Raw genomic sequence first — 62614 nt, 5'->3', positions numbered from 1 at the left:
ACTCGTCTCCCAGAGTTCCTTCCTGCTCCTGGGCCCTTTGCGATTGGTCAGGAGTGATGTTTTAATGGGAAGTGCATCACTGAGGAGAATCTATGTGTGTGTGTGTGTGTGTGTGTGTGTGTGTGTGTGTGTGTGTGTGTGCGTGTGTGTGTGTGTGTGGGTGTATGTGTGCGGTGGACTTATTGCCTGTACAGCAACTCTCTCTAGCCATTGGCATTGTGTTGCATTTCACTTTTAAATGTAAGCCACACATTTACTTTTTTCTTTTTTTTTTTTTTTGCTGGGAAAGCACCTCAGGAGCCTCAGTTATAAAATGTAAAGCTTTTGAGCGTACAACATTGTCCAGGTTGATAAATACAAAATCTGGTCAATAAAAAAAGCTCAAACTCAATTTGGACACTTTTCTGTTAAGCAGTATAAGTCAGGCTTACTTACACAATACACATAATATAAATCGCCTGATCATATGATGACCAAAAGGTAATGTTTGTATCAGTGAGGCCCCTTGTGGTCGATCTTGTCCAGAGACTGGGGGTCGGATGCTGCACCCAGTTCACTTTCCTTCGCCACAGCAGCGCTGCGTCATTCCAGTTGTTTCCAAAGCATGCGTAATCAAAGCATGCTTGTATGTGGTCGTATTAATGGGTTCATTTAGTTGGCAAGAATCCATCATGTTTTAAACCCTCAGTGACTCCTTTCAAACTTTTCAGTCCGAGAGGAGAAAGGTGCTTAGGTGTTGTGTTAGTCTGTGTGTCTCACTATGATGTGATCACCTTCCCAGTGTTTTGGACATTTTGCCAAATTCACTGAGTCAACTTGATAAGAGAAAAACATTGATTTCATGAGCCGGTGTATGTGTAAAGGTGCGTAAGCCTTTTGTGATATCAGGCTAAGGTGTATGTGTGTGTGTGTGTGTGTGTGTGTGTATGTGTGTGTGTGTGTGTGTGTGGGTTCTGTGTGTGCGTGTGAGTGTGCATAGGCGCATGCTTGAGCTTGCGCACAGAGCTGCATGTGGTGTCTAGCTAAATCTCACCTGGGTATGACCTAACTAGGTCACGTCCAGCTAGGCCTATGGGTCACAAAACACATATCGTGAGTAATCATCTGACAGTTGTGACTTTCCATTTGCTGTGTACGCTCCCATTGGAGAGGCGGCCTAGAACGACAAGTAAAGTGTGATAGTTACTCAACTGTTGAGGTGTTAGATAGCGTGGAATAATAGAGCTTATAATATTCCCAGGCAACAGCGCTCTTGCTGCCTCTCTGTTTCTGCCTTTCTCTCTTTCTGTGGCTGTTGCCTCCCTCTTTCCCTCCGTCTGACTCTCTGTATTTAACAGGAACCCCTCTGTCTTCTCTAGCTCTGTCGATGCTGTTTTAATGTCTTTAATCCCTGATTGTCAGTCATGTATGAGTTGGTGGGTCAGAGCTTACAGATTGTGTGTGTGTGTGTGTGTGTGTGTGTGTGTGTGTGTGTGTGTGTGTTGTTGTGTTGGGTGCAGGTGCTGAAACATTGTGCGGTGAGCATGTTTTAATGATAGGTCCAGGAGCACAGCAGCGCAGTAACCCCGTCCCTCTCTCCCTTTTACACACACACAGACATGCACACACATACACACACATGCATACATACATATATACGTGTGCGTGTTTGTGTGTGTGTAGATAAACACTGAAGTTCTGCATTTACATGTACTCACAGGTCATGCTGACGTGTAGTATTTTATTTTGAAATTCAAGTACATGTGCAGATGGCTGTATTTGAGATCAAATATCTAATTCCATTTTACTAAGCGATGGTTTGTGATTTGAGCTCAGGCCTGTGAGACAAAATGCACTGTTGATGTTGACAAGCGTTTATTCTGATAAAGACCAATATCTTTCAACTGAGGATTTAATAATAATAAAAATGTGTTGGTATGTCAAGAAACCATTCTTTTGAAAGTGGCTAAGGCAGATTACCATTTTGTTTTGAGTGAAATGTCTCAAAGACATGAATGACGACTCCTCCGAGCAATTTCATTTTTTAAATGTTGTATTGGTGTATTTTCAATCAAGTTTCTTCTTTGTCTCAGTTTACTAGTCCAATGTTCTCTTCCTCCGTCTCAATGAAATGTATGATTACCTGTGGGGAATCTGTGTAAAACAAAAAAAAAGGAAATTATATCAATATTTAAACACGCAAAAATGTGAGAAATATTCTATGTATAAAAGATGTATATGTGAGATATCCTTGTGAATAATAAAATTTAAACAATTAAAAATGATGTTATTACTTGAGCACAAACATGACATTAGGATTTATCACCAAAAGAGCATGATGGCACACAATCAATGTAGGACTTTTTGCATCATGGGCACAATGACGATGATTCTCTCTCTCTCTCTCTCTCTCTCTCTCTCTCTCTCTCTCTCTCTCTCTCTCTCTCTCTCTCTCTCTCTCTCTTTCTCGCTCTCTCAGGACAGATGGATGCAGGATTATCTCGGTGATTTTAGGCAAAGATTAGATAGGAGAGCAGATGCACTCAGTGGGAGAGTGAGGGAGAAACATGAACGTCACAAACAAGGGAAGTGAGGATGATGGGCCATAGGATATATAGAGGGTGGGGCATAGTGCCCGGTGTGTGCGTGTGTGTGTGTGTGTGTGAGTGTGTGTGAGTGTGTGTTTCTGGCACAGTGCTATTTAAAGTAAACCTTTAAGATGTAAACATATATGCATTTATAAAAGTGTATTTCTATTCCATATTCAACTACTATCTATGTACAAAATAGATCGGTGCTTGAGCCTCTTTAATCAGTAACATTTCACATGAGGAATAGCATTTCAATATTGAGTGATAATCAGTCAATTTCCAACAAATTTATCATTTGAATGATTTTAGAGCCATGTTGACCCCATCTCCCATGCAGCTATAGCATGACATGCTTGGCACGCTGGGATCTCATGTCATTTCAGCTGTAAAGTTGCGTGAGCTCTGGTCTTTATTTATTTATTTATTTTTATTAAAGAAGAACACAAGCATCTACAGAAATAGAAAAGACACAAAAAAAAACAGAAACATACATAGAGGTTATGGTGAAATACATTAATCAGTACCAGTACATCAACAGTCTTTTTTGACATGAGCTCTGGTCACTGCAGTGGATCATAGGGATGAAGTTTACTGTTTGTTAAATATAATTCATGTAAATAATATAAGTAACTTTTGACCTTATGATCATCTTACTTTTTTTCTTTTCTTACCCAAATATAGCCAAAGTCCTGGTTGTAAATGCAGCATCTAGACAGCATGTAGATAAACCTTTTGCACCTTCAAAGCTTTGTAAATTCCCTGAGCATCAGCCAATCAGATCTATACATTTCCTGACTGGTACATGGTGCCGCCTCCTTCAGCACGCTACTGTCTGTAACAGCCAATCATACGTGAATGCGCTCTTTCCAACCACGTCACTCCTCTACTGCAGTTTGATTGGTTAACACGCGCACAGTGTCGGGACCGTTTGGGCGTGGCTGGTCGTGCTCGAGGTTTGGGTGGTCCCCTTTTTTTCTGTTTAGACACGCCCCACAAGGAAAAACCCTGTTTGTGATTGGACAGCTTCAATCGAGCTCGTAAACTGAAACTTCGCTGTGATTGGACCATCACGACGTCTGTCTATTTCCCACCATTTCATTGGTTTTTTATCGAGGGTGATTAACGTGAAAGCCTTGCCTAGAATGAACCACAATGGAGTCTAAATAGGAGCCCCCACGAATCCAGTTTAATTTATTTATAACTTGTAGTTATCTTTTAATTTGTTACTTTGTGTATATAGTTCACAGTTTGGCGCATAACCCCCGTCAACAAAACAATTTCTGGACTGATATTCAAGTGTTTCCTAAAGTGTTCTGAACAAGGAAATCGTCTCAGGCTATGTAGCAAGCTAATCTCATTTTGTCATTCGTAAGCTTAGTTGTCCCTTCACAGACTGTCTCAAAAACCCACATAAAGGTAAGCCCGTTTACACCTTGCACACTTTTATTACCAGCGATCATATGCATTGATTCAGTTTAATAAAGACTCATGAAGACAGCTAGCGGGCGGTAACCTTAAATCTGGGTCACTCTTCGCCATGTCAGGGCTACTAGGGGCGATATCAACTGATTGGATTTGTTCCTCTTCACTTAACAAAGTGCGCTGTAAACCCCGTGAAGCCTTAGTTATACCATCTTAAATCACAGCACATGCTGCACTTTACAACGTCTAAACCTTTCAGGCATGACGGAGTACAAACTGGTGGTGGTTGGAGCAGGAGGTGTGGGGAAGAGCGCTCTCACCATCCAGCTCATCCAGAACCACTTCGTGGATGAATATGACCCTACTATCGAGGTGAGTGAGGAGTGTGTGTGTGTGTGTGTGTGTGTGTGTGTGTGTGTGTGTGTGTGTGTGTGTGTGTGTGTGTTTGTAACTAATCCATAAACACACTCTCAGCAGCCTCTCTTGGACAATGCACATTGGATCTTGTCCTCCCAGATTTTTATCTCATGTCTCAATGTAGCACAGTAGGTCCTAAGTAAAGTTAAAGTGTAGGAGAAGTGGTGTGAAGCCAGGGGGATTTTGATCACTCATAGTCTGGACCTTTACTATATATGATACATTTAATGTAAGCGTCTGTATTAATCTATATTAAGAGTGTAAAAATCAACACTAGTCCAGTGTTTGTGTAAGTTTACACACACCAGAGTTAATTTAACACTTTCTGATAGTGTGATAATAACAGCCGCCCCAGAGCCATATCAGCTCTATGAGGGACAAACAGCACTCCAATCAACACTAATGATCACTGAAAAATCAACACTTATAACATTGGAGATTTTGTTGTGTAGTGTCTTTTTTTCTCATATTGCCTAAAGTCAATACAGACTTTGAATTTTAAGCTTTTCTCCAATGTCTCAATCTGTAGTCCACATAACAGATTTCCCCTTTTCACACTTACTAGCAATGAAAGTCCATTGTTGTCACTTAGATGCTGTGAAAAATGGAAATATATCTGCACTCTGAATTCAAACTTCTAGCACATTTATTACAAAACAACTTTTCAACCAACAGGTGTGATTGTGTGAATTTGCTGGTAACTTGATTTCAGTGTGCAGATATTTTTCCATTTTACATGAGTTTTGCCTTTATCCAGCACCTGAGCCCAAATTGGCTTGGGCTCCTTCTTTCATGCCACTTAGATGCTAACCTGGCTACGAAATGCAACAGCTGCATTGCAAAGTAATTCTGTGAATCAGCAGGCCGATGTGTTACATGCTGCTTGCATTATGTTAATGGCGTGTGTTGGTCGCAGGACTCGTACAGGAAGCAGGTGGTGATTGACGGGGAGACGTGTCTGCTGGACATCCTGGACACTGCAGGTCAGGAGGAGTACAGCGCCATGAGGGACCAGTACATGAGGACAGGAGAGGGCTTCCTCTGTGTCTTCGCCATCAACAACAGCAAGTCCTTCGAGGACGTCCACCTTTACAGGTAGGAGATGGCCGAGGTCCCGCAAGCACCTGTGATGCAGCTGAACGGGATCGGCGACTATTTCTGAACTACGGGTCAGAAAGGGCTCGCCTCAGTCTGTGACGTGCTGCTGTTTGTCTTCCTCAGAGAGCAGATCAACAGGGTGAAGGACAGCGACAGCGTTCCCATGGTGCTGGTGGGGAACAAGAGCGACCTGGGCTCCCGGAGCGTGGAGACGCGGCAGGCGCAGGAGCTGGCACGGAGCTACGGAGTTCCCTTTGTGGAAACTTCTGCCAAAACCAGACAGGTAGCCGCCAGTTTCTGGAAAAGACACGAGAAACTAGGGATGGGACGATATATCAAAATTCAGTATTCATAGTATTCTGTTACATCACCACACGGCCATCTTGGTAGGAAAATAACAGGAGATTGTAATAAATTAACAGGTGATTACAATCAAATGACAAACCTACCATATTGGTAGGAAATGCATGTGACATTATGGGAATACTATGAATATTGCGATACAAAAATGCGACATTACGAATCGTGGGGCAGAAAAATGAATCATGAATGAATCATTTTATTCTGCTGTAGTAATCACAAATGAGACGGCTTGCCCATCACAATTTCACAAGCTCTCCATCAAAATGATATTATTTGCACTTTGTAATGACATTTTTAAAATTGTTGTTTTCATTCTAGCAAGCCAATGCCATTTCTAGAAAGATGTAACATAGTTTAAAATTCTTTCTGTGACATGGCTGGCCTTTATACGTTTTTGTTTTTTTATCTCAGACTGCATTTTTCTCTTTCTTTCTCAGGGTGTGGAGGAAGCTTTCTACTCGCTAGTGCGGGAGATCAGGAGATACAAGGAGACCAACCGCAGCAATAAGAAGAGCAAGAAGAGCACTCAGAGACGCTGCATGATACTATAGCAACACACACACACACACACACACACACACACACACACACACAGCAACATCCCCCACAGCACTTGTTTTGTCCTCCTCCTCCTCACACGCTGCACCTCCTCCATCACTGCGGAGAAGGCCAGTGCCGCTCTGGACAGGGAAGCAGACGTGGGAAAAATCCACTTTTGTCATCCTGCTGTCACAGCTTCCACTCACTTTCCCATGTATTCATCCAGTGGGCAGTGTCCATTTAATGCTGTGAATTCATTTGATTCATAGGATTTTTTTTTTTTTTTTTAATGACTGAACAACTAGAATCTGCAGTGTCATTTTATTGATTTTTGTAGCATATTTTTTGATTTTGTTTTAAGTCAATACTTAATTTCAGTCTGTGGTAGAAAGATATTTGACCAAGAGCCTAAATGAGAATTTGTTTAGAAAGAGAATTCTCATTCTTGTAGCAGTTTTCAACTCTTTTTTTTTTTACAGACCTTTCCAGCTCAGCTCCTGTTGACTTTAGAGGGTTCAGAGTGTCTGTCAGTGTACTTTGCACTGTCACATCTGAAGAGTCTTTCAGTCAAAGTGTTTAGTATTATCTACGCTGCAGTACAGTTTTGGGAGGTGAAATTTGTCATTAATATCTTGCAGTTGCGTAGCACACAAAGTTCATCACAAGTCCCAAAAAAATAGATTAGACCGGAAGCAACAGTGAGACTAGAATATCGTTGCTGTCCTCTGAAAACGGACGGATGATTGTTTAAAAGTTTTTGTGAGTTGAGAAAAATTTGGTCGTCTTCCCCTTTTACAGCCGTGTCAGAGACATTTCACAATTTTGAACAAGGTGGCTGAGCCTCTGAAACACAGCAGCAATACTCAAGATAAGAGTTTGGTTTTTTTTACACCACACAGGAAATATGTCAGCTGTAAAATGCTGTAGTAGAGCAGGATCACCACAATCACAACGTTACTTTATAGCCTCATACTGTGTTCAAGTCTCCTAGGTGCACTTTATTCATTTGCCGTTGTGTGTGTTTTTTTTTTTTTTTTTTTTGTAGAAGTTTGCAGTTTTAAAGGTTTACTCAGGAAGACGATGTTATATCAGGGACTGAGGAGTCATGGCTTGAAAGCTGTAAAATGAGCTGTTGTGATCCGAAGCCGGTCCTGTCGGTGGATTCACTCTGTCACGGCACATCTTAAAGCACTTTATTGGAGTGCCGCCCCATGCTGTCACATTGTATTCCAGAGCCTACCTTTAATGCATTTCTGTCAGTCTCAAACTGTTGATGGTTGATCAGTCGCTGTGTCTGAATTATACATACATACATGCATACACTGTTCGCAGTAAACACTGTTCATACCTGCTGAACCTCACATGAAGGTTTCAACATGCTACACTCAAGCCACTGATGCTCAAACAGTGCAACATCCTGGCATTTTCATTAAACTGATGTTAGAGGACAGTTGGCCTCATGAACCATTTTTAAATTCAGACACAGCGACAGTCATGTTATCAAATCATACTTATGCTGGATGATGAGGATATTCAACAACATTTTTATAGCAGCGTTTATGTCTTCTTTGATAATTACAATGGACTGTTAAATTTTATATTTTTGTAGCATTACAAACAACTTCCCCCAATTTAAAACCAATGACTGCACTAACAACTTGCTGCCGCCATAGTTATTGGAATTATATCAACTTCTAATAATAAAGTAACCTCAGTTGAGTTGCATCATGCCAACAGAAGTGAATCAATGCAGAATACTCACTTTGGTGTAAACCTGGTCATATCCAAATGCTTCTTGTACATCATGCTGTCTCGTTATCTCAAATTATGATGGAATTCCATTGTTTAACTATGGAATAACTATTAAATGTTTGAAAACTTTATCTGCCAACAACCGCCATTATGGTTGAAGCTGAACTAGTCTCACTGACAGCTGAGAAAAATCTCTGAATGCATTCTGCTGTTGTGAATGAGTGAATGTTGTTTTTTAAAATTACATTGGATCTCTACTGGTTATGGGTTTTGAAGAGGATGAATGTTTTTATATCTCTGAAGAGGCAGCAGGACATGAATATTAGTTTCTCAAACACAATAACCAGGAGGAGACTGAGGCTACAGTTTCCACCAGGACAACAGATCTGATTTTTAACCCTTTGAAGCAGGCCTCGTCTTTTTATGGCGGCCTAACAAAGTGAGAAACACACTGGATCCCATTTCCCTTGTCGAGACAGACATCAAAAGATCAAATCTGTGCCATAAGGGGTTAAATATCATCAGGATTTTCTTCTCTGGTGTAAATGCAGAACTCAGAGGTCCCGAATCAATGGAGAGTTGTGACTGAGGCAGTAACATGAAGAAGAAAGCAATCCAGTCCTCCACTTTGATATTAAGTTACGATTGAGGAATGTAGTTAGAGAGGGAGGCAGAGAGATTCTCCACCAGTGTGTAGATTGTTTACCTCTTCACAGCACAGGACAACTCAATTTCACTACCTGTAATGTTGTAGTTGGGTTCTGTATTATTCTGTCTAATATATACTGATGGAGTTGTTCAGAAAATGAAGTACAACTTCTTCTAACAGGGTGGATCTCTCTTGCTCCCACTGCTCTTCTCAAACAGGAGACCTTAAAAAACATTTTCAAGTTGTTTCATAATGTCAAACAAAATAAGCGTAAGGCCCAGCAACAAAACTGCTAGTTTGTTTTCCTTACTCTTCACAATTGAGACACATGGGGCCACTCACCTCCTTTTGAAGTGTTGATGGAGAATTGGTGTTTGAGCACAGTGAAAATAAAATGGTGGCATGCTGTCAAGGTTACACCACCTTTCTTATCTTTTAAAGTTACAATCTTATTGAATAAAGAGCATTTTGGCTACTATTGCTTGTAAATGGCTTTGTGATTCAATAATGCAGTTTTATATTTTTTTTATGCCCAGGTAGTGACGGTTAGTGTTCAACTCTATGGGCTTTATCACATGGAAAGAATGATCCTCCTCATACACAGCTTGCCAACATTGCTGATGACTGTAAAACAGGGGGATTTGTTGAGATTTCACCTCCTGTAAGATTATGTTATGTTTGTCCAATGAACAATGATCACACTCCTTGCCCAAAATGAATAGAATGTTTTTTTTATTTTATTTTACAAAAAGATGCTACTAAATGTCATTTTATTCATATTACAAAAAACAGAAATATGCGCAATATATTTGCATTTTTACAAGCACAAAGATAACAGACGGAGAGGATAAGAGTCCACGGTGATCCAGAATGAGGCACATGAGGATTACAGCTGTGTGTGTGTGTGTGTGTGTGTGTGTGCCTCTCACGATCCAAACCGAGCCACCAGCTTGCCCTGGTCATCCAGATCCTTCTGAACCTTCTTCCTCATGTAGAAGATGGGACAGTCCCGGCTGCAGAGGAGTCAGGAGGGAGAAGGTTACTGGGTGTGATATTCAGCCAAAGATTCTGTAGTATATACACAACGGTTGTGATTGTATTCCACAGTTCTCACAAATACAGATACCGTGCATGTGAGCATGTACCTGGTGCAGAGCACGTCCTCATGGAGGGAGCCTTGGCAGCGCTGGCACTGAGTCCACAGACGAGAGAAACGCTCTTCTAGTGTATTAAGGTGAAAGATCTGTAATTCAGAGGCTCACTGTTAGTACACTCACTAGACACAACTAGAACCCTTAACCTCTACTGCTGTTATTTCTGAGACTCCCCTTTCACATTTCTGTTGACAAATACAAAATTATCTCATGAAGAATTAACTGTATGAGCTCTACTGGAACAGTTGTTTTTGTATAGGCAAGGTTATAATCTATAACCTAAGATTAATTTGATTGATATGGGAATGGGAGTCCTGTGATGTTTAATTGAATGTGCTCTAATTGAATTCTACATCAAATCCCCAAAGGAGAACTCAAGCCTTTCTCACTGAGCTTTGAACACAACCACCAGAGGGCGATATGACTTGTCCTGCCCACAAACACCAGGTAAGGTTGGACATGACAACCTCAAACATGATGAAACCCAACATTCCCAGGAAAAGAGACACTTCAGTCTTTACTTTACTTGAAACACTGTCAGTGTTGGCAGTTCATGTCAATCCAATAAACTCAGTGCTGGGGTTAGGGATCTTTTAAACTGTCCAGAAAGAAAACTAGCATGTTAAAATATCAAGACTTATTCTAAATCTTGCATACCTCCTTTTGATAGAGTTCAGACTCCCTCTTCTTACAGAAATCACACACAGCCGCTGCAAGGAGAGCACATGTTAGACAGTGGCACATCTATAAAGCTCTTCACATATCACTCCCACCCACAGTTACCGCAGATCAAAACATAAACATGGTGACCTTCAGCTAGACTTAGAAATTGAGAGCTTGTTTCCAACAAAACATGCATTTGAAAAAAGTGGCACCTATTCTCACAAAGTGATTGTGGAATCAAAGTAAAACAATTATATAGAATGTCTTACAAATATATCGTTTTCAAGAGGGATTTTCTACATGCTGAGTCATGAATGTCAGGTAACAGATGTTCCTCCAAACGCATTAATAATCACCCCAGAGCATTGTTGTAAATAAAAATGTATTCTTTGTCAAATTGCTTGGTTTAAATATTACAGTCAAGCTCAATAGCTAAACAAAAAGAGAAAATCTGAAAACGCCATTTGCCAAATTTGAAAACTATAAAGCGCTCACACACCATCTGTCTTGAGCACAGCTTTGCAGCCGATACAGGTGCTCCTCTTCTGAGCAAACGCCATGAGGCCCCCGACCTTCGAGGTCAACACCGTCTTACAGCGCGTGTGGTCCCCCTCTGGAAAAGAAGAAAATCAGCAAAATTAATAAAATCAAAAGCTCCAAAAGATAAGACACGGTTAGTTTAGGTTAGTTTAATCTCATTTCTTTAGCTAGCACGTATCCATCATGCATTCTAGGAACACAGGAATAGACTGTTACATCTGTTGTCTAGACACTGGAGCTTTGACACTCGCATTGGCTGCTTATGATGTTGCACTCTTAGGCCAGGATCACACTTATGTTGAAATATGTTGAAGGCCTTACTCTCTGATGGAGGTTCATTCACTTTAAACAAGGGAATACGTCACAGCTGCACCATTCTGTTGGATGCTGCATGCATTTGATTTATCCTACTTAAGACATTGATTATGCATGCATGAACTAAACCAAGCGTGAGTTTATCATGTTTTTTTTTTTTTTTTTAAATCGGCTCTCTATCAGGTTTTTGTGATGAAAACATTTTGTTACGTTTGAGCCATGGGATGCACATAAATGCATTACAACTTAAGTGCGATCCTGGCATTAGTAAGTCACTCTAATTGCCTCAAATGTCGATGTGTGTGTGTGTGTGTGTGTGTGTGTGTGTGTGTGTGTGTGTGTGTGTGTAGACTCACTGAGTAGGATGCTCTCTGCCTTGCTCTCCCCCAGGATGGGCTCAAATATTCTCAGCAGCGGCTTGGACAGCTGCTGCTCCAGGTAGTACTGCGTGTCGATGGGAATGTTGTTCTCCAGCACGTAGATTGGGTCCTGCAGCGTAGGACACAAGTGAACACACACACACACACTCGTCAGGACACAGAGGTTCACACAAACACACATGCTTGTTTGAAAATGACGCACAAATAACGCAAACACTCGCATGAACGGACGAGCACAGATGGCAGGACAGACCTCGGACTTCATATACGCTGCCACTCCCTTTGTAGCCTTGATGATAACGTAAGGAACTCTGTCTCCCAGGTTGGGGGCGCTGCCTGCGTCTCTTTTCCTCATCCTGTCAAAACACAAGCATTAACAGAGAAACTGCTCCATGACTGCCGTTTTCACAACTAACTGCATTTATTCAATCAATCATGGAGATGGAGCTCTTGTCAGATCACCAGCCCAAACTACACATTTGTCCTTAATTGACTTTCCTGGTGAAGAAATCTACATTTATGATACCTTGTGTTTTGTGTTTCTCATGGATGTTTTTTCCTATTATTTCTGTATCACATCTTTGAGCGCCATTTCAAATAAAGCCTCTCACCTCTCGGCCAGCTCCACATGGGCCTGCTTGCCGGCGTACTCCTGGGCGGTGCGGGTCAGCTCCTTGGTGATGACCAGCTGGCTGATGTCGATGCGGTTGCACAGCAGGTCTGAGATCACTTCTTTGGCATGGGCCACGGCACCCTGGGGATCCCTGGGGACAACATCACAATGGGTGTGTTTACATTCACACTGTGCTCAAGATGACAGCTCACAGCCTGGTTAAGATCCTATTCAGGATAAGCTGTTTAGAAACTGAATTTTCCAAATATTGACATGCAGTGACCTTATCTACATTTGAGAGAACCAACAGTAAATGGGGTGAGGTGTCTACATGCCTCAGTATGCCCAGTAACATTAGTTACATAATCCCATTATCATATTTAGATTTCTCATAATCTGGTGTTTATCCTGGTTATTGTAACTGGGATATCCTGTTTACTTACTGCACTAGTTACAAAATGGAATACTGAAGGGACATCGGTGCGCATGATAACACACTCAGTGGGTTAGATTGTAATTATCAGAAGTCCAATTTGTAAAAGCAGCACATTGAGACACATGTTCACAATCAACACAAACACATCAGCCAGCTGGGGAGCAATGCTGCCCATGAAAAAAAAGTCCAAACTAAGACAATACTGAGAAAATGGCAGCAGGTGAAAGGAGCGTCACTGTAAAGTCATGGATGGAGACAATGCAGACAATTCTGTAATTCTCTAATCAGTTCTGTCCTGATCTTTCTCTTCAGACTTGAAGGGGATAAAATTGCACAACTACATTTAACTGAATCAACTGAAATATAAAGGGCAAAATCTGCAGTATATGCTGTATGTGTGCATACCTGTCTATGAGGATGTTTTGCAGACAGGTGTTAATGAGGTTGGCCACCAGAGGGCAGTTGTCTCTGCGGACGGTCTCGATGCCTTTACAGTCCATCTTGTCATGCGTGTCTGGACTGGAGGAGAAATAGAGGCCTGCATAGCGCTTCTTGTTGATCAGCAGGTATGGGTAGTACACCTGTGGAAGTGACAAAAAAGGCTTTCATCAGCTAAGAGGACCCAGAGCAAAATTTGCCAATTTTTATTTTTGCCTGTCCCCAGATCAACTGTAACCTCAAACTCTGACTCGCTCCCTTTGGAAACGATTCCCTGCTTCTCAAAGACGGCATTTGGCCAGGATACAAGACACAAGGCTGCTGTGTGTCTGTCCAGCACAAATCCAGCTTTGAGCATCATCATCATTGACATTGCTCAGATGTCTCCACCCCAAAGAAACATCTTCATCACAAACTTCCAATGTCTCAACAAAATTATTGGGACAAGTGTTTTGATGAACTGACTCACAGTTTGTGAATAAGACAGGTTTATTAAAAACCTGAACAATCTTTACCCATCACTTCACTTGAAAATGAAACAGTACCTTCTCAAATTCCAGTTTGATGGGTGGGGTGAAATGGGAGGACACCCATGCTGCTGCCTCCCTGCCCACATCCATGGCGTCCCTCACCGTGGCAACACCAAGTTTGACCATGACCGAGTCAGTGTCCCCATAAATTACCTAAAAAACACACACACATCAATATTTAATTGGTAAAGGGAAGGTACCGTCAGGGTTTTCACCCTTGACCTGCTCAAAACATCCATGACAGCACATTTCAGTGACATAAATATTTTAATTACATTTTGACATGTTTTCCAGTTAAGAAAAGCACAAAGGAGAATAGTTTGGTTTCCAATACAGGACCAAGCTGGGCTAGCCAGGGCTTGGTATTATCCACTAAACACATAAAAGATTTATCTTTTCAGCAATTTTGTCATTATATTTTTCAATAAACATTTTATGCTTTCAGTCGTTGGCTGTGCTGTGGAAAAGTGGCCATTGAATATAAATATATATATATATATTAAAAAAAAAGATTTAAAAAATTTAATAACCCCTATCTAATAACATATGATAGGAACAAGACAAAGGACATTAGTCAATATTAGTGTACCGTAACCACATGTTTTCCTCACCTTAGCATCAGCTTGATAGCCATTGGCAATGGTGTACTTGGACTCCACCAGCTGTTTGGTTTGCTCGATCATCTGCCTTCCAAAGCCAGTGACACTCTTGGGGGGGAAAAGAGGAACATTAAATTCTCTTTAGTTTATCCCTAAACGCAATCTGTAATTTTGGAGTAAGCTTTCATTGGCCATACAGCACAATCCTCTACAGCCACACTGGCAGGTCAAGAGTGAATCCCTGGACAAACATGATGCCCTTGAGCAAGTTCCCTGGTTTTCATTTTAACACAAATCTGGACCATCTACGTAAAGCTACACCTGGTCTTAACCTTTATGTTCACTGTTGTAATGCCATTACATCTGTGCACTGGAGTGGTAAGAGCATGGCAAGTAAGTTCAATTTCCTGTGTAGAAACCAAGGATAAAGCTCTCACCTGGGAGATCTCCAGACAGGGCAGCTTGCCCACCTGGGCCCCTGTAAAGCCATAGACAGAGTTGGCACTGATTTTGAGGGCCAGCTGTCGGCCATCCAGCACCTGCTTCTTGAAAGGGTCCGTTTCATTCTTTAGCTCAGCCTTGGCCCTGTGGACAGACAGTGGGACAAGGTGAGAGGCCGGGTCTGGCTATGTCATGGGCACCAAGAAGTTATCAGAGATCTAGAGTTTTGGCAGCATTCATATTATACTTTGGAGTTTTGAATATCTGTACATTTTTTTATTAGTTTTAATCATTTATTTTAGTCATGGATCATGTCATTGAATTTGTTTTCTGTTTAATCTTCGTTGTGAGTCTAGTTTTGTACATCAATTATTTTCCATTTTACTTTTTTTGCTTTGTCTGAAAATCAAGTAAAAAGTGAAATATTAGGGGTGAATCTAGAGATCAAGAAAATAAATAGACTGAAGTAGCAAGTTGAATCTTAATCGAACACCCAGAATCTACCCTGCTTGACAGAGAACCAGCTTGAGTTTGCGTTAGTGGTGATCAGCTGGATTTCCTGCCTTTTACGACCATTTGGTGACCTTCTCACTCCAGTTCAAGTTATTTTTGCGATTCATTTGGACTGGTGCCAACCTCTTCCTGGCAGACAGCAGGTTCTCCAGGATCTCAGGCAGAAGTCCTTTCCTCACGGAGCTCTTGACAAACTGGTCGCCAGTCGGAGTCTTGATGAAGTCTTCTGGTGCCAGGCTGAAGACACACAACCACGTCAAAGATTAGCACTCAAATTCACAGTATACACACCTGTATTTGTTATTAGGCCAATAAATGAAACTATAGTTGAAATGCTACATGACAGTGCATTTATGTTTGTTTCATGAATCCAGATGTGGCAGACAAAAGTGAATTATACTTAGTAACTGGACATTTTGTTTATATTTTTTCCAATTTATGTCTATCAGTTCAACAAATTACTGTTATAACCGACACTTGCATACTTGCTTGTGTCGCTGGGCCACTAGTACACTAAGCAGTACAAATTTTAATTGAGGTGTCATTTGACTACAGTTTCACAACTGCAGACTATACTGATCCTTGGCTATGAGGGGAAGTACACACATGCACACAAACACAACAAGCCTCTTAACTAGTAGAGCCAAGAGTCAACTCACTTTCAATCAACTCCAATCAAAATTTCACTTAAAACTGCAAGTCACATAATAATGATTGGGCTTTCACTCTCAATACGTTTTATATTGAAAGATACCCTTTTTTTGAATTTTCCTCAACATTCATTCCCTGGATTGATTGAACAGGAAGTGAAGTGACCCCAACTGTGACAATGAGGGGGAGGTGCGCTTGATTTGTATGCCAGTTGCAGTGTGGGGAGGCAGCAGGCTAAAACGTATTAAAAAAACAAAATAAGTCTGCAGGCCAGCTAAAAATATCTGGCGAGCCACATTCAGCCCGTGGGACTGATGTCAGACAAGTGGTGTAATCTCTGAGAACACAGACCACAGTTTATGGTTAAACAAATTCCAACTGCAAGGAAACAAAGTTGTACTGTACTATTATCATTTCTTAAACTTCTGATACACATGAATTTTGACTACCAATTCAAATGGCCAAACCAAGTAAAATAAAAAAGTTTGAGTGACAAAAGCAAACGGATTCTGGATTTTCAGGACAACTTCCCATTTAGATGAAGAAATCCTTACCCCAGTTTCTCCGCTGAGCCTTTCTGAAGCAGAGTGGTGTAGCACAGATTGTGAGCCATCATGATGGACGGATACAAAGAGGAGAAATCCAGGGTGGCAATGGGAATGCTGTAGTACCTATAGAGACAAGGAGGTGGAGATGGAAAGTTATTTGAGAAGCATGCACCTACAAAACAAAAAAATAAGCACAGAGAGCAGAGCGGTTTCATACATACACACATATATACAGACAGCAGAAGTACACACCCTTTCTCTGGCTCAATGACTGTCGCTCCAGTGTAATCCTCTCCTCCTTCCGTCTTCACAACAGGCATGACCAGGTCCTGTTTCATGGCCTAACACACACACACACACACACAAAGACTCTTACTGTTCCCATCCATAAACCAGTATGCATCCAGCAGTAACTCTCCAGCGTGTTTGTGTTTTCCTTTGTTACCTGTCGCAGCAGCTGAGAGACGACTTTGATCTGCTGGCCCCTTGACAGCAGGTATGTGAGCGGCACGCCCGTGACTCTGGCCATCTCCATGTAGTTGATCACACACATCAGCTTCTGCAGCAGCCGCAGCGGGAGGTAGGCGTCTTTCAGGCAGTAGACAGCCAAACGCCGGCGTGTCTGTTCGTTGCCGTTCTGAGGTGGAGGAAAAGGAGGCGATGGACTTTATTCAGCCAGCAAAGTAATGGTTGCTTAAGGCATACTTTTACTGAGAATTATAAAGACGCTGGAACTACTTTACGTTACAGGCTGGCAGTACCAGGGTGATATCACCCGGAATTAGAGATGGTAGTTTCTATACACTGTACATTACTACCATACTGTTCTGTAAAGTGGTAACAGGATATTTATAATGCATTATGATGGCTCATAATGCCCTACATCCATAACCAGATTACACTACAGTCATGATAGGAAGGTTTCTAATTTTCAACAACTGGGTTTCAGAGCTCATAATGGCTTTTGCACCATCATTACATATTCATTTAATTTGAATTTAATACAAATTCACACAGAAGGCATTAATGGAACATGCAGTCAAAAGCATGCCAACTGACTTTTGCTTAGAAAAAGTAGGAGTCGAGTCTTGAACTACACTGTGTTGAGCTCTGAAGGATCACCAGCTCCCCTCCAGATGCAACAGGGCCGCTGCTCTCTGCCTTACCTGCAGGTCAGTGATGATGGAATGCTGCACATCCTCCTTCTGTTCTTGCAAAAAGTGGAAGCTGACGGCGTTCAGCGTGTAAGAGCGCAATTTATAGTCTCTGAGGAGCACCTGACAGACAGAAACACCAGTCAGGTTGTACTCAGAGGCCTCACAGAACCAAATGTTTAGTACAAGTTTTTCAGTATCTGCTGTCTTTTCCTGAAAACAGTCTTATCCTACTGATACATCACATGTTTACTGTATGAACATGTGTATGTGCGTGTGGCTGCATGTCAGTGGGCTAAAGCAGAGATAAAATCTGCACTTCATGCCAAAAAACAAGAAGATTCAAGCGGGGGAAAAATGGGAAGTACTGACCTGCAGCAGGTCGAACTGAACCCGGCCCTCCATGTTTATGGTCTTGTTCTCTCGGCGGCCCATCTGCTTGCTCTGGAAGCTCGAGTCTCGCAAGACCGACTTGATGCCTCGCACTCGGCCCAGGTAGGGAAACAGATTCACCTTAACACAGAGGAATACTTATTATTCAGTACAGTGGGAGAGAAGAAGGCCCTCCAACCAGAAAGGGGAGATCTGAAGTATTTCTACTACAAATACATTTTTCTAGAAGCAGAGGGGAATAAACAGTTGATCCACAAAGGGAACACCAGACTTAGACTCTAATTAAGCATTGATACGTATCAAATTAATCTTTATCTACCAAGAACATTTCAGGCATTGGTATTGCTTGAAAGGTGTGAATGAATGTGGCTCTGTCTAACCTTTAGCGCAGTCGCCCTGTTGAGCAGGTAAGGGAAGTCAAAGTTCTGGATGTTGTATCCAGTGATGATGTCTGGGTCCACTGTCCTCACAAACTCCGCCCAGCTCTGCACACACAGACACACACAGACACACACACAATGACATGACAGGCGAACAAGGAAATCGGACACAGTTGAACAGGGAACAAGGAAAACGTGGCTGTTTTTCAACGCATTAAGAGTAAAAACGCGCGTGTACCTGAAGCAGCTGTTTCTCTTGCGTAAAGCAGAGTATCTGAGAGCCTACGATGCTGGCGCAGGACTGCAGGGTGAACACGGTGCGGATGAAGGGCTCCGTCTCGCCCTGCCTCTGCACCATGGACGCTATCTGAATCACAGGGTCTTTGTCTGCTTCTGGGAAGATACCTGGAAGAGAGAGAGAGAGAGAGCGTCTGGGTCAATTACATCAAGTTCAACCAGGCCATGTTTATGTCCGTGTGTGATCCATATTGTTAGTATTGTAGAGAACACATCTCATTGTGCCTGGCTTTTTTACATGTGTGTTCAGTTGCTAAGAATGCATGTACATGTAAGGAGTGGAGAGTACACGTAAGGCATAATGCAGTGAGCCTCTGCAGCTTATACATATCCAAAAATAAGTAGGAAATGCATAGAAAATTTGGTATATGAAATTATAGTGTAGAACATGTGTATTCGTATGGTATTTCTGTTGTAATTTCATGTAGCAATGGCACTTAAAAGGTAATTTTAGTTGATGTTTAACTCTTGGTTCCATCCGTCTCTGTTTTGACCCCAGTTATGTTTCTAGTGAAGGCTGCAGTACTAAAAATGATTTTCTTACTATTACTTCATCAAAAAACAAAAAAATGATTCTAAACATAAGAACTATAGTTTGTGTTATAGGACGAAAATGTGGAAAAATTTCACTTATGTTAATTTCACAGTCTTTTGCTTGCTGTACAATAATAATGGCAGTAGATAGAAACCCACCTTTTCTTCCAGCACACTCAATGTCAAAGCTGAGGACTCTGAGTGGTGCAATCCTCTGCCACTCTCCCTCTGCTGGGTGACTGATCAAATCTGTCCATCCAACATCCACCTCATACTGACACAAGGACATCTGAAGGACAGAGAGAGGAGGAGAAAGGTTGTGTTTGGTCATTTGGTGAGAGACTTATGGCAGCATCGAGCTACAGGAGAGGTTCGAAAAAATGAGGACTGAGGGGGAAAAAAAGGGTTCACTTCACAGAACCAACAGAACAATGAAGGATGTATCATGCCATGCAGCAGGTAAGACATAATCTAGACTGACCTTGCTGGGGGAGTGAGGATCTGTGTCCCCCCCCCGCTCCTCACGCACCCTGTACTTGCTTTTGGGAAGCTCGATCCAGCAGCATCCCACCACATCGCTGTCCACCATAAACCTGGCAACACACAGAGGCTTGTGAGGCTGAAAAATGCAGCTTTAGAGTTTACTAGTCAACTATTTTCCGGAGAAAGCCATTTATAAACAGTGGCAGCTTTAAATAGGCCCTGGCTACTTCTTCCACTTTAACACACAAGGTTTGTACATATTTTCACCACTGGGTTTCCATGACTTCTTTATGACATAGAGCCAAATTTTTATGACCAAAATTTGTGGGATTTCAATGGTGCCACTGCATATACAAGGAAAACACTAACTTAAAATATGACTAAGAAATTACCCAGAGAAACCAAAACTGCAAACAGCATGTTTACCTTCATAAACAAAAATGAATGATATGAACAGTAACTTAATTAAAATAAACTTGTATAAACTTTGTCTAGATTAAACATTTCTTATAGGCTAACATAAATAACACTATAATATTATGTAAATATAAGATGCATTTTCCTGGCATATCATGGCTTGCTTGGTTAGCTGCTACACACCACAGCTTTCATTAAGATAGCTTCCAAAACACCTTTCCAAGCCTGGATTATTCAATTTTCAAATTGTATAACTTTTCTAGGATTTTCATGACCGACTGGCTTGTTCAGGAGAAATTTGGAAAGAACATCCATCTGTCTGTCTAACCGCATTTACCAGATGTGTAAAGCAGAACCTAAGACAGGCGTCAAGATACACACACCTGATTTCAAAATCAATGTTGGCCTCATAGGAGGGGTAACTCTGGATGGGGAAGGGTCCGAACTTAAAGCCCTGCTCCAGCAGTCTCTTTGCAGGGGCGATGAGACGAGGCATTGCCATGGTAATCCGCAAGAAATCCAGACTCCGCTTCCCATGGTAACCATACATGCCTGGAGGGGAAGAAAACATGAGTGAATACAATGATAGAGGAATACATTGACTATCGGTAGTAGTTTCACATGTGTGTATTCATAATCAGGTATCCTATGGTGCATTATGCTAACGCTAAGTACACACGTTAGCATATACGCCTTAGCAAACTAAATAAAAAATGGACACAAGGTACAGCTGGTACCAATCTTCTCAGCTGACAATGATAAATTGATCCAAGAGCGTATTTGTGAGTGTTTGTGTAATCCTTTTAACAATGGTATTGGCTGAACAACAACTATACATCAGTGTTTATACATCAGTTGTACTCACTCTCTTTGCGGGTGATATCCACGGCTAACACTGTGACTGAGATGTTGTCCTTATTGGAGCGCATGTCCTTCAGCACAACAGAGTTCAACTCCCTCTTAAATTCACCCAGGTGGTCACGTGTGAACCCTTTTCAGAGGAGACAAAATGGCGGAATTTAAATCCCTTCAACAAATGAAGAAATTACATGATTTTTCTAATAAACAGAAAATGGGGTTGAAGATCACTAATGTGAAGCCCTTGGGATGGAAGGCCATTCGAGAAAGTTAAATGCTAAGAAGATGGAAATCCATTGAAATACTGAGCCAACGTTTATTCTAAACACAAAGTGTATAGTGATTCCACTTCTGTCCTCGAAAATGAACAAAGATTATGTATGGTGTAAGACAAGGAAGTACTTACCACTTGGTGCAGGTGTGTAGAAGTAAGGCGCAAACCCATGGACATGGCAACACACGCTGTTGCCGCTGTCCGTTACCCCAAACATCCGAATGACTGGGACTTTACCCTGCAGCTGGCCGGGCATGCCAGCCACCGCCGCCCCTGGACAACACAGAAGAAGAAACTTTCTCATCTACAGCACTGGCATAAGTGAGGGTGGATGTGTTCTGTGATCTAATTAAGTTGCAAAGCTGCTATCCAAGGTAAGATCAGGACCGTCAGAGAAACCCAGTGGGCTTTGACCTTCAGATTTGACATTGAAGACTCAAAGGGGGAATATCACTCAAAATTCATGTTATTCCTATGGTCCATGATGTAAAATCTAGAACTGCTCCCCATATTATGAATGGGAGATTGATTTTGTGGGCCCAACTAATGTTTTTATATCACAATGGGTTTTTGAGTGGTATCCCCCTTTAAGAGGGGCCAAATCTGACCATAGTCTTGCAGTGTGCGTTCACCCTAAAGCTCTTTGACAAAAAAAAACAAATGCAGGAAAAGTTTAGCTCGGTATTATGAAAAGAGCAGAGCAGTCCAAGTCCACTCCATTACCTAAATAGTAGTCGAGATCAATTTGCTGAAACACCAACGTATCAGAAGCTGGGTCCAGCGAAGGGGCGTGAGGCCTCCGCCACCGAGGGTTAAGGTCTGCCGAGAAGAGGTCACCTGACACAGAAGCAGGGGGTTAATACAGCAGTAATAACTGAGAGGGCAATTCTTTACTCTGACTATGTTTTCAATGGTGATGTAATCAGGTAAGACGTGCTTGCAGATTGTCAGAACCACCCAAGTAAACAAGGAGAAATTTGCTAGAAAAATGGTTAACTAGTTGCCACTTCTCAGCTGCGCAGGCAGTTACATTTCTCACAATGCATAGCAAGGCACACTTTACAAACTCAAAGCATGGCTGGATTGCCAATTTAACCATTCAGATTGTTTGGTTAGAACTACCAGCCATACAAATGACTTACCTATATGAACAGAGAAAATCAGGCTGTAAAATAAACATGAGAATTACTCCATGGGTAAGGAGGTTCTGTAGAGCGAATAATTCACACGGTCACCCTGGTTCCAGAAGAACTGTAGCTAAGCATCAATTTGTGGCGTACAAACTTCACCCTAAGATGGGCTCTAAGTGATTCCACAAATTCAGTTAATCAAGTGATTACCAAGTGATAGAATTGGTTAAAATGTAGGGCTGATATATGAAGAGATTGACAAAAAAATAAAATTGCGATTATTGCAATTACGATTGAAACTGTGATTCATATCATCAGTTTTTTTTCTTGTTATACATTACTTTAAAATCGTTTAAAGAAAAGTGATTTTGTTAAAATATATGTCATATAAATAGATGACAGTGTGCAGGATTTACAGTTTGAGTATGATGAAAGGTTTTCTCCAATATTGTACTTAATTCATGGACCAAAGATTACCTGGAGCTCTAAAAGACCTTGTTTAGAAATCCATTTTGGATGCCACTCTCTCTTAAGCAATTAACTGCAGCCTCTGCGATTTGGAAAATGCAGAAATTCATATTGAGATTGCAAATTTGTTTTTCAATTGGAAAGATTTGATATTCTCATTAGCAAGATTTCTTATTTCAGTCACATACTGTTAACCTTTAGCCATTTATGGGGTTTTTTTTAAAACAGAATTACATGCCATTTACTTGACACAGTAATCTCTTAGACCAATCAAATGTGTGGAACCCCATACAACCTCAGCCTATGGTATGCTATGAATCAATGGTCAAAATTGTTCCTGCACCAGGGGGAACCACGTGACATCTCCCCTCCAAAGTGCTTTTCTATGAGCCACTTACCTACAGGAATAACGTCATGTCCTGCCTGCCCCTCCCTCTCCTCTACTTCCATCTCTGCTTCTTCAAACATGGACAGTTCCTCTTCGAAGACCGACGGGCTGTCCTCCCATTCGCCACCCGGTCTCCCCCTCTTGGGCTGGGAAGCACCACCCATTACTGGGCCGCCGTTGCGTCTTTTGGTCTCCATATCTAGAAGTCAATTAAAGAAAAACTTAGTGGAATGTTGGAGGCAAAAGTTAAGCCATATTAGGGTAGATGATAAATGGTGATTAGTAGTTTCAGCGTTCATCAGCGTTTCAGAAGGCTTAGCTCTGAAACGCGTAATTTCCACTTATAAAGGTTAGACACAAATAAAGGTTAGACAGAATAGAAATGACAGAATGATTTGCTAGAGTATTTGCTTGACAAAACTGTAGTATGCTTACTGTGTAATCATGAATAAATTAAGCACAATCTGTGCTACTTGAACATGCCCAAATACATTTAAATCTGACCAATGATACAACAGATGCTGTGAAATACAGATAATCCTGTGTGCCAGACAACAAATTGATGTTCCTGCCTAATATAGCCAAACAACCCATTATTTTCTCTAACAGTCTGTGAGAGTTTCCATGATAGAGAAACAACTGATGAGACTTTTCTTCAAGATCTGGAAAGAAGGGTACAGTCTCTAAAAAAGAGAACAGATTTCTGATACTTTGGATCCTGAATAACATGAATCCACCACAGAGTGCTATCTATATAGCTGCTAAAGGTTTTACTCCTTGATGATCATGCATATTTGAATCTTAGTTCTGCAGTTTATCACTTTTGGAAGGAGCTGTTAATGTTCATAAACATTAATTAGATGGCCCTACACCATAAATGTAACACAACTTTCTTCTAAATATAGCTTTACTTCCTCCTTCAAGGGTTGCAGTGAACTTGCAAAGAATAATCCACTCGGATCAACAGTAAAGTAAACGGCAAAATAACTCATATAGATTACATTTGATACACTGAATCCTCCCATGACAGACTGCTAATGTTACAAAATATTAGGGTGGAGGAGGTGGAGCGGTTCAAGCTGCAACAAACGGGGGGCAAGTCTCCACGCTGCACTTCCTTGTTTGAGACCACCAGTATGTAGCATGGCTGTTGTGTGAAGACAAGAGACATTTTGGGGCATGCCCGCAAACTGTTACGGTTCAGAACAAGCTGCAGTACCACAACCGTGTGTAACGTTACGCGTTGCCTAGTAATCAGTCTATCCGGGCTTCTTGTGTTGTTTCATGACATAACACTCATGGCTGACGATGATTATAACTTATCCTAGCGTTAATGTTACACCTTAAAACTATAAAACCCACAAAAACCTTTTAGGATTGCCTCGTTAACTTTGTGACGACATTTATTTTCGATCAACAACGCCACACCAACTAGCTAGCTTCCCAGCTTGTAAACAGAAAATAGCATGGTGCCAATTCTGATCAAATTATGTGACTACAGTGACTGTGAAATCTGTCAAGACAGCTATCAACCGCTGCTGCATTTCTCATGAAGTTATACATACCTTTGTTAGTGACTTCTTCACAGCAGCACTCAGTTGACAACAGCTCCCGCCACTCTTCTTCAATTCGTGAACTTTCACCGCAGAAAGCGCGGAAAATTTCCGTTTTCCGGACTACAACCAATACTAAAAGGATTAGTCGATGACGACATCACAAGGCGGAAACTCGTCGTTCACGGGCACGATAATGTAGAAGGAAGCTTCGCCTGTATACTGTCTGCTTCACTCATCCTTGTACATGAAAAGACCGTGTGTCCCGGCAAAATTACGTCAGAGTGTGCTTGAGTTGAAAGGAGGCTCAACAGTTTGCCAAAATGTGTTGTTTTTTTATACGAAGTATTATATTCATAAATGCAACGTTTCTAAAACTAAACCTCATTTCCAGATTTAAAAAATAAATTAAATCACACATTAAAACAATAACCCCTCCCCCAAACAAGAAGGAGCCACTGCGTTTCCTGCCCAATATATCAGTGTAACTTTTTTCCTTTACACATATTCTTTCTGTCCCTGTTAAAGACATGTTATCTGATATTATGTGTTCTAATTTTTATTCTCTGAATAAGTTTTGGATTACATTTGCTAAATAGGAATAGGAAAAAAGTGGGAAAAGCAATTCGATGTGGCACACAACTAGAGAGCTGACTAGCTCGTGCAAAGCAATGTTTAATATTTCTAGACATGATCTCTCTCAAAGCGGAAAAGCGAGCCACGAATGAAGAAAATGACAACTAGCGCCCCACTGGTCAAGTTCTGTCAAAATAAATTCTCAATTCATTTTCCATTGACAAATACATATATTTCAAATTCCTAGTTTCATAAATACAGCCAAGTCGGCCATTGTCGAATAGATGATTATATGATAATGACAATGACAATATTGACTTCATATTATCACCAGCAAAGATTTTATTCGATTCGATTCGATTCTACAAATCCTTTCAGTCTAGTTTTAGTTTATTATTGACATCATCAAATAAAAGAAAAAGAAAACAAAAGAAATAAAAGTGCCAGATGAAGTAAAAAAAGAGAATGTTAAGAATAACATTCTAAGTACATCACCTTAGCAATATGACATTAAGCACAGAAAATAATTAAGTGTAACAGATTTATCACAAAGATGTTCCTGAGGCAGGTTTAGGTCTTAGGATCTGCACTGATGAGAGTTGATTGGGGATTATGAGTTATATTATAAGTTGCAACAAAGTGATCTCATCTAATCTTGTCACTGAGTACTCTTCATTTTATTGACCTTTTTGTTTGCCCCCCTCCACAGGGAGGTCAGAGGTCAGCTACAGGGCTTCAGTGCCTTATGCTCAGTGACACACACCTGCTTGTTTTCCTGACAAGGGGATCTGAACCTTTCTCCTCTGGGTGAAGGTCTGTCTCTCTGGCCTCCCTTTATTCCAAGAAGCTCCACCAATATAGACCCAGACCTGTTGGCTGATGTGGTCAGGCTGACTAAGGGGCGGGGGGGGCTATTTAGACTGAGAGGGAGTCTGGTGGAAAACAGCTATAAGGGTTAATATAGGATACATCAGAGAGATATGTAGAGGGGTTGGGTTTCTTAATGTCACTGGTCACGTTGTATTCCCCAGCTATGTTCCCTGACCCTTAGCAGGCATTATAAATAACTCTCTTGCCCTTCTCCCTCCTCTTCGGAGAAAAAAAGGAAAAAAAAAGTTGCCTCGTTGCTCACGTTACCCACGACTCCCCTCTTTTTTTTTTAAGGGTTGATTTGATAATTCACCAACCACTGTAAAATCCCTTTAAACTCCGCTCAGCCAATCGCGTCTCTCAGCTGGGGAAAACGCCCAATTCCTGTCACGTTGTTTCCAGAGGCGGAGAATAGACCGGGAGCGAGGCCAATAGGAATAAAGCTCATGAATAATGTATATTAGGAGGGCCGACACCACATTCACAACCCCACCTTCTTCCTGGACCACTAGCCACGAGCCCCTTGTCCCTCAAAATGACAGAAAATGCATCAAACCAATGCGAGTCACTGATATTTAAATAAGGCCGCCGCCCCTTTCCCTCTCTCTCTCTTGGCTTTTTTTTTTTTTTTTTTTTTTTTTTTGGATTGACTGTGACAGCTGCTAATGCTTCCGTAGTTTATCTCTGTGAAGTTGGGACAAAATCGAAGGGTAAGTAGGCCTGTTTCTTCAGAGAATGACATTAATTTAATATTTAATTTCGTAACGAGCGCGCATCAGGACGCGGTGTCCTCGCGCGTTTCCGCAGCAGGATTGCAGTGTAGGTGCCTGCTGTCACGTTCGCGTGTCGCGTTCAACTCCGATAAATGCAACTTGTGTGTGTCTCTGTGCTGATAACATAACATGCCACAGAAAAGATAAAACATTCTCAGCATCACACACCTTCCGCCATGCTGTATAGGACTGTTGGCATTGTGGATGTGATCTGGCTGCTGTTGGCGTAGCACTACCAAAGGTGGGCGTACAGCCTTCATATTCTGATCTGGGACATCAGGAAATCTGATGCAAAACCTCACTGACTTATACTATACTCCATAGCAGAGTGGATGCACACATGATGTGTGTGTGTGTGTGTGTGTGTGTGTGTGAGAGAGAGAGAGAGTGAGAGGGAGAGAGAGAGAGTTGTCCATTGTTCCATAGCACCCAGTAGTTCCCCTAAGCCAAAAACATCCCTATGTTTGTGCTCAGTCACAAGATTTTGCATGCAACTGGATGTGGTTTTGTTTAAGAGGATGCAAGTGTGTCAGAGATCTGATCGGGGCTCCTGCTCTGGACTTTTATCAAGCGTTGGACTTGAACAGGATAGGACATTGATGAACTGTTAACTTAACCATACACATTGCACAGCCTTTATCCTGTCCCTTTTTGTGATATATAGTTACACTGTTGTCGTTTAGCCAGTGCAAGAACATAGATAGGAATGTGAGGTCAGGACATCAGCAGAGTATACTGATAGGATTTGAGGCCAAAATGAGAGAGAATCACAGGACTGTGAAAAACAGCAAAATGATGGACTGGATTGGGGAATAGGGGGGATGAGTGTTTTCCCTCTGTCCCCGTTTAACCCAGTGTGTGTGTGTGTGTGTGTGTGTGTGCACAGCTTCATTTTTGTGGCTTTGCACAAGATGACAGCGTTTTGTTGGAGCATGTCAACAACTGCCACAGTATGAATGACTGAGTCAAGTTCATACCTGATCGCCGTCCCTCTCTTTCCTCCGCCTCTACTTCCTTTCTCACACTCACACCCTCCTTTGTTTCAGGAGGTTGCACCATTTACCCACATCCAAGCAGGCGCTGAAGTGTGGAGTATGTGTTGTACAGTGTTTCCCTTACAGTCAGACGGCAGTGATGCAGCCACTGCTAAAACTGTGAAGAAAGACAAACTAAATCATGTCAAGAGCTACAGTCCTGTATCTATGTCTGATGTACTCAAAAACAAACCACTGGCAACTCAACACTGCACAGTTAAGATTCAAACTTTCCCTCTAAAGCCGACTCAAAGCCCACTTGATGCTCTACAGCTGTAGGATCATGCAGTGTGTGATATTCAAGGTTGTCTATGTGTTTGTGTGTGTCAGTTATGTGTGTTCAGCTTCATGGGAAGGCTGCCAGAAGAAGGCCTTTGACCATCTCATATTATACAGACACACACACATACACATACACATACACACACACACACACACACACACACACCTCTCCATACGCCACACACAAGTAGTACTGTATCTGTGTTACACAACGTACCGCTTCACTGGCTGTGAAGTGATTGGCTGGATTTTCTTGTGAGAACTGCCCAAGGGTAAATATGCCAAAGGGTAAATATGGATTCAGTGCTATTTTCTATCAGGTTCCTATCGGTTATCACTTTTGAAATGAGAATTAATTTTCAAAACGTTACATTTTCAAGAAAGTAGCAAGAAACTTTATCTTCTATTCCACCAGGAGGTTTGGATTTGAGTCTAGGGACACTGACTTGTTATTTTCTAGCTTGAGAGTTGTTGAAATTCTTGAGGAATTGTGAAATAAGTTAACATCTGTCTGTTGTGTTTACATCACAGCATTATAGTGTAATAGGAGTTATGAAACGGCAGTTATGTGCGGTTCATTGTAGACCTACTGGTTTGTCGGTGTGTGGTAAAATGTCATGATGTTTAGAGAAACGTGTATTTTACACTTGTAGTGGTAAATCGTATTTCCATTTCCATTTTAGGGATTTAACTGATACTCTTATCCAGAACAGCTTACAATGAGTCATCTGTAGAATAAACTTTTAATTCCTGGACTACCAACATCAAAAGCAGCCAATAGGAACAAGTACAAGGGTGTAAGTCAGAGCATGTAACAAATATTCTTGTGTCCTTAGGATGATAAATATATAATTGAAGTGCCAGGGAAAGAAATCAGGACCAGGAAGAAAAGGTAGGACAGGGTTTTGATGTAAAAACCTGGTAGTCTAGTGTGAATTGTTCAATCCTCAACAGAGTTTTTGGTGGGAAAAATGAGCTCAACAAGTGAGAGTGCAGGAAGCCATCATCCTAGACCGTGTATTGTGTGTACACACACAGTCAGAGGGAACTTCCGTCTCAACGGTCCGTGTTCTGTGTTTACCCAGCATGCCGCTGGCTCGCAGCCTGTCCGTCACTTCCCTCTCAGGACTGGAGGAGTGGGACGAGGAGTTTGATTTGGAGGATGCTGTTCTTTTTGAAATCGCCTGGGAGGTCGCCAACAAAGGCAAGTGTGTGTGTGTGTGTGTGTGTGTGTGCGTGCGCACATGCATACAGTATGTGGTCGCTCCTTGGTTGTGCGCGATTGTGTGTGTATGTCCTCTTGAAAGTTGAAAGTTTGTGAAAATAAAAAAAGTCTATAAGCATTTAAAAGCAGTCAAAAGTTTGGACATTTTTCTTTATTTTTACTATTTTTCACATTTTAAAGATTCTTTAAAGTAGCCTCTCTTTGCCTTGATGGAAAGGCAAAGGCTTTGGAAAGAAATTCATACATAGGCATCAATTTCACAATTTATATTCTAAATAGTTATAGTTTATAGTCTAAAACTAATTTCAAGCATTTAAGCATAAGCCTTTAGATCAAAATGGCTTTAAGAGAATGAAAAACATAGTAGCCTACATTCAATCAGGTGTGTCCAAACGACTGGTAGTGTATACATTTCTGTTTAACCTCATTTGTAAGAGACTCACAGTAATGACTAGTAACAGGTTGATTCACATCGTGTCTTTGTCTTGACCTTGTGTGTGTATGTGCGGCATGTGTGCGGCGTGTGTGCAGTTGGAGGCATCTACACTGTCATCCAGACCAAAGCCCGTCTGACCGCGGAGGAATGGGGGGAGAACTACTTCCTGGTGGGTCCTTATGTGGAGAGCAACGTGCGCACCCAGGTTGAGCTGATCGAGCCCACCAACCCGGCTCTGAAGAGAACCATCGACAAGATGAACGCCAGTGGGTGTAAGGTACTACCATACCTACACAGTAAACTCTTCACACACACCCCCCCCTGAGTTTAATATGTGCCAGTTTGAATGTTACAAGACAGTATTTTTGGTTTGAAAAGTTAAGATGAGTGAAAGCATGTGTGATGAAAACCCTGTTAGACACACAGATTTATCCCTCTTTTTCAGTCCATCTTTTCATATCTCTCCCTCTCTTTCTCCGCCCAGTCTGTCTGTTCCTAACCGTGTCTCTAAACCCTCTGGCATTTCCCCTCAAAGGTTAGAGGCTGTATCAATGTCTCTCTCTCTCTCTCTCTCTCTCTCTCTCTCTCTTTCTCTCTCTCTCTCTCTCTCTCTCTCTCTCTCTCTCTCTCTCTCTCTCTGTCTCTCTCTCTCTCTCTCTCTCTCTCTCACCCAGAAATAGATGACTGTGTGTGCAGTTAATGTTTTGTGCTATGTGTGTTTGCTGTGTCACTGTAGGAGCACTGTGGCATTATGGGTCAAGGCTATGCAGAGCAGTAGCGATACTATTTTAAAGGGGCAGTTCAGCATTTTTAGAAGCCTGTCTGGTTTGTCTTGAATCAGAAGACCTTTCAGTCCGCCCAAAAAAGCAACACCAGTGCAATTCATTTAGACTGAAAACTATGAAACTACTGTTTAAAAAAAATGAGGTCCTGTATACTAAACTAAGTCCTATATATCTATACACTGGTATATTAGACTTGAAACAACATACTTGGGACGTGACTCTGTGTCAGACAGAGTGAAACACCATATCAGTTTACCTTGGGTTGTGGTTGGGAGGCGGTTTTGTTATGGGGATCGTCTAGATGTTTGCAATGAAAGGAAAATACAGTTAGATTAGGAATGGATATTTTGATAAATTTTACTACCCATTAATCTAATGTCGTGAAAACGACTAACCAGCTCATCTACATATAGAAAGACGGCAAAAATAAGTCATGGAAATGTATTGTTTTGCTCTGGAATCTCTGCATGTAGGTAAATATAAATGTGTTGTATTTCTTAGTATTTGAGTGTTTTTTAGTATTTCTCTTATTAACTAATGCATCGCCTAGTGATTAACCGGCTAGTCATTTAATCATCCCCACTCCTAAATTAGATGGAGTCAAAGTCCTTAGTTTTTTTGAGTTATTTTCACAGATTACCACTGTCCCTCCCTCTCTACCATGCTCACTCATTTAATAACCCCCCTCTCCACCCCCCAGGTCTACTTCGGGCGCTGGCTGATCGAGGGCAGCCCCTACGTGGTTCTGATCGACGTGGGCTTCACCGCCTGGTCTCTGGACCGCTGGAAGAGTGAGCTGTGGGAGAACTGTGCCATCGGCGTGCCGTGGTTCGACCGGGAGGCCAACGACGCCGTGCTGTTCGGCTTCCTGACCGCCTGGCTCCTGGGAGAGGTCAGGCAGCTGGCATCCACTGACGAGATGTGAAAGTGATATATGAGATATGAGATAAGAGATATGATGCACAGTTTGTTTGAGTACATGATACAGTCTGTGTCTTCCCTGGACTCCTCTAACTTTGCCTGTCAACTGCGTTAAAATTAGAGATTTGGTTAACATGCTTCTATAGTTTGGGTATTGGGTCTGAAAAAGTCATTAAAATAATCTAAATTTAAGACCTTAAAATGTCCTAAATACAGTAATTAAAAGTCTCTTTTTTTCACCATGCAATGACAGGTTTCTTTGTGCTGCATGTCAACCATTTGATTAATACAGAACAGGGTTAGTAGTACAATATACATCCTATCTGCTTTACTAAACACAACTGGACCTTTTATTAGCTACAGTAAGTTCAGTCAGAAATAGTCTTGGTTTGCCAGCTTCTTTTTCTTCATTTTGGTTTTTAAATTGGTCTTAAATTCATTTCCTGGTAGCATTAGAAAGGTCTTAAACGGTATTAAATTTGGCTTTCTGAAACCTGCAGAAAGGCCTGTGAAGAAGACACTATGCGTGTGAATGCATGTGTAAGTGTGTGTGTGTGTGTGTGTCGTTCACACTGACCTGTGTTCTCCTGTATCGCAGTATGCATCCCAGTGTGAGGAGCCTCCCCACATCCTGGCCCATTTCCACGAGTGGCTGGCCGGCCTGGGCCTGATGCTGTGTCGACAGAGACAGCTGCCCATCGCGACCATCTTCACCACACACGCCACACTGCTGGGGCGCTACCTGTGTGCCGGCAACGTCGACTTCTATAACAACCTTGCTGAGTGTGTGTGTGTGTGTGTGTGTGTGTGTGTGTGTGTGTGTGTGTGTGTGTGTGTGTGTGTTTGCACCTGTCTAGGCCTACATGTGTTTGTTGGAAAGGATCTAGATTAAAGATTAAAAGCAAACAAGACACAATAAACGTAAGAAAAGCACAACAGAACGTCATTGTGAAAATTCGCAATTCCAATGGCAAAATTTGTTGAGTTAAGAATTGAACAAGGTATTGACTTGTGGAGGAAAAGATCAACAGTGATTTCTTTACTTATGCATCTGCATCTGATTCATCATCAGGATATTCTCTCTCTCTCTCTCCCTCTCTCCCTCTCTCTCTCTCTCTCCCTCTCTCCCTCTCTCTCTCTCTCTCTCTCTCTCTCTCTCTCTCTCTCTCTCTCTCTCTCTCTCTCTCTCTCTCTCTCTCTCTCTCTCTCTCTCTCTCTTTCTGACTGTCTTTCAGTTCAACGTGGATAAGGAGGCAGGAGACAGACAGATCTACCACCGGTACTGTCTGGAGCGGGCGGCAGCGCGCTGTGCTCATGTCTTCACCACCGTGTCACAGATCACAGCCATCGAGGCAGAGTACCTGCTCAAGAGGAAACCAGGTGTGTCTGAGACCCTGTGGAGGTGTATTAACCTCTGGCCTGCAAGTCATGTATTTTTCACTTTGGTATTACCTTCCATAACATAGCATTGTTTTAATTGTTAACATAGCTACCAAACAAGTGGTAGTTTAGTTAGATGGCATTAATCGAAAATAAACAGAAAAAAACTCAATAAACTTACTTCAGAGTTTACCATCGACCCCAACAATGGATGCAGCCGTTCTCCAAGCATCATTCTTGAGCTGCAGTCTATCATATAACATTTGTAGAGAACTGGGGAGCTTTGAATGGCTGTAATCAGCTGCTCGTGCCTTTTGCTCTTGGCAAGCGGAACTACTGTTAATGAAACACAATCACATCTGTAGGGAAAAAAGGAAGCATGGAAATCTGGCTGTTGGCGGCTGATGACTGATGAAAAGTTCAGCCTTGGCAAGCTTGTTGATCAGGAACACCGGCCAAGTTTCCCTGCTCGCTCAGCTGTGTAGAAAATGAATGGACCTCTGGTGACTTGTTGTTTGAGTTGCTTGCAGTGTGAACACAAGGTGACAGAGAGACACCTACAGATGTTATGGATATAGATGCTTCATGAGGTGAAGATTCAAATACACACAGCTGCTCTCAAAGGAGCATAGCTGTATATCAACCTATAGGGCTGCTTACTGAACTCTTGGCTATTCTAACATCTTTGGATGTTAAGGATACTTCTACTAAGATTCTGTGTATAGATCTTCTGTTAAGGGTTAGGGTTAGGGTTAACAACTCCATATGTATCCCAGCATCTTTGCACTCTGCACCATTGCACTATTGTCCTAGGGTTGTTTACATATATATATACTTTTTTATATATATGCATATTTTTACATAGTAGTTAAATGTTTAGGTTTACCTCTGTTCATCTTGTTGTCCTTGTTTTTAGCTGTATATTTATTCTGTGTAAGTACATTGAAGCAACGAAAAACCGTAGTCAAATTCCTTGTATGTGTACATACTTGGCCAATAAAGCTGATTCTGATTCTGATTACAGCTATCAAATATTTAAAGCCACATTTTTACTATGATTTTTATATTGTCAAAAAAAAACTACGGTAAAAGTAGCTTATGCTGTGTTCAAGAGTGGTGCGTGAAACTGATTTCTCTCTCTTTCTCTCCTTCTCTCTCTCCATTTTTCTGTCTTTGTTTCTTTCTCACTTTCTCTCTCTCTCTCCCCTGCATTTCCCGTCCCTCAACCTCTCCCACCGCACACAGACGTCATCACTCCAAACGGGCTGAACGTGAAGAAGTTCTCGGCCATGCACGAGTTTCAGAACCTCCACGCTCAGAGCAAGAACCGCATCCAGGAGTTCATCAGAGGACACTTCTACGGGTCAGAGACACCACACACATTACCAACGTTATATATAGTGTATTCAAAACATTCACAGCATGTTCAAGGAGGATCAATGTTGAATTTAGAATGTCTACGTATGAATGTGTGCTCATTTAACACAGTAAGTCAATACGAGTAAATCACATGCGTAAATTACATGTGTACTGTATACTGTTGAGTACATTCTGTTGAATGTATCGCACAATATTTACTCCCTGCTTGCCTGCCACCACTTGATCAGCTATAATGGAAATAAGTCCTGCAATGTTAGTGAGTTATCTTATCTACTGAGTCAAATGATGAAGAATGTAGTACTTGCTCAAAATATTATTGGAAGAATACATTGTGAGCCAAAGCTCTACACTCATCCATATATTCTGACAGATTTTTTTGTCTTGACCGTTAGGCATCTGGACTTCAACCTGGACAAGTGTTTGTTCCTTTTCATAGCTGGAAGGTACGAATTCTCCAACAAAGGAGCTGACATCTTCCTGGAGGCTTTAGCCAGACTCAACTATCTGCTGAGGGTAAGTGTGTGTTTGTGTGTGTGTGTGCGGTCCTGTGTTTATGTGTGTGTCTGTGGGAGAGGGGTGGACCCTAGGTGTTAAAACTTAACCCTGATTCCCCTCTGGCCCGTCTGTCACAGGTCAACCATAGTGATGTGACGGTTATTGCATTCTTCATCATGCCAGCTAGGACGAACAATTTCAATGTGGAGACCTTGAAAGGCCAAGCAGTCAGGAAGCAGCTGTGGTGAGTTTGCTTTTCATCCGCCCTTCCTCCTCTGCTGATGGAGGTGGTGGGTGGGTGTGGGCCCAGAGACACCTTGACTGATCTTATAGTAGGCAAATTCATGTAATTATATACTTTATCATGCATTTCTATTGCCATAAGGAGTATTGTGCTTATTGTACTTTTTTCTACTGACACAGGGATACTGCTCAGACCGTGAAGGAACGTTTCGGAAAGAAACTTTATGAGTCACTGCTAGTGTAAGTAGACCGCTTGCAGAATACTTTATGAAACCTGTAAGAGGCCGCATGCAATGACCTGTCTTATAACAACATCAAATTAAAATATCATGATTGTAAGAGACAACCAGCTCAATTCAAGTTGCAAACAAAACAATCTTGATGTTAAAATATCCAGTCAACCTTGAATTTTATGTCTGTTTGTGATAAAGCTGGCAAATAACTAAATTGATTCATGCTAACATATATATATTGTAATTGTTTTTGAAGATGAATTAGAAACCCAGATACATACATAAATTTACAAATCCAATGTGATGAAGGTTATTATTTTGCCAGTTTCTTTTCATCATTAAGTCTGTAACAATCTGTTTTGCCTAGTGGGCAGCTACCAGATGTGTCAAAGATGCTGGATAAAGAGGATTTCACCATAATGAAGCGTGCCATATTTGCGACTCAGAGACAGTGCCAGCCTCCCATCTGTACCCACAACATGCTGGAGGACAGCAGCGACCCCATCCTCAACTGCATCCGCCGCATCGGCCTCTTCAACAGCTCCGCTGACCGGGTCAAGGTGCATCACAACGCTCTCCATAATATGATCAAAGGGGTTCAGTCATTCACAGACAATACAGTTATTCCCCCTGCACAAAGATTTCTTCTGTACCTTTTTATTTATCAACATCAAGCAGCTTTTCTCAGAATAGAGTAGACAAAAAGCTCTCACACATAAATATACCCAGTTCAATTTGTGATTTATTTACATCCGTCATGAGGCGTGTCCTAAAGTAGAAGCAGTCACACTGGGTGCACTTGTCTAAGGGCACCCAGGACCCTCCTGGTCACGTGATGGGCAGGTACAGATCAAGTGAGAAGAAGAGCGTCACTGTTGCTGAATACAGTTTAATGTAAGAATTTTTGTCTAATTTACATGTTCTGCACCCCAAGAAAACAGAAACATCAATCGTGAATATGTGGATAAGGAAATGTAGGCCTACATGGCCTGTGAATGTTTCTGTTGATACTTTTGTCCATTGAATTGTGGAGTGTTTACTCATTAGATTGTTGTCCTCCACCATGTGGTTTTTCCGTTTGTTTGCTGGATTTTGCTGCTGATTCAGAGCCTGCCCAGCCGGTATGTCACCCGTCCAGGAGCCGTTAAATGAGTGCACCCACTATAGATGACAATGTCACCAAGGTTGACATGAATAATGAGAACAAATTGAGTTTAGATTGTGTTTGGTTCTACTTCAGGACACGCCTTGCCACCAGTCTAAATAATTCACAAATCAAATTATGTATATATTTTTTCTAAGGACTTGGAGCACACGCCCATTCATTTCTAATGGATCCATGCTGGTTCAGTGAGAGGAAACACTGATAAATAAAAAGGTAGAATGGTTGAATCACTTGAAAGTAGATTTTGAACTGGCAAACTGTCCTTCGCTCCCAGGCAGACCCAGGTCTGAGTTACAAAGACTAACTTGCTGTGCTGAATGAAGCGGAAACCCTCAAGGACATTTTCATACATCCTCATCACTTTGCTCACCCATAGCTCGTAGCCTTTCTAGTGATGGTAGTCTCTGTGGCACATGATGACTCATGAGTTTCTTCAGTTATTTTCAGCCAACACAGACACTTTTAGCCAAGAATGGGAATTTGCTACTACACTAATTGTTGTGATATATACAGTATATACTCAGATATCCTGTTCTGATACTGAAAGCTTTTCCATCCATCAGGTTATCTTCCATCCAGAGTTCCTGTCGTCCACCTCTCCTCTACTTCCAATGGATTATGAGGAGTTTGTAAGAGGCTGCCACCTTGGCGTCTTCCCATCTTACTATGAGCCCTGGGGCTACACACCAGGTATGACTCACACAGTGTGTGTGTGTGTGTGTGTGTGTGCATGTGCGTGTGTGTGCATGTGTGTGTGTGTGTGTTGATACAATAATATGAAATGCTTAATGGGCCTCTCTGTCTGTTTCCCCCTCAGCTGAGTGCACAGTCATGGGAATCCCATCAATCTCCACTAATCTGTCGGGCTTTGGCTGTTTCATGGAGGAACACATAGCGGACCCTTCAGCATACGGTGGGTTCCTTTTTTATAAATTATCTGTCAAATTCCCAATGGACTAATTCTTTTTCTTTAAAACGATTTTACAGGGATTATTGATGCTTCCCCTCCTATTTGCAGGTATTTACATCCTGGACCGGCGGTACCGCGGCGTGGACGAGTCGTGCAACCAGCTCACTTCCTTCCTGTTCCAGTTCTGCAAGCAGAGTCGGCGCCAGCGGATCATCCAAAGGAACCGGACTGAGCGTCTGAGCGACCTGCTGGACTGGAGATACCTGGGCAGGGTAAGGCTCAAAAGGACAAAGCTCATTTTGTTCACTGCAAAAACTGACACATTTGTTCAGTTATTTTATCTTGTATCAAGACTTATCAAGCTTATTTTAGGATTTTTTTTAGTGAAATCATCTTACTGCACTGGCAGATAATTTTACTGGTTTCAACAACTTTGACTTTTTCAGGATAATGTAACTTGTTTCAGGACATTTACTTGGTAAAAGTTAAATTGTCTTGGAGAAAGTTTCTTAAAATGATTTCTTGAAAGAAGTCATGTTGGCATGAATCAAGTGACATTTATTGAAACCAGCAAGATTATCTGACAGTGCAGTGAGATAATTTGACTAAAAATATCATGAAATAAGCTTGATAGGTCTGGAAGCAAGTCAAAATCACTTGACAACTTGGCATTTTTTGCAGTGTTCGTGTGACGATTTTGTTTCTGTCTCCTGTTCTGCATTAGTATTACATATCTGCCCGCCACATGGCCCTGGCTAAAGCCTTCCCTGACACCTACCTATATGAACCTCATGAGCCCACCTCGGTAAGTCTGTGTGTGTGTGTGTGTGTGTGTATGTATGGGTGGGGGGTGTATACAGCTTTTGCCTGCTTCATTTGTTCACTTGTTGTACAAGTGTAAAATACTTTCATCTCCATCCTCCGCTTGACGTTGCGATGCCTCCTCGTCTCTCCTCTCCAGGCCTCGGGTTTCCGTTACCCCCGCCCGGCCTCGGTGCCCCCGTCTCCGTCCCTGTCCCGCCACTCCTCCCCCCACCACAGCGAGGCCGAGGACAACGATGAAGAAGACGAACGCTACGACGAGGATCTGGAGGCGGAGAAGGACCGGGTGAACATCCGCCAGCCGTTCTCCCTGCCGTTCAAAAACAAGGCTTACGCTGTGCATGGGGCCAACGGGAATGGTGACGGTGCCGCCGGCGAGAAAAACTGAGACAGACACACAGCACACACACACACACACACACACACACACACGCTGAACACACTAGTGAAACGTTTCTGTGGCAATCGTTGCGGCCATCCGTGTACTCACACACTTCATAGATGAGTGCAGTTGAGTGAACGTGAGATGTTAAGAGAAATATAACGTCAGCTTGTTGTGAAAATTACATCGCCGTCGATGTCTTCCCAACCTGTGTGTACCTCAGTATTTTTTTAATATCTGTTGGTTTAATATGTCTTGGTATTTTTCAGTTACACCAGCAGTACAACCAGTGGCTTACTTTGTGGAATAAATTAGAAAGGGCTAATTGAAAGCTCAACAAGAAAAAAAAAATAATAATACACCGTTGCTGGATTTCTTAGGGCACTAACACTGGATAGCATAGGTATGAAGCATTGAATATTAAATGGAAGATTATCATGAGGCTTTTTTACTTGATTCAAAGGTGGGTCACAACAGGGAAACATAACCCTCCTTTTTACCAGCTTGTCATCTTTACACATTCGAAGCTGCAACAGCCATTTTCCTGGCAAAGCGGCCTGTGTGAAGACAGTTAAGTTGCTGTCAGTAGCCACAGAGAGCACCTATCTCACGTACGTATTTTGCTTAAAAGGGTGAAGACGACACACTGTTTTGAACTCAACTGTCCACCTCGTGGTAGCACATTGTTTCTTCCAAACCTCCTATTTACTATAAAGCGTCCTAGAATGGAAATGAAACACACAACACACACCCGCACATCAGCAAACTGCCTCAGAACACAACGCTGAAAAGCTCTCGGTTCTCTCATTTTGAGAATAGTGTTGCGTGTGTGTTTTTGTTTTTTGTTTCTGCGCCTTATTGTATCACCGCCTTTTCAGTGACAATTATCGATCAGCAACCTCACACTCCTGTTTATCTGTCTGCGTGTGCGCTTGTGTGTTGATGGTTTTACCCAGGTTTGCCTGTTTCTACGAGTATTTATTTGGAAAAGGAATGGAGATGAGAAGAGAGAAAAGGGACTTTATCCTGAGATGGCAGCCGTGTTTTTAGATGAAAGACACAAGAGAAATGGCTGGAAAGGGAGCTGCTGTACGTCTAACTAGTTGTCTGTTTTGGAAGAAGGGAAAATGGTTTTACCAGGAGAACACACACTCCCTGTAAGAGTCTATCATTTGTTACAATCTTGCACCAGATGATCTTAAAATAAAGTTTAAATATCTATACATATGTGTGTGTGTGTGTGTTACAAATGATATCAGGCTCTTCTTTCTTTGTTTGGATGCCGTTTATTGCAACACATAGAACCAAGGGTTTGTGGGTATTCAAATGCTCTAGATAAGGGACAACATACTGACCCAGTGACACCATCCACACATCTTATCCACTATCCACTGTCTAATTTATCTGGAAACTTGCAGCAGATCATCTTACAATACATCTCCTAGATGTATTGTAGAAACCTCGCCCTCGTCAGTAACTCAGTAACTCAGTGAATCCTCCTCAGTCCTCACCTCCTTCAGCACAGGTAAACTCGGCCCCCATGGCCTTTGCAAACTGAAAGAAAAAGAAAATGCAAAGGTTAAAAAAATGAGAATCTTGATGACACGCCACTTGTTTGCGCACACACGTACTCTGGATCTTTTCATTTTGTACCCTGATTTTACCATATTGGCACAGTGAATTTGTATCAGCCTTATACGTTTCTAAATCTAAGGGAGGAGGCATTTATTTGGGGTTTAAATATATTGGTTCTAAATGTATTTCCATATGTCTTTATCTCCATTCTCCTCCATAAAGCATTTGTATACCCACTTCCCTGTTGAAAAGTACTGTAATTAGTCACAGCTAGTCTTTTATTGCCCATCTCTGAAATACTTAGTCCTAAGGTTTGTCATAATACCTTTGGTATAATAGAGTATAGCTTTATAGCTAAATATTTCACTTGAACAGAAGATTTTCACTTTAATAACATGCATACCTCCTCTGAGTCACAGATAGTCGACCACTAATATTGACTTCCCTGGCTATTCGTAGTCACATTACTCTCACGCTTTTATTGTGGAACCTTAATCATAAAAGTCATAAGTGTATAAAAGATTTATTCTATATCAGTTTTTCAGCTGCCGTCAAAACAGACGGGTCGTCCTCATGAAGATCTATCACTGATGGGGCCTTGTCTCAACCAAAGCCACATCTAGCAAATCATTTCAATTTCTTGCTGTGCAAATTCAGCAAAGTTTGCTCTGATTCATTCTAACCTAGTCCATCCTAGTTTAAATCATGGCCTTGGCCTGTTTGCTCTTATCAATTAAAGATTAAGGTTAAAAAATGAGACCTTAATGGCAGCAGTGACTAGTCTCCCAGGGGAACTAAGTCATATGGGTATATGTGTGAATGTGTATATTCCACTAAAACATTGTTTACAATCAGGATGTACAAGAGGACCCACCTAGTAAACTATTCCAGAAGGAGTTGTAAGTGGCGCTGCCTGTTACAGCTCCAAGTTTTGCTGGATTCCTCCTCACTGTGTGCACTGAGAAGCCATTAGCTCCAGTCACCTCCACCTCCACCACATGGAAATCACTTAACCTGGGGTAGGGAGAGAAATTGGATGGTTCAGTTATGACATTTCTCCTTTATTTAGAGGGGAGATGAGCATTATGTCAGGGTCTTAGGGAGACTCACGCTGTGTCCGACACAATCTCTCCCCGAACGCCAGTAAAGCCAAGCCTTCCTGCTGCCACTGCTGCTGCTGCCATGGTGTTGACGTTGTTGGGAGCAAGAGGGCATAACTCTGCCACTGAGCCACTGAATAACACACGCCTCCCCTCTCCCTCCGTCCAATCAGAGAGCATGTCTCCTGTCAGCCGGAAGCAGGACGGGTGCTTGGACATTCTGATGAACAAAGCCTGAAAAGTGGTCAAGAGAAGAAACAGAGTTCAACCAAAAAACAAGATTAACAGAGCAAGTTAATGGCAACATTAGTAATATTGAGTCACATTCAGCCACGTTTTCAGTGTGCATGCAAGTCAAGTAGATGACTTGTCAATATAAACCAATTGTTGGCTCCAGTAAGCTTCATTTGGTCCTGCTGTGGAAAAGTGGCTACTGCGTGCCTTCCTTTCCTTGTAACACTGTATATAACAATATAACCCACCCACCCTCTCTCCACAGCCCCTTTACCTTCAAGGCCCCGCTATCGTTCAACCTCTGGATGTCCTGGCCTCCCCACAATGCACCACTGGGGACATAGAGCGTCCTGCCATGCTGCTTAGCAGCCTGACGCAGTTTCAGGTTCAGATCAGGATCAGAAAGGGCAGAGGGAGATCCCACCTGAGAGGAGAAAACGATAAGGGGACAGAAGGAGAAGGAGTGTTGTAGTACAAAATAGGATGTCATTCACACCTTTGTAATTAACAAGTGAAAACTAGCTTGGTGCTAGTTTTACATGCTTGTCAGCTGTGAGCAAAGTGTGTTCAATGACTGTCATGGATAAAGACAAGACCTCTAATCTTTTAGCAAAGCTTTGGAGTAGAAATGTGTTACATGCCTTTAGTTTACAGTCTTGTAAGTTGACTAAGGGTCAACTTCAAATCGTTGACTAAATGTCCTGACAATCCCCAGAATATACAAAATCCAAAACACATTCACACTATCTCAACTACAGCTCCTGCTAGGAATGGACCAGTGTCAAGCCATCTAGAATAAAATATAAAATATTATTGACAAACATAAAAATGGACTTTCTAGCTATCTCTGGCGTTGTTACTGCCGAGGAACAGGAACAAAAGCAGCCAAGGAGTGATCTGTGTAACTCTACCCATAATTCCTTAAGCATCACGTTTATGGAAAAAAGATAACACCTCTTTATTTTTGTCATGAAACCATAACCATAAAATGGCCTTTAACTTTTATTATTGAAAAACATTGTGCATTTTATTATTATAGTTATACATTTCACTCTCAACCACAGCATGAAACTCTACCAGCTAAGGACCCAGACAAAAAGAGCAGAATCTCACCATGAAATGAGACTGAGAGAGGAAACGCAGCCCGAAGTCCTTCACTATCTGAGGATGGCACACCTCTACCAATCACATCACATCGCCTGTAAAACACACACTGCTTATTCATCAACGTTCAAAAAGGACACACAACACACTAAGTGCATGTCTACCGCAGTGTCTAGTTAACACAAGATGCTGCTACTGTGTTTTGCATATGGGTTCATATTGCATGTGTGCATGTGTGTGTGTGTGTGTGTGTGTGGTTTGTGTGTGTGCACCTGTTTGTAAAGTCTGATAGATCACCCAGTATGAGTTCATCAGGAACTGAATCTTTGAGCTTGTCAGTATTTCTGTTCCAAACGAAGCCCAGAGTCAGACCCATCGCCGCTCCGTCTTTAAGGATCCTCTCCACCAGGAACTGCCCTAGAGCACACACACACACACACAACACACACACACACACACACACACACACACACACACACACACACACACACACGGTCACTCACTACCAAGGCAATGTGACATTATGTCCATTCAAGTGTGATTCAATCTGATGATAGATGATTAGCTGTGAAAATGGATTAATGAATTTAGGAAACAGATTCCTGATGATGTGTGGAAGAAAGTGTGTGTGTGTGTGTGTGTGTGTGTGTGTCGGGTGGGCTTGGGGGGGGGGGGGGGGGGGGGAGGAGGACTCAAGTGCAAACCTAGATGCCCATATCCCACAACTCCAATCCTTAGGGTGGAAGCGCTGGAAGCCATGTCCTGTGCAGAGAAAGCCAACAAGCATAAAAGCCAAGAACATTCACCTGCAACTTGACAACACACACACACACACACACACACACATAAACACACACACCATGCTACCCACCCTTCTCTCCTGCCCTGTCTGATTCGCTTTGTTTTGCCTTTGACCCTACTCCCTATCTGATTTCCCCGAATCCCGACCTACACAACCTTCTATTTCACTGCATTTATTGCTCTACTCACCAATTAATCCCACGCCCCTCCAGGTCTGTGTCTCCCAACTCCAAGCACAACAACCGGCCTGCTGCTCAATGAATTGTGGGAAGGCACAGTACAAAGTTTGACTCGGAGAGGCCGAAGTTAATCATTAGTTGTTGAATCTGTGGAATCATCACAGGCTGGGCTCCTCCTCCAACCATTTCAACTATTTCAGTTTCAGATGTGTTCATAATTTAGAAACAAATTTCCACTATAGTTGACTGCTGAAACGGCAATGGATCGCTACAGTATGTGTACATCAATCGATTTGCTAAACATTTCTTCTCATTCTCCTGTATGTACTGTGTAACTATGTGTGTTTGATTGCGTTTTAGAGAGAATTCTGTCTTGTAATCCCATAAGGGATGTGACCGCTGCAAAGCCCACTGTCCCCCACCCACCCCCACCCCATCACCCCACTGCCAACAAATCAGATTTGTTTCAGAAATTTATGTTTGTATAAGTCTTCCTTTGTTTCATTTGGGTTGAACACTCTTACTGGCAAAATTTCATTGCTCAGATTTCCTCTGCAGCTCTAGTGTTGCTTTTCTTTGACCAATATGAAGCAGTGTGGCCATCTAGTGACCACAGTCAATGCCTCGTTCCAAACAGGCTACAACCACAACACTAGGCACTCTGTGACTCATTAAAGAGCAATAGGAAAAGTGCTTTATCTGTTTTATCTTGACTAAAGTGGCCTAGTCAAGGAAAACACACAAAGAATTATTAATTATTAATTATTAAGGTACTTACATACATATTTCTAGCTTAATGGCAGCAATGTGAAACCATCAAATGTATTGTGCAATCATTATTTTCCTTTATGTTTTCAATTGTTCATCTATGGGGAGAACATTCTGCAACTTAGGCACAAATGTAATCTTATCTTTCTAACACCCGAACCCCGAAAAAAATGTACAGTAAATCGTATGATTGTTTAATGTGATACATTTATTCACAAGTAGTCCTGTATAGCAACACGATTTGTTCTGCTGTTCTGAATGCTGGATGACATAACTATTCCTCTTTCTTCCCATAGTTCTTGAAGAGAAAAAGAGCGCATAGTGCATCGCCTTCAATATTTACAGATTTGATTCAAAGGATCAAGCCCCCTTCCCAGCAGGAATGTGGGAAATTCCCCAAACTTAATTTGACAGAATCCAAGCAGGAGTGCCTTAATAGCAACACACTACAAAAACCAGAAATTCACATGCAATGTAAGAACAACACATACATAGGACCAAATTTTGCTTTTCACGATTACTGCCATTATATCTGCCTAGTTTGACTTTGCCCTTCAACTGCTGATGTCACCAATGTATTCCAGTTGGAGAAGTCAAAGGTCAGCTGTGTGTCCATGAGAACTCAAAACAGGGAGCATATTGATTATCAGAGAGCAATCTGACAGATACCCTGTCGCAAGGATTGGTCCAAAGTTCATTGCCATCCAACACCGACAGACTGAGACACATGAAACAGAATCTACTGAGAGGGACTGAGACGGGGAGAGAGGAGAGAGAGGAGAAAGAGAAGAGAGGTGTCGAGAGCAACAGAGGATCATATACAGTATATAGGTAACCAAGGTAATAAAGACAGGACAGAAACAGGAGAAATAAGGTGTAGGAAGGGTAGGTGGGTCCAACAGAGACACGTCCGTCAGCACCCACATCAGTCCTAATTTTGAAGAGATGGACATCCTTGAGACAGACGCCTATGACAGGAGGCAGAGGAGAAATACGGTAGCTAAAACTGTTTTCTCTTTGTCACTCTTGTATACAATCATTAAGAGATTCACTACTTGTATATATGTTACTTATACAAATATTCCCTTATGGACATGATGGAATTCTCTATAATCATCATACCAGTCTATCCATTTTGCATATTCAAGTTGTGATGTTTCTCAATCATTTGTCACCCCCATTCCTCCCCGCCTCCCTCTCTCTCAGTCCTGCGCTCTCTTTCTCTATCTTTTGCCTTTCTTTTTGGCCACAGCGGCCTACTTCTACCTATGGACTCCCGACTCCCCCCCTTCCATCGTGGCTGCAGGTGTGAAGGCAGCGCCCACGGTCCTATTGGCTGTGCTAGTGCTGAGCTGGAATGGAGGTCAGAGTGTGCTGGGTGTGGCGGGAGGACTGGTCTTCTCAGCTGTTGGTGACTGCTGCCTGATATGGCCCGAACTTTTTATCCATGGTAAGACAGCCTTGTGCGTCTGTGTGTGAAACGCCAAAATTCAGGTGTCTGAATTTTGCATATCAGTCCTTAATATGTTTTGAACATCTCACATATCTGTTTTAGGAATGGGTGCATTTGCTGTGGCTCATCTGCAGTACTCACTCACCTTCCTCTCCACTCGCTACGCAACATATTCCTCCTCCTCCTGGACCCGCTTCCTATATTTGATCCTGTTTGTGGTGGGAGGAGGTTTTACATCTACCTATATCCCTACCTGCAGAAGACACCTGACTCGGCTCTACTGACTCCAGCCGTTGGTGTGTACATCGCCTTAATTGCTCTAATGGCGACATTAGCCATTCGAACCTGCCGGGCAGCAACACTGTTAGGAAGTCTGTCCTTCATGGTCTCCGACCTGATGCTGGCTCTGCAATTTTTCAAGGTGACGGCACCACTGGAGCATGGTAACACCATTGTCATGGAACATATTATTTGGCACAGCTACTGATCGCTGTGGGTGATGTAAAAGCGGTGGAGAACAAGGATGACTTTGCAAAATGGAAGAGGTCCTAGCCTGCATCCCTGTGGCATCCCTCAAGCTGAAGTATCTTCCTCACCTTTCCTTCATCGGTGAAATCCCAATACTTCCTATGAAAAGTTCCTGTAGGTCCTGGCTTTTTTGAAAATGAAACCATCAAATGAAGGAATAAAAGAAGAGGCAACAGTAGCTTATGGGATAATCAGTCGACAGAACAAGGACAATTCTTGGACTGGTCAGCACTCGACAGCTACTGCTGTGTTCAAGACTTTACTGAGAATGAGACCTTACAACTGGAAAAGATGGAACAAACGAGCAGCTTGTAAGAGACAATCCCTTACTGTGCAGACAAAGATTTCAATAGTTATGGGTTTCCAATTTGTATTCAATATTCCAACAAATCACACTGATATAACGTCTCAAAACACCTCCAGATATTCAAATGTGTAACTCTCTTATCTTAACTGTACGCCAAAATCAAGTAATATCTGTTTTTGAATATGAATTTTGGATTAAATATTATATCTATCTATCTATAACATCATATTCTGTGATTTGTGTCCATATATTTAATCAGCGATGTTGCACTATATTGTAGATTGTACAGGTAGTGGAAATTGCACTTGTGAGCTGCCATCATACATAAAATGGCCATTTGTTTTATTCATAATAAATAAATACGGTGTAAAAAAAACTATGATGTTTGTCATTCTCAGTCAAGTTGAAGAGACAATTGATAATTGAGAAATTGAAATTGAAATGATGACACTGTTTTTAAACTGAATTGTTCAGACAAACCTATCTTTAAAGCAATGAACGATGAACTTCGGCTGTAAATATTACCCAACATAAAAAAGGACAAAAATAGAAATGTGGTTTAACGTATGGTAACTACCTATAACCAAGATGCTTGGTGTTACATTTGAGATTTTAAAAACTGAAAACTTGAGCACACCTACAGTTCAAGAGATATTTTTTTTACATCAGATTCATGACAATGTAAATTCCAGCCTCTCATGGGCATTTCTATCCTCCATTAACATGCAAAATGGACAGCAACTTTGTCCTCAGGGAGACGATGTTGCTTAGCATCCATGATCCATGTCCTTGTCCAGTGATACCAAAGCAAGTGAGGTGAATAACCAGTAAGAGTTCAGCGATCCATTCCCGTCAATCTGACTGTTTCCCACGGAAACACATCGCCCTCAAACGCTCACAGAAGTCCAATTCTTCCTGTTAGAAACAAAAATGTGACATGACACTTAGTCATACATTTTTGTCTGTTAAGTGTTTGCAAAAAACACATTATTACCATCTGTCATGGTATGCTGTGTTTTGATTTTGCATTCAGACTTAAAGGGTTCTGTTTTCCTATCAAAATCAAATTGGCCAACATATCATCCACAAAAAGGGTGGATAAGCTTTTGAATAGGAAAATATGAATGGTAATGAATAGGAGCTGCTGGTGTCACTATATACTTGTAGGTGCATTTACATGGGGGTAAGGCTGCTGAAAACTAACCATGTTATACAAAGTGAAACATCACTTTATGTCTGAATACATGATCACAATGCTAAGGCCATTTTTACCATGTTGAGTTAGTGCTTTGCAACAGGCTCGAAGATGTATGGATTACCTGACTCTCATCTTTTCCCTGGAGCTCTTTGGCTCGCTGTTTGAGCAGCTCCTTCAGGCCGAGAGAAGGACTCCTGCAGTCTCTAAGGCCCTGTGGGCAATCTTCCACCAGACTGGGCACACAAATAGGAAGAAGGGGATAAATAATGGTGCGTTCAATGGGAGAGTGAGAGTGAGGGAGAGAACGTTTCTTACCAGCAAAGGGCGCCAAGCACGTGTTCGTGGAAAGGCGAGTGGGGCGTGCGAAGAACAGATACCAGCTGTTGTGCCATACCCATGGAGAGAACCGTGTCTGGAGGAAAGAGGAAACAGGCTTCAGACACATCACAGCCAGAACGAATTCAAGCCCCAGTATCAGTTCAGGCAAGAACTAACTTCACCATTTCAATGCCTCCCATGCTTAATGGAACAAAATCCAGAAGTTGACACTTGATATAGATTTATGTATCAGATTAGTCCTTTGTTTCTAGCTTTGGGTGCAGCAACAATAGGAATTACGTTTTCAGATGTATTTTTGGATTAATGGTCAGACGCTCTCGGGCTTGCCATACAAGTGCACAATATATGTAGGCCATTATCATATTATAACCAGTATTAGCTTTCAAAAACCCATACTGGTTGAACCCTAGTTGCTATGTAGCCATTTTAATAGCTGTTTAATATGTCTCATACACCCATACCTTTCTGCTCCGGGTGTGCTGTCAGCAGGTTGAGCAGAAGGAACGCCGACTTGGTCCTTAGCTTCTCATTGTCAGACTGCATGCCTCGCATCAGCACAGAGAAGCCATCGTGAGAGAGGAACGCCCGCAGGCCCGCCTCCTGCTCCCGGACCAGACCTACAGCAACAAAGGGAAGCAATCACACTACTGTATGTTGTTGGCCGGTGAAGCCGGTGAACTTGAAACTTTATCTAGCCAACACAAATTAAAGGCTTGAGACCTGTACATGCTCCCTAGTGCTCATAATTTCTTTCATGCATGCATCTCATTCCAATAAACAGAACTTGTCATGGTGGACTGGACCAGCGCATTAACGGTCATTCACTCATTCATTCTGTACGTTGTCAATATGTCAATGTGATTGGGATTCTGATTCTGTAAAGATGACTGAATCCGTGTCCTGTATACCACAATATTAATTTCCTATGTTATAACTCCATCACGCCTTTGGAGCAATCATGGCATAAAAGGTTGTAGCTGCATATTCGGAAGTGTCTGACAAAATCAGTCCAATCAAAGCACCTAATGAACCTGCTGTTCAGTTGCAAGTTGGCAGTTTTGTACTGGAGGCGATTCGTAGTTCAGTGTGTAGTAACTCACGGGAGGCTTCTTTCTAACAGGGACGAGTTTTATTTCGCTCGTGGATAGAGAAGTGGGTAGACTGGTACTGCATTACTTTCACTTCTTCTATGTACCTGAATCCCAACCGGCTAGTCTCCATGTTACAGAGCCCCCTGGTGGACTAACATTCAATAACTCAATTTCACATTACCACAAGTGATTTTACACACTGGCCCCCTGTTTGTACCAAAGCTCTTATATACTCACATGAGACGGCGTAGAGAGCTTTCACTCTGACCGTGGGATGGGGGTCGGAGTCTGTCAGCTGTAGCAGTTTTGGCAGCGCCCCCATGCTAAGCAAGTGGAACTGCACCTCTGGCATGTTCTGGGCACAGGAGGCGATAAGCTGGGCAGCGCGCCACCTCACCCCACTTTGGGCATGACACAGGCACTGGGAGACGCATAGCTCCAGCCCGCCCAGAACCATCAGGTCTGAGAGACAGAGAGAGGGGACACAGTCAGGGTGGAGCCAATAAATGCATTTTATTTACTTATAACCTCTTTATAGCTTCTGGAGAATGTCGAATCTATAATGTTTTATAATATATGGTTTGATAATATGTATTTTCTCATTTCAAAGCATTTCCTAGGGTTAGTGTTATTGTGTGGGATTCAGACAATAATACGTCATCATTTTTTCAGTCATGATTTTTACTGTTGTCTATCATAGTTCTGGTTTGATTTGAATTTTCTAAACTCAGTATGAGGTCACCTGCCAAAAAAGACTGGGTAGCCCTCCCTTAAGGTAAGATTCAGAGGTTTTGGTGGTATATACTGTTTATACACAACTGTAGGCTTATTCATTAGTTTCACACCATTTGTTACAAACCTCTAGCATTGTCGAGGTTCTCACAAAGCTCTGACAGCAGCTCCAGGGCTGATTCCCTCTCGTCTTCATCCTCTTCCTCCCTCTCCTCCTCTCCTTCTCTCTCCCTTACGCTCATTCCATCTCTCTGTAGGACAGTCAAGCATTGCCTCATCTGCTCCACCTCATCCATCTGGCCTTTACACACCTCTGCAAGAGCTCCTCTCAACCACTCTTTCCTCTGGAACAGAGAGAGAGCGGGGGACAGTTTAGGATAATGTTGCCTATGGAAGAATATTATTTTCTACCAAACTGACCATGTTAATGTTATTAATGATCGTTCTGGGACAAATACTTTTGACTGATTTGACCACAAACTGTCCAGAAACAGCATACAGTTACCTCCTGTGACATGGGTTCAACAGGGGCAGGTCCCTCTGAAGCAGAGCCGGCCTCTACAGCCAGCTGCAGGACGCCCTGAAGGTTGTGGGGGTGTCTTCTGTTTTGTCTGTCTTCTGCCATGATGTTTTAGACTGGGACAAAACAAACTGATTTAAAACTAGTCAAGAACAGATGGATTTCAGAAGAGTCTGTCTGAGTCAAAGACAATAAAACATGACAGGACTACACAATACCAGTCCCATAAACAGGCATATGACCTGACCAGGCAAACCCAAGCAATCAGCTTTTTGAGTAGTTTACACTTCACGACTGTAGCATGCCACTTGTAGTCTCCTATTCATAACTGTAGGATTGCAGTCACTAGTTACTAGTTTCAGAACCATGTTGACTGAGAAAATTTACACAAACATAGAAGTCCTAGATCCTAGGCTTGATACAAGGAAGTTGTTATAGCTTATATGTTCTTCAACTAGCTAACACTAGCTATGTATAATCAAGCATTTACCAGTTAGTCAGGAGCTAGCTAGGTAGTTGTCGTTCTCACAACATCAGTTTATTCTTAACTTACCTTTCCAAGTGTTCTATATGACTGTGTTAAATAAATCCACTTTACGTTTCTTTGATTAAATCCTTGACAAGCCCGCTAACTCTCCTTATAAACACTGGAATAAGAAGACGCTAGAACATTCTAGCTAGCTGATCTCGTGAGTGACAAGGAGGCTGCCATCTTTACCGTAAAGCTTCGACCAAACTGGCAGGCAGAGTTCCCTTGAGCGTATTTTTCGCTCACTTTAACGTAATTTCAGTCTTCAAAATACACCATAACACAGTGAAAGCGAAAGTGATATAATCCGTATGTAAGAAGTAACTGCGATAGCTAGGTCCAACAGCTAATTCTGCGATATTAGCGCAGTTTAGGTAAACGAGTGACGTCTACATGCGCGACTACTACCGATCCAAGCTGTCAAGTTGTAATGACGTCAGATTAGTTGACTTGTCCAGAGAGTACTAGAATATATGCGAGATAATCTTGCACTCACTTCCGTCTTCGACTAGATCTCTCCTCTTTTGGTCGAATTTGTTAATCAAAAATTGTCTCCGATATTTTCCTGCTTACGGAGAGCTGAATGAGAAGAGAAAAAAATAAATAAGAAGAGGAAAGAAGGAGGGAGAGAGAGGGAAAAAAAAGCTGCATTCATTTACTATATAGCTATCTATAGTATTTATTATTTTTCTCATATAAGGAAGTTTTTGTAATGCTATTTGGTAGTTCCCGTTGAGAATGAGTTAAAAATAGAGTGAATCTGTGCAACTTTAGGGGCTATGATCTAATGCAGTGGTTTCCAAAGTGGGGTCCAGGGACCTCCAGGGGTCCTTGATGGGGTTCCAGGGGGTCTCCAGCTAAATTAAGAACACCATAAATTCACCGTTATTCCATTAGCAAGAGGTTTGCATGAGTTTCATTCTCCCCACGGTTTTCATCTTACAGAACAGACAGTTATGCAACTCCACACTAAATCACAACTAACTCAAAAAATCTGGTCCATGGTCAAATGCACATCTATTTGGTTGGTCCTTGACCTGAAAAAGTCAGGAACCCACTGGTCTGTGTACATTGTTGCACCTGCCGTCAGTAAGATCAGTATCACCAATTTGGAATTTATTTATTAAATCATCGTAATTGAATCATCATGTTTTCACGTATGTCAGTTGTAATCTGTTGTTGCAGCAAATAAAATATATGGCATGTTTGTAGCGCAACTACATGTGCGCTTGTGCAAACTCTTTGGTTGTAGCGGACCCGTCTCTGCAGGCTGCAGTCGGTGAATTTATCTCTTACTCACAGAACATCTTTGGCTTGTCTAATCGTCCAAGATGGCGGCGCTTGTGGGGCTGCGTGCATGTTTCTCCGGTAAATAACCCTATCTAAAGTAGTATCCGCTTTTGACTGTTTATTATTTCATAGCCCTCTAATATATTGTGCATACATTTGATGCGCGCATGTAGAATACATTCTTTGCATCTGTCGAAAGTTAACAAAAGATAGGAAACGAGGTGATGCTGTCTCTTCCGATAGCAAGGTCACGTTACTCGCTAGCTGGTGTTCCCAACGTTATGCTAGCTGATGATGAGGACTGACTGATGACTGAGAGAAATATTGTAGATAATGAGATGTCTTGTGGCTAGTTGCTGATGCCTTCTGGTCGTTCAGTTCATGCTAATCTGAAGAACTTCGCCGTTAACACTCAATCACATCGACGAGTCTTTCTTTCTGATTCAATGGATGTGTTAGCTTGACGTTAGCTGGTTAGCAGCCGTCTCTGCAGGATTCAGATATATTAGCTGGTTTTACCTCATGTAAGATACAGTAACGTTACCTGAACGGTTGATTCGCCATGAAGTTAATGCAAAGAATACAAACCAGACGACGCTCCCAGTGAGCCATGTATGACAGTTTCAGTGGACCGGACACTTGAAAGGGCAATAACGTTACATCATTATGGTCTGAGACTGTCCAGTTAACCTGTAGATATGAACAACTCAAAGCCAGAAACCAGACAACTAAGACTTGACCATGTGATCATCAAATGACCTAGAATAATATAAAATGTGGAGCTGCTTCATAGAAAGTCAACTCTGAAATGTGTTGTAGGTGACCGAGAGAGCACCCAGGGGGTTTCTTGAGGTTACATTTTCTGCTTCAGAGCCTATAACACTGTTACAGCCCATTTGGCTTCAAACCAAAATGTTTTGGTGGTCCACAAAAATAATTTCCCCATTCATTGTCCATGGAGCTACAGTGTCCATCCTGATGACTTCACAAGTTTGAGTTGTGGCTTTCTGGTTTCTGGCTCTGGGAGAGTTGTTGATCAGACAGTCAGCAAAGGTGTCAGAAAAACAGTCATTTGACAGTAAAATTAATGTCATTGGCAGTAAATATGCACTGCCTTAGGCCAGTGGATATAGTCATAAATCAATCCCTTATGTGTGAAATCATAGAATGTATAAATATTATGAAATAAACATCATTATCTATCATTATATCAAGTTTATACAATTCTCACCTATTGATTCATGCTGCTCAGCCCTTCAGCTTTCTTCGCCAAGTCTCCTGCACAGCTCCTTTAAGCTGGTGAGTATCTACAAAACTTTAGCCTGCTTAATATGGATTCTGTAAAGCTGTTATTGTGAAGTAGCACCAATGCTGTAAACAACAAATTAACTGTGTTTCCCTCTGTGTCTCTTTGTGTGGCAGTGTGCTGTGCCTCTCAGTCGGCGGACCTTTGCTGCAGAGGCGAAGAAGACGTACAGCAGAGACAAACCCCATGTCAACATTGGAACAATCGGCCATGTTGATCACGGCAAGACCACACTGACTGCAGCCATCACTAAAGGTGCAAGAAGATCATTTTTTTGGTTAATCATTTAGTCTATAAAATGTCAAAAATAATGACAAATGCCCATCACAAGTTACCAGAGCGAGTGATGCCTTAAAATTGCTTACTTTGTCTGACCAGCTGTTTAAAAAACCATAGTATTCATTTTATGATGATGTGAAACAGAGAAAGCATTAGCATTTGTGAAGCTGTAACCAGCAAATGTTTTTTTTTTTTTTTACTTGATAAATGATGATAAAAAACGCTTAAAAGATTATCCAAATTATAATTTGTTCATTTTCTGATGATCGACTAGTTGAGTAATCGACTGATTGTTTCAGAACTACACATTGGACTAGATAACAGCGAAGCTATCGACTGTCTGTTTCTTTCCTCAGTGCTGGCTGAGGCAGGCGGTGCTAACTACAAAAAGTATGAGGACATTGACAACGCCCCCGAGGAGAAGGCCAGAGGAATCACCATCAACGCCTCTCATGTAGAATACACCACAGCCAACAGACACTATGCTCACACAGACTGTCCCGGACACGCTGACTATATCAAGGTAGCTGTTTCTCTTCTTCTAACCCTCTGCGAGTAACCAGACCAAGAAAACATTCAACATGATGCAGCTTCTAACGGATTTCAGCTGATGTGATTCTTTTTCTCAGGTTTTCAGTATTTTTTTAACTTCAGGATTTTCAGCTTTTTAGACAAAATTGTCAAGTGGTAAATTGTTGTTAATATGTCATGTATCTACTGTTTTTCCCACAAGTAATTTGATCAAGGGAAATGGATAAAAAATAGAATGATCTTTTCTCCATGTGAGCTGAGTCATGGACAGGTGTGAATGGTCACATTGTAGTTGGAGGACCAGAAGAGTTGCATTAAAAAAAAAGCAGTATCTCTAAATGCCTGAAATGTACCATTAAACATAATTTTTTCAAGATGAACCACTTTTTGCAGTATGAATGCCACTCAAATCCAACCCCCCCACTTTTTTTTTTTTTTTTTTTTTCCTGTGTTAGAACATGATTACCGGCACGGCCCAGATGGACGGCTGCATCCTGGTGGTGGCGGCCACCGACGGCCAGATGCCTCAGACACGCGAGCACCTCCTGCTGGCCAGGCAGATCGGCGTGGAGCACGTGGTGGTGTTCATCAACAAGGCCGACGCCGTGGAGGACAAGGAGATGCTGGAGCTGGTGGAGCTGGAGATCCGCGAGCTGCTCACCGAGTTCGGCTACGACGGCGAGAGCACGCCCGTCGTGATCGGCTCCGCCCTCTGCGCCCTGGAGGTGAGGGGCGGGTCCTGAGGAAACTGGACCTTGACTGAATAGCCGTGGCAAAACTCATGCAGTGTTTTACCTTCACATGTCAAAAGCATTAGCATGGGTCTGGATCCATCATTTACAGCATGTGACTAGTTGGAGTACGTTTTGGGTCTTGGGAGTGAGTCATCTGGATGGATGTGATGAGAATGTCTCTGACCAGATCGTTTTCTGTCCCATCTCAGAGTAGACAGCCTGATCTAGGTGCGAACGCAGTGATGAAACTGCTGGAAATTGTGGACACCTATGTTCCTCTGCCCAAGAGAGAGCTGGAAAAACCCTTCCTTCTGCCCATCGAGGGGGTCTACTCTATCCCAGGTGGGGGAAAACTACAGAAATGCAGCCTGCACACACACTCTACTGCAGGCTGAAACCAAATCAGTTGTTACTTGATGCTCTCATTTCTTTTTCGTAGTTCACTTTTTTTTTTTTTTTTTACAACATTTAAGATTTGGTGTACATGCTCCGTGTGAACCTGGTGAATTATGACAGATTTGCGCACATGCAAGGTTAAAGCTACCTGTAAAATGGCCTCAAGATTGCAGGGATTTGATTCAAAGTTGTTACAAACCAGGACAGGTGATGGAGACATGTGAAAAGATTATTTCTGTCTTCATTGTTAAAACTTGGAATTACCTTTTTTCCAGGCAGGGGTACAGTTGTGACCGGCACTTTGGAAAGAGGAATGATCAAGAAGGGAGACGACTGTGAGTTTGTGGGGCATAATCGCGCCTTCAAGTCTGTGGTTACAGGTAAGTGAAAGAGGAGAACCATCAGGATCCCAAATCATTGATCTAAAAACATAGCTCATCTGTATTCGCCCCCACTCACACACAAATACACACATATATATACACAGGAAGTTTGTCTTGATGTTCCTCTTTGTCCTGCCTCTCAGGTATTGAGATGTTCCATCAGTCTCTGGACCGGGCGGAAGCAGGAGACAACCTGGGCGCTCTGGTCCGCGGCATGAAGAGGGAGGACGTTAGGAGAGGCATGGTGATGAGCAAACCAGGATCCATCATGCCCCACCAGAAAGTCAAGGCCCAGGTCTGAGAATGCTGCTTTTTTTTTACTGTTATTATCACTAGTTGATGAGAAGATTCAAAGCAGCTTTGGTTTGTACTGAACTATAAGGTCTGGCTTGATGTCCTGTAGGGCTGCAACTTATGATTATTAAAACAATAATCATTAGATTTTGTTATCCATTAGTCTGTGGGTTAGTTTATTGAATAATTGGTGAATCTAAACAGCTAATTTTCACCAAGTATTAACACAGTTTTAACACAATTATAATAAAGTAAAATATACATTTAGATTAAGTTCCTAAGGTGTTCCTGATGTGATGATTATAGCAATATTTCACTGGTGTGTATGTGATGTTGACGTTTCCCCTCTCTCTGTTGCAGGTGTATGTTCTGAGTAAGGAGGAGGGAGGCAGACACAAGCCGTTCGTCAGCAACTTCATGCCCGTCATGTTCTCTCTGACTTGGGACATGGCCTGTCGAGTCACTCTGCCCGGCGACAAGGTGAGTGTGTGTGTGTGTGTCAGTTGCAGTTAAATCAGTAACTTTTTGCCAAGCAGTAGGTTGTTGGATTTCAGTTTTTCAGACAAATGTAATTTAATTCCAACCGTAACGATTCAGCCTGCTAATGCCTGTGTGTGCATGTGTTAAACGTTGTTTTGCCTTATGTAATTGCATGATGTTAAAGGTCCAGTCTGTAATAGCAGTCCGACATCTGATGTTGAAACACTGTCACCCCACCACTGGCTTTGTTTACATAGGGGTTTATTGGATTGAAGGATTTTTTTCCCCACTCTGAAATCGTTTGACTGAGCTTTTTATATAAGGGCTGACGGTGTGTGACAGCTAAATCTGAGTTTCACATGTAGTGTTAGGCTTGTAAAAAGAATTGTTGATATTTGTTTGAAATCAGTAAAGCGAAATGATCCTGCATTTTGGGAAGTTGTATCACCCGCTGTCGTATTTTTAGTCCATTTTAGTCCAATACTTGTAATTGAAGTAAACCAGCTGCAGTATGTGGAACGGTAACCACCCCGCTCTCTTTCCCTGCAGGAAATGGTGATGCCGGGGGAGGACACTTCGCTGACGCTCACGCTCCGCCAGCCAATGATCCTGGAGAAAGGCCAGCGGTTCACTCTCCGAGACGGAAACAGAACCATCGGCACCGGCCTGGTGACAGACATCCTGACCCTGACAGATGAAGACCAGTGCAACTGGGGCACCTAGAGAGAGAATGAGAGAGAGAGGGAGAGAAAGAGAGAGAGGGTTGGGGTGTGGGAATGTGATTGGGATGGGGTGGGAAGGGGGTGTATATGTCTGGTCAATAAATAAATTGCTCCTAGAAATATACATAAACACATGAACCATAACATTTGAAACAGGAGAGAACTCATAGGAATGCATGGCTCTATGGTGCAGTTCCACCCAACCAAAATACCTGTAATCTTGTCTTTGTGTTAAAAGGCCACACTGTCATTTGTCATTTATGTAATAAAATGTATTTAATAAGAAGACCTCTTAATGTTCTTTCTGTAGAGTGTTAGCTATCAAGCCAGCCAGCCAGTTTTCAGACGATAAGCCACAGCCTCCTCTGTGGGGAACATAACATGCACTTCTTTATTTCTTTCTCTGAGTGGTGATTAAATTATGTAAAGCATTTAAATGACAAAAAAAAGTCACACAAATATGGAGAGGAGTAATTACATAATGGGCATGACATTTGCCTCTGATAGTAGTAGGACAGAAAGCGATAACCAATGGGATTCCCAGTGTGGTTTGGTCTTCCATGACACCAATAGAATTTCCATTGGGCTTTTATGGGACTTGTGCAGTTTTTGAGAAGAACTGCAGAATCTAGATGAAAGAAAAGAGACTGCTGATTTCTCTAGATTGATTTTAAAGTCCATTACCAGTCCAGATTTTTCCATTTCGTAGTGATGAACTTCCAACACTTAACACTAGAAATTGTTTTATACCCTTCATCAGTCTGTGCCTCCTCACATGTCTGTCTCTGAATTCTATGGACAGTTCCTTGGACTTGGTTTTCTGCTCTGCTCTGACATGCTCTGTCATCTGTGGGATCTTATATAGACATATGTGTTTACTTCTAAATTATGTCCACATGTAGACTCACATGTGGACATGGAAGACCAATCAAGTTGTAGATAAAATTTAATGACACTCAGAGGAATTTAGATGCATCTTAACTCAATTTGGAGAGTCACTGCAAATGCATTGAATACTTAATGACTGAAAACAGGCAGTGTCTGCGGCATCAGCAGCCTCACTGAACAGTTCCTTCTGTATGGACCAAGGTTATTAAACTAAAACTAATATAAAAACTATGGAGTACCAAAATAGTCACAATTAAATAAATATGTCAGTGAAATAAATAATTACGTAAATAAATACAGAAATTAATTAATAATTGATTGTTTTCCTTTATTTAAAAAAAATATATATATTATTTCATAATTATTGTTTTCATAATAACATGACTATATTTCATTGTATTTTTATTTCATAAAAACTTTTTTTATTTTTCAAATGGCTTCTATTTTCAATTACATGATGATTATTCAGAATTACTTTTTTCAAGTGGTTCTTTTATACCTTTTTCTTTTTTCATTGCTCCTCTTTTTATTTCATAATAACACTTAATTTCATAATGTCACTTTTAATAATTTCTCAGCCATCTGTCAATCAAAGTGAATGGGGCAGGATCTATTTGCTGAGCTATTTGCTAATCCTTTGCAATCGATTATTTTTCCTGGCACTGAGACTGGTCTTGCCTCATGGGCCAAATGACATCAAAAATGTCATAATATTACGAGGATAAAGTGGTAATTTTGAGAAAAAAGTCGAAATACTACTTTAATATATTATCAGCACCTGGATAAGGACCTGACACCGCGGGAAAGAAGAGGATCAGTTCACTTCCCCACAGAAGCCCCACAGCTGCCAACAGCATCCGGCACACAGCTATACTCAGCTAACAGCTAACAGGTAATCGTAGGGAAATTGTTTGCTAACTCTAGCTATGTTTAGCATGCATTCCTACCTATGATTCCTACTATGGATGTCAATTTTGGGTAATTTTTCTTGGCCCAACATCTGTCATCTACCCTTATTATTAAAAGTTAACTAGGGAGATTATTAGGCTACTTCCTGGCTCTATTGAGTGCATTGATTCTTGTATTGATTAATACCTTCTACCATGACAGACGTTACGATCTTCTACTACGATTCCGTTCTGTTCCCAGCGGCCTGCTGTCAAGGCCTGCAAGGCCTTCACTGCAGGCCTAATAGTGTTAAGAGAAAAGGGAAAAACATGTTCAAGAACTTGGTGTGAAGGGGGGGTGGGGGTATTTCGGATTGTCATATTTTTTTATCCAATCAAAATTTGATGTGTGTTGATATGGACGGGAGCCAGGCCTGCAGGTTCTTCGGCGGCAACTCTGGAATATAAAACGTCAGTCAGCGTAGTTAGCTTGGAGGAGTGTTAGCTAATGTTAGCTGGCGAATTGTTGGAGTAGCTTACTTTGTGTTAAAAATCATGGCAGAGGGAGGAGGAGGAGTGGATTTGGTAGCCAATTTATTGGCAAAACCATTTGCGCCGATGGATACATTACACATCTGGAAAACTTTGAATTCAACTTCTTGCTCTCCACTTTCCACAGGGTTTTTGACCACTCAGATGTTCTCTTTGGACTGCTTCAGAACAAAGCCCTGGATATCCAATTCTGCTTAGACAGAATCAATGAGTTTTGTCAGGCCGTTGAGAGGGAAAGAGCGATTTGGTGACATCTATGAGTCCACTGTGCATAAAACAGGTGCACCGAGCGCAAGGAGAGCTCATGCCCAAGAGGACATTCGGGCAAAATACCAAAAATTACACAGTGACATTTTGGACAGCATTCTCAGCCAGACAAGGAACAGATTTAAAGACCATGAGAAACTTGCATTCCTTTCTCCTTGACGCGCAGCGTTTCCAAACATTCCGGGAAACATTCCCAAATGAGGCCTTCCAGAGCCTTACCCAGAGCCAAGGAACCCTTTTCGACTTACCGCGGCTGAGAACCGAGCTCACCGTTGTGTATGCCATGCCCGGCTTCCAAGGGAAAAGCCCCGTTGACCTCCTGTCTTTCCTTCAGCAAAAAGACCTCAGCGACAGCCTGCGTGAACTTTAAGCACTCACCTGTTTGGCTGTAACATTTCCAATGTCAGCTGCATCTGTTGAGAGGACCTCAGCGCTTAAACGTATAAAGACATATTCAAGGAATACAACAGGACAGGGTCAACTCTCAGCACTGGCCACCATTGCCATTAAAAAGGAAGTTATTGGACATGAAAGCCAAGAACGACCTTTATGACCGCGTAATTGACCGCTTCCTCCAAAAAGAAAGGAGAATGGATTTCATCTTCAAGTAGAACAGCACTGGTGAGTTCATGTTATGCTTCTTGTGAATTTACGCCCATGATAAGCTCAGATGTTAAGACCCAGCTGGATGTGTGCTACTGTGCGCGCGTTTTCTTGTGCACCATTTGGAACGGTTTTCTTTGCGAGAGGATGGTGCGTAATGTGTGGATGAGTAGGCTACCACTTATTCATTCATTGATTGCTTCTGCTACTCGTGCCTCATTATGGTGTTTCAGTTTCAAGGTGAAATAAAATGATCATCATCATGTCATTTGGAACAGATTTCTTTGATAGAATAATTATACTAAAATCATGTGTACTAGTGTGTCATTGTCCTTTTTCCAATAGATTGGTTTTTTGAATTTTGCTTCAGTCTTACCAGTCTTACTTAGTGTTCCAGTGGCCCGGTTGGAGAGAGAGAGAATGACTGTGTGTGTGTGTGTGTGTGTGATGTCGCACAAGTAATATGTCAGTGGTAACATTGTTACTTCGTGCGTTAGTCTGGCGCAGTGATAGCGGTTTGTACGCCATTAGGATTTTTTGGGGAACCCATTGAAGGCCTAGGTCTCAAATGCACGGTCCGCTACTGTATTCTACTACAACTCTAGTATTTTTAATGTAGCTCTACTGTCATATAGTATGACTCTACCCCACTGATGTTGACCTGGTTTCTTCTGAGTGTATGTGCGTGCTAGAGGTTTTTTGTTAAACCTCCTGGAGATCTGTCCTCTCTGTCCTGTCTGTCTGAGGAGCCCAGACCCGGACCGAAGCCCCCAGTCTGAGCAGAGCAGAGTGCTGGGAGCTCCTGTTCTTCTCCAGCAGAACCTGATGGAGCAGGTATCTGTCTCCTCTTAGTTGAAAGCTCTTTGATTTTCCACAAAGTGATGGATGACAAATGGATTTTACATGTGTGCAACCTCATATTTTGACCCCAGTGAAACAGGAAATGATGAAAGCAATACAGTTTCTGAATTCTGAGATCAATAAAAAAAAAAAAAATAGAATTTTATTTATTTTATACAATAAATTTTGCTCATTTTCATGGTGACAATAATTATGGAGTTGACTGTATATGTATATCATGCAATTCCTGTATGATAATTTCTGAATTTTACAATGCATCAATTCACAGTAAATGGAAAAAAAATCGACTGACATGGACTGATAGCAATGCAACACTGAATTTATTTTTTGCAGTGGGATTTCAGTCTCTCTCTGTTTCCTCGGCTGTTTTCCTCAGTGTTTGGAACAGCCGACAGAAGAAGCATCAGACTCTGTTGTTCTTCTTCTTGGTCTTTTTGATCTCTGAAAAATAAAAAATGACAATCAATGCCTCAGTTCATCTTGATGGAAGTAGACATGAGCTACAGTGTGAGTGGACCTGATGAAGAACTCCTACCTGATGTGGTGTCAGAGGATTGTTTCACCTCCTCCTCCTCCTCAGTGCCAACCAGGCTGCTGGTCAAGCCTTCCTGGACTGGAGTAATGGCAGGAGCTTCAGTAGGGATGGTCAGAGGAACTTCAGTAGCAAGGGTCAGAGGAACCACAGGAGCTTCAGTAGGGAGGCGCAGAGGAACCACAGGAGCTTCAGTTGGGAGGCAAGAGGAACCAGAGGAGCTTCAGTAGGGAGGCTCACAGTAACCAGAGAGTCAGAGGAACCAGAACCAGAGCAGC

The 62614-nt window shown here is 42.0% G+C and overlaps 7 protein-coding genes across 9 annotated transcripts; 4 read left to right on the top strand and 3 right to left on the bottom strand.

Annotated features, from left to right (window-relative positions):
- Positions 1-3713: 3713 nt before the first annotated feature.
- Positions 3714-9278, top strand: LOC139655896 (GTPase KRas). 2 transcript variants are annotated; one of them, XM_071533300.1, is made up of 5 exons: positions 3714-3986; positions 4252-4364; positions 5326-5504; positions 5631-5790; positions 6308-9278. In XM_071533300.1, the coding sequence occupies exons 2-5, from the start codon at positions 4254-4256 to the stop codon at positions 6419-6421; spliced, it is 564 nt and encodes a 187-aa protein (XP_071389401.1). In that variant the 5' UTR covers positions 3714-3986; positions 4252-4253; the 3' UTR covers positions 6422-9278. The 2 variants fall into 2 exon arrangements, with proteins under 2 accessions (XP_071389401.1, XP_071389402.1); XM_071533301.1 differs by lacking the exon at positions 3714-3986 and having other exon boundaries at positions 4251-4364.
- A 267-nt stretch (positions 9279-9545) lies between these two features.
- pold1 (polymerase (DNA directed), delta 1, catalytic subunit) lies at positions 9546-25043 on the bottom strand. The gene is made up of 27 exons (XM_071533347.1): positions 24974-25043; positions 23419-23607; positions 22146-22259; positions 21555-21695; positions 21156-21281; positions 20674-20842; positions 19872-19983; positions 19550-19679; positions 18798-18964; positions 18560-18664; positions 18159-18299; positions 17799-17909; positions 17078-17269; positions 16885-16973; positions 16639-16755; positions 15557-15670; positions 14917-15064; positions 14492-14587; positions 13896-14033; positions 13318-13493; positions 12475-12627; positions 12117-12219; positions 11840-11972; positions 11128-11241; positions 10623-10675; positions 9957-10054; positions 9546-9824 (listed from the first exon to the last, which is right to left on the bottom strand). Exons 2-27 carry the CDS (start codon positions 23603-23605, stop codon positions 9737-9739), a joined length of 3315 nt encoding a protein of 1104 aa, XP_071389448.1. The 5' UTR covers positions 23606-23607; positions 24974-25043; the 3' UTR covers positions 9546-9736.
- A 2016-nt stretch (positions 25044-27059) lies between these two features.
- On the top strand, positions 27060-40076 carry gys1 (glycogen synthase 1 (muscle)). Its single transcript, XM_071533313.1, has 16 exons — positions 27060-27117; positions 29582-29700; positions 30253-30434; positions 31643-31834; positions 32462-32650; positions 33099-33243; positions 34489-34606; positions 35016-35136; positions 35256-35362; positions 35542-35601; positions 35962-36154; positions 37323-37449; positions 37577-37672; positions 37778-37941; positions 38394-38474; positions 38631-40076. Exons 2-16 carry the CDS (start codon positions 29583-29585, stop codon positions 38877-38879), a joined length of 2142 nt encoding a protein of 713 aa, XP_071389414.1. The 5' UTR covers positions 27060-27117; position 29582; the 3' UTR covers positions 38880-40076.
- Positions 40077-40260: 184 nt separating this feature from the next.
- Positions 40261-43657, bottom strand: aspdh (aspartate dehydrogenase domain containing). Its single transcript, XM_071533373.1, is given in 8 exon segments — positions 40261-40427; positions 41323-41462; positions 41559-41782; positions 42057-42206; positions 42896-42964; positions 42966-42981; positions 43159-43303; positions 43591-43657. Coding segments are annotated over 8 exon segments (837 nt in total). The 5' UTR covers positions 43646-43657; the 3' UTR covers positions 40261-40389.
- Positions 43658-44838: 1181 nt separating this feature from the next.
- On the top strand, positions 44839-46651 carry tmem86b (transmembrane protein 86B). The gene is given in 5 exon segments (XM_071533332.1): positions 44839-45630; positions 45841-46084; positions 46190-46315; positions 46318-46545; positions 46548-46651. Coding segments are annotated over 5 exon segments (741 nt in total). The 5' UTR covers positions 44839-45579; the 3' UTR covers positions 46640-46651.
- A 61-nt stretch (positions 46652-46712) lies between these two features.
- On the bottom strand, positions 46713-51682 carry hspbp1 (HSPA (heat shock 70kDa) binding protein, cytoplasmic cochaperone 1). 2 transcript variants are annotated; one of them, XM_071533331.1, is made up of 8 exons: positions 51521-51682; positions 50788-50918; positions 50410-50626; positions 49788-50012; positions 48921-49076; positions 48436-48532; positions 48242-48353; positions 46713-47837 (listed from the first exon to the last, which is right to left on the bottom strand). In XM_071533331.1, the coding sequence occupies exons 2-8, from the start codon at positions 50905-50907 to the stop codon at positions 47775-47777; spliced, it is 990 nt and encodes a 329-aa protein (XP_071389432.1). In that variant the 5' UTR covers positions 50908-50918; positions 51521-51682; the 3' UTR covers positions 46713-47774. The 2 variants fall into 2 exon arrangements, with proteins under 2 accessions (XP_071389432.1, XP_071389431.1); XM_071533330.1 differs by lacking the exon at positions 51521-51682 and adding an exon at positions 51356-51514 and having other exon boundaries at positions 46719-47837.
- Positions 51683-52633: 951 nt separating this feature from the next.
- Positions 52634-58032, top strand: tufm (Tu translation elongation factor, mitochondrial). Its single transcript, XM_071533357.1, has 10 exons — positions 52634-52699; positions 53874-53920; positions 54044-54182; positions 54563-54729; positions 55193-55462; positions 55681-55813; positions 56143-56247; positions 56394-56545; positions 56905-57024; positions 57574-58032. The coding sequence occupies exons 1-10, from the start codon at positions 52663-52665 to the stop codon at positions 57745-57747; spliced, it is 1344 nt and encodes a 447-aa protein (XP_071389458.1). The 5' UTR covers positions 52634-52662; the 3' UTR covers positions 57748-58032.
- The last annotated feature ends 4582 nt before the right edge of the window (positions 58033-62614 follow it).

Source organism: Centroberyx affinis, unplaced genomic scaffold (genome assembly GCF_046629955.1).
Source record: "Centroberyx affinis isolate AG114_WGS23_722 - 3 ecotype Tasmania unplaced genomic scaffold, CSIRO-AGI_Caff_v1 ptg002360l_1, whole genome shotgun sequence".
In the NCBI taxonomy this organism is placed as follows: Eukaryota; Metazoa; Chordata; class Actinopteri; order Beryciformes; family Berycidae; genus Centroberyx; species Centroberyx affinis.
This window is presented reverse-complemented; position numbering and strand designations above follow the sequence as displayed.

What these genes read in the sequence shown, in the direction of transcription:
- LOC139655896 (XM_071533300.1), top strand. Translation starts at nt 4,254, where the DNA reads ATGACGGAGTACAAACTGGTGGTGGTTGGAGCAGGAGGTGTGGGGAAG. An exon ending in GAGGACGTCCACCTTTACAG is followed by an intron (nt 5,505 to 5,630) that starts GTAGGAGATGGC and finishes TGTCTTCCTCAG; the next exon opens with AGAGCAGATCAACAGGGTGA. An exon ending in CTTCTGCCAAAACCAGACAG is followed by an intron (nt 5,791 to 6,307) that starts GTAGCCGCCAGT and finishes TTTCTTTCTCAG; the next exon opens with GGTGTGGAGGAAGCTTTCTA.
- pold1 (XM_071533347.1), bottom strand. Translation starts at nt 23,605, where the DNA reads ATGGAGACCAAAAGACGCAACGGCGGCCCAGTAATGGGTGGTGCTTCC. An exon ending in TGATCTCGACTACTATTTAG is followed by an intron (nt 21,696 to 22,145) that starts GTAATGGAGTGG and finishes TGTGTTGTCCAG; the next exon opens with GGGCGGCGGTGGCTGGCATG. An exon ending in CAAAACATCCTCATAGACAG is followed by an intron (nt 12,628 to 13,317) that starts GTATGCACACAT and finishes TGTTGTCCCCAG; the next exon opens with GGATCCCCAGGGTGCCGTGG.
- gys1 (XM_071533313.1), top strand. Translation starts at nt 29,583, where the DNA reads ATGCCGCTGGCTCGCAGCCTGTCCGTCACTTCCCTCTCAGGACTGGAG. An exon ending in ATCAGAGGACACTTCTACGG is followed by an intron (nt 34,607 to 35,015) that starts GTCAGAGACACC and finishes CTTGACCGTTAG; the next exon opens with GCATCTGGACTTCAACCTGG. An exon ending in CTTTATGAGTCACTGCTAGT is followed by an intron (nt 35,602 to 35,961) that starts GTAAGTAGACCG and finishes TGTTTTGCCTAG; the next exon opens with TGGGCAGCTACCAGATGTGT.
- hspbp1 (XM_071533331.1), bottom strand. Translation starts at nt 50,907, where the DNA reads ATGGCAGAAGACAGACAAAACAGAAGACACCCCCACAACCTTCAGGGC. An exon ending in TTGAACCCATGTCACAGGAG is followed by an intron (nt 50,627 to 50,787) that starts GTAACTGTATGC and finishes TCTCTGTTCCAG; the next exon opens with AGGAAAGAGTGGTTGAGAGG. An exon ending in GTGCTTGGCGCCCTTTGCTG is followed by an intron (nt 48,354 to 48,435) that starts GTAAGAAACGTT and finishes TTGTGTGCCCAG; the next exon opens with TCTGGTGGAAGATTGCCCAC.
- tufm (XM_071533357.1), top strand. Translation starts at nt 52,663, where the DNA reads ATGGCGGCGCTTGTGGGGCTGCGTGCATGTTTCTCCG. An exon ending in GACTGCAGCCATCACTAAAG is followed by an intron (nt 54,183 to 54,562) that starts GTGCAAGAAGAT and finishes TTCTTTCCTCAG; the next exon opens with TGCTGGCTGAGGCAGGCGGT. An exon ending in TCACTCTGCCCGGCGACAAG is followed by an intron (nt 57,025 to 57,573) that starts GTGAGTGTGTGT and finishes CTTTCCCTGCAG; the next exon opens with GAAATGGTGATGCCGGGGGA.